The following is a 72,089-nucleotide window of genomic DNA, read 5'->3' as shown; positions in this document are numbered from 1 at the left end:
AGACGAAGAAAGAAGAATCACCCAGCATGGCCAAGAAGCATACATACATACATGTTGATTTAACTCAAGCAATTCAATTACTTCAGGGAATTTAACCTAGCTAGCTTGGAAATAAACAAGCTATACTAAATCAGCCATCTTCTTTCAAAATTACTCCATCAAAATTCTTTCAAGGAAAATGTCTTACACTTAGAACCTACTCCAGAACACTACATGCAGTGCCATTCATAATACACATGATTGAATCCTATAACAATAGACGAAATTATGTTCGGACCAAAATTCGAGAAAAAGTTATTACTATTGGTCAAGGGAAGAAATAGTGAACCCAAAATCTCAATGCTCCCCTACAAGTTATGACATACACAACCGTTTGTTTCTCTGAAGTACAGTGATTGCCACCCATTTGTTTCACATCAAGAAGATGTTGATCTGATCCAGCTAAGCTTTGAAATGAGTCAGCAAAGGATCCGTTTGGTACAAAATAATAGGCATGAGCAAGCAGCATGCAACCTTTTCAAGGTTCCTAAACTGTTTTTTACCATGAAAGCATTGCACTAAACCGCAGCTCAATACATCATAATTTATCCAAAGAAATTTGCAAACTAATCGTCCTAGTCCACTATCAAGCAACTGAAGATGTTTTTAATTGCATACCCAGCGAAAACACTGGATGAGCAGACCAAGGCATCAATTCACAATTGATACGTCAAGGGGGACAACATCTTACACAGAGAAGACATGGCATACGAAAGTTAAGCATCTGCCGACAGTTAAGAATCCAAGGATAGGTGAAGAAGCATCCAAGATCATCAACATACATCACATGGTAAAGGGAACAGCAGGGGTTAGCAATGTGCAACATTGCCATATTGTAGCCAGAGGAAAATTGACTCGTTCATAATTAGCTAACAGCAACTATCAGAGCATCATTTACCAATCCCAAAACTTAAGTAGCCATGGCACCAACCAAGGCCATGACCCATACCTATACAGCGTAGCCATGGTTCGGTGACCACGTACTCAGAGCAAAGGAAACAAGAGGAACTCAGGAGCACTCAACTTTAATGTTTCTTGCCGAAGCTGGTCCACGCCGTCACCGTGAGAGCTGGACGAAGATTGACAGAGCCAAACCTACACGCGTAGGAGGCTGGACATCCACGCATGTGACCCCTGCTCTACGGAGACAACGAGCGCACACGTGGCCCATAGAGGAGGGGGATGAAGAGCTCTATGTTGACGCTCTTGTCGACGCCGAGCTTCCCGGCCATATAATCTGGACCATGCACAAATCAAACAATAAGACAAGCACATCAACTAGAGAGAAAGCAGCACACGTAGAGATAGATAACAAACATCAATCAGGAACCACCCTCTAATTTTGAATCTAAGTAAGAGGACATGCAAAGTCAGCAATCTTAAAACCAAGATACAAAGTGAGTCTACATCTCCAAGCCTAATTTAAATTCAATGAAGGCCGATAAAACTAGCGGTTTAGATGTTCACGAGAAGATCATGAGCCAAAAAATCCCTAGTTTATAAATCGCTCACACATGGCTTCAAAGAACAGGCAGGAATAAAACAAACATGCTTCTAAACAGGAGCAAAGCCTTAATGGGCTTAATCTTAATCTTACAAACTAGTAATACTTGGTAATACAAGTTACTCCAGAACACTGCATGTAGTGCCATTCACAACACACATGCTTAAGCAATCATAATAGCGACCAAAGTGGATTAAAAACATCTAGGTTCAACAAGAGACATCCAGACCAATTCAACAAGAAAACACCCTCACCATCTAAAAAATAGACATTACAGCACCGAACTGGTACCCCGGCTCGATCACCATGGATGGGCACGCAGAGCATACAAAAAAGCAGGGGAGAGAAACCAAAGTGGCTTACCTATGCCAAATTCAAAGAAGTGGCCACCAGAGGCGCCACGCAGGAATGAGCATCGGCATAGACAAAGCTGCTTTGCAGACCAAACTCGTGTTGGACAGCCTATCTCCGTGTTATGATGGTCCATCAACGCACACCCGGTAATAACTCTGCTCGACAACCCAGTCATGATAGTTCCGTACTGCCTATACGCCAACCTTCTCAACCATATTATCTGAGCCATACAAAAAAACAAGATGAGAACATCAGCACCAGTGTCCATTACGATAACATATTATCTTGATGAAGGCTAGATAAACCAAGCTCTAGTTAAAAATTACCAATTTGCTCTCAAATAAACAAGACCTAATAAACCATTTGCGAGAGAAACCAATAACACACTGGAATAAGTCGAGCATTCTTATCCAGCAGAAACAAACAACAACTCACAAAGAGGTAAAAGATCAAGCACAGGGCATCTCTTCTTCTCTTCTCCAATATTATCAAACAAGACCAAGAAAGAAGAATCACCAAGCATGGCCAAGAAGCATACATAGATACATACATACATGTTGATTTAACTCAAGCCATTCAATTACTTCAGGTAATTTAACCTAGCTAGCTTGGAAATAAACAAGCTATACTAAATCAGCCCTCTTCTTTCAAAATTACTCCATCAAAATTCTCTCAAGGAAAATAACGTCTTACACTTAGAACCTACTCCAGAATACTACATGTAATACCATTCATAATACACATGCTTAAGCAATCATAATAGTGACTAAACCGGATTAGAAATAAGAGCTATGTTCAACCAAAGACATCCTGGCCATCTAAGAAATAGAAATTACACAGCTCCTACACCACACATATGCCTTGCCAAATAGATTAGAAGACATCCTGGCCATGCTGACATGGCTAGATGACCATGGATGGGCACACAGAGCACACAAGAAAGCAAGGGAGGGCAACCGAAGTGGCTCACCTATGCCGAATTCGAAGAAGTGGCCACCGGAGGCACCGCACAGGAATGAGCGCCGGCACAGGCAGAGTTGCTTTCAGGGCCAAACTCGTGTTGGGCAGCATTGTCTCCGTGCCATGGTCGATGAGCGCACACCCGGTAATAACTCTGCTCGGTAGCCCGGCCAAGGTGGTTCCATACTGCTTGCACGGCAAGCTTCTCAACCATATTAATCTGAGACATACAAAATAAAAAACAAGATGAGCACATCAGCACCAAGCTCCATTACAACATATATTATATGAAGCAACATGATAGAATCCTATAACAATAGGAGCTTCTAAACAGGAGCAAAGCCTCAATGGGCTTACTCTTACAAACTAGTAATACTTGGTAATACAAGTTACTCCGGAACACTACATGTAGTGCCATTCATAACACACATGCTTAAGCAATCATAATAGCGACCAAACTGGATTAAAAACATCTATGTTCAAAAAGAGACATCCTGACCAATTCAACAAGAAAACACCCTCACCATCTAAGAAATACACATTACAACACCGAACTGCTACCCCGGCTCGATCACCATGGATGGGCACGCAGAACATACAAAAATGCAGGGGAGAGAAACCGAAGTGGCTTACCTATGCCGAATTCAAAGAAGTGACCACCAGAGGCACCACGCAGGAATGAGCGCCGGCACACACAGAGCTGATTTGCCGACCAAACTCGTGCTGGACAGCTTGTCTCCGTGTCATGGTCCATCAACGCACACCCGGTAATAACTCTACTCGGCAACCCGGCCATGATAGTTTCGTAGTGCCTATACGCCAACCTTCTCAACCATATTATCTGATCCATACAAAATAAAAAGCAAGACGAGAACATCAGCACCGGTGTCCATTACAACAACATATTATGTGAAGCAACATGATTGAATCCTACAGCAATAGGAGAAATTATGTTCCGGACAAAATTCCAGAAAGTATTGGTCAAGGGAAAAACTAGTGAAACCAAAAGCTCAATGTCCCTCAAAAAGTTATCAGATATAGTCGTTGGTATTGGTCAAGGAAAGAGTTAGCATACATGATGAGAACAGTAGCTAGTGGCATCAGGTCAAATAATTAATCCAGTTAAACTAACATCTTAGGCAATAGAGATAGGTCCAGACCAAGTTCTAGCTCAGTTCTATAAGGCGTAGTAATTTCCCTTACTATCCAATTCTACAAATTATATGGTTAAGCACTTAAGTAGTAGCCAAAAAGCATGCAGAAATACTCCCTCCGTCCCATAATATAAGAGCGTTTTTGACTAGTGTCAAAAAACGCTCTTATATTATGAGACAGAGGGAGTAATAAACAAGGCAATAACAGTAGCAAGCTGCACACGGTGTCATGCCCAAATCTGGAATAACAACATACATGAGTATGAACCACACTAAACCTAAGCATTAGCACCTCCAAACAATAGCTTCAACAGGGAAAAGCATAGGAACACAAATACACAAACCAAGCACAGCCGTAGGAACATCAACAAAGTAGATCTACATGTCTATAACCATGTTAATGAATGGTTCTCTGCTACTCAACATGAACAAAGAATAGAGATCAGGAATATGAACCCCGAGTTCACATCCAAGTACCCGAATCACACATGGCGGAAATGAGCCTCTCCACTTGACAAGGGCGTATTGTTCTCATCACACACTCAAACACAAGGCATGTATGTCCAGATGACCACCCCACAAGCCAAGCCCTACCATAGAAATTACCACAGCTCGATTGCCAAGATTGCCAAGATCACAGCATGCCCTCATCACAATTGCCAGGTATCACAGAGCATTGGGTAAAGTAGGGAGGACACTGAACAATTACCTGAACGACACTCGAAAGAGAGGTGGTTGCCGTGCAGTAAACTCCCTGTCATCGCATGAGGCGTGAGCTGCTGCTAGATGCTCATTGACAGGTCATTCACTCGCAAATCGACATCCGCAACAGCGGAAGGTGCAAGCACTGCCATTGTGGCAACCAACCAACTGCAAATTACATACATAAAGAAAGATCAATTTTTTCTCATTACAGCCAGCAAGACAATGAGGTAGTAAACACACAACGAAACCATCAAATTTATCTATAGCCGCAGATCATACAAATCATAAGTGGATGCTAGTAATCATGTTATTCAAAAATGAAACTAACTATGTATGATTGGTATTGTAGCATAGAAGCTTCGGTTCAGTACAGAAATATGCTAACATGGTACCGTAACAGATCAAGACAATTTTTAGTAAGGACCCCTAAAGTAGGAGACCAACCTAAACTTACTAGCATGCACGCATTATCAGAAAGAACCAACAGAGTTGCGAACCATGCTATAGGACGAAGAACAAAAACAAGTCACAGCCGGTTAAGTCATAAATCCAAGCAGCTTATGCAATAGAGCCATGTCCAGACCACATTCAAGCAATTCTATGAAGAATGTATATAGGTAAGCATAGCCACTGTTCCATGCTTAAGACTAAAAATCCAAAATTGGTATAATAATAGTGTCGATACTACACTAGACCCTAGAATTATTTTTCAACCTAGTAAATGTTATTGCTTTCCTTCAAAGAAAAATTGCCATGTTTATGTTATCGATATCAAGGGAGAATATGAACTGATTTGTAGTCAAAGAGATCACAGTGGATGGACAATCTTTATTACTTTTCTAAACTCGAAGGAATGACCGTGTTAGAGGTCTCCCAGTGCATTCTAAAATCGGTCTAGATATGTCTCAATGTGGGACAGGACTTCCCTCAACTAAGAAAAATGCTGATTGGAAAGTTAAGTTGGTTTCCACGACTGTAAGCAAACAATCTCAGTCCATTTGCTAACTATATTTTGCTTTGCAGAAATTAGGACATCATAATAAGCAAGGCAGAAATATTATCGAAATCATACACAATATTATGAGACCTAAACAACTACATGGTAAAAAACAGTAGCATTATATTGATCACACAACTATCGGACCAGTGATATTCCAACACCTCATCGAAGAAACAAACAAGATCCCCATAATAGGTAGCAAGCAAACTAAACATTGCTGTCTACTCGTATCAATCAAGCCTCGACGGATTTCATCATTTATAAATAATAAAAGGGCAGTGATCTGCGTCGGTGCGCCGGCCGAACGATTCGGCCGGTCGCACCGCAGCCGCCCGATTTACCTCTGTATTAACCGTCAGATCTAATCCTCACCAAAGTCAAACGCAGCTTCATCTCTTCCTCCGCTGGTGTACACATCTAGCCGCCATGGATGAGCGAGGCACCCAGACTCGAAGCACCACCGGGCTTGGCCGCCCCCGGCGCCGGTCACCGCCCTCGCCACCGGTTGCCGCCCTCGCCGCCGGTGGCCACCTGTGTTTCATGCTGGCTCAGCGCATGCAGCAACGTGTGCGCCGGTTGCAGCTCCCCCGGCGATGGTCACAACTCCGCTGCGACGGTCGGAGCTGCGGCGGCGAAGATCACCAGACGTGCGCCCTCGAAGACGAGCTCATGTCTGAACCGAGGCAAGGCTTGAACCATCGCACACCCTCTGTGTTGCAAACGTTGTTAAAAAAGCTTCAACCCCTGGATGGAAAAGCTTCAAGCCCTAGATGAAAAAGCTTCAACTGGCACTGCGATTCACGAGGAGATACAACCGCTGACGCAAAATGCTTCAACCTTAGATGAAAAAAGTTTCAACCAGATGATAGAGAGAGCTTTAACCAAGGGCTGCTCAAAACAAAAAAAAGTTTCAATCGTTTACACAAAAGCTTCAACCGTGGATGGAAAAAGCTTCAACCGTGTATGAAAAAGTTTCAATCGTTAAGAAAGAAAGCTCCAACCTGACATTGCAACCAGAGAAAAGTTATGTGTTGTAGCAAAACATGACGCCGGTCATAGCAAAATGCTATGCCGGTTGTAGCAAAAATCTATGCCGGTTGAAGCATGTAGCAAAACTGTAGCGTTTTGTCATCTTCTTCCACCTCCAGCCGTCGCTGGTTGAAGCTCAGCCGTAGCGGGCAGTCGACTGGTTCCAGCAAAAAACGATGCCGGATGTAGCAAAAAATTGCTTGTCCAGCAAAGAAGACTTTGATGGAAGCATTTTTGGGTGCTACTTCCAGCAAAACACTGCGCCGGTTCCAGCAATCCTAATCCCTGGTTGTAGCAAAAGAACATCATGGCCGTCGCCCGCTAGTTGTAGTCGCCGTGCAAGTCGTGAACATTAGCGTCTTCGGTTGTAGCAAAACTCGACGCCAATGGTAGCACGGCAAAATGCAGGTTGTAGCAAAACTGGACGCCGGTTGCAGCTCCTGGTCGTAGGTTGCAGCTATCTGCTGTCGCCGGCCACAAGCTTGCCGTCGTTGGTTGCAACACGTCAGTCCGATAGTTGTAGCTTTTTTTGTTGCCGGTCGTACCTTTCGCGGCGTGGGTTGCAACTTTTCTGATCTCCCAGTTGCAGTTGTTTGTCGTCATCGGCCAAACTACACCGCCGAAAGATTGTAGCAAATAGAGACGCCGGATGTAGCAAAAAAATGATATAGTTGTAGCAAAAACCAGCTGTGTTTCCAACTCGCTTATCGGTTGCAGCAAAAAACAGTTGTGGTTCCAGCTATGGATTTCGCCAGTTGAAGCAAAACAAAATGATGGCTCCAGCATCATTGTCCGCTCGTTGGCGACGCAACCTTCACCGTGGTCATCCATGGAGGCTCGTCGGCACGACTCGGCATGGTTCCCCCGGCGCGGTCCCAGCACCTCCGTCGCGGCGCCCCGATACAGTCCATAGCAGCTTGTTGGAGCCCCAGTCGCAGTCCGCCCCGAACTCGTAAGCCATGGCCGCCCTGACCTTGAGCTCGTAGGCCATAGCGCATGGGAGCAGCACTCCCCATGGAGGAGGTGCAACTGTGGGGTGTGAAGGGAGGAATGCTCAGAGCTGCCTGGTGCTATGGCGGAGGAGGCGAGCGATGGAGAAGGAAGAAGGAGATGTGTTGCAGATAAGGAAAGGGGTGAGCTGTTTCTGGCCGCATGATTGCGATCCATCTCGCGGCTTGCGTGAGACCGGCGTAACGGTTCGGCCGGTGCCCCGGCTGGAAACGTTTCCCATAATAAAACACACAGACTTGAGAAGTTGTTGATACTTTTAGTAGAAATTCTGAAGCAAAAATAATGCAGTTTCATGGAATGAACTGAATGTCCAATCAAAATTGATTTTGATTTTGGGCGTGCACATATATACAAATTGAAGGACCAAACTTCCAGTGGTGCAACATCAACGAAGATCACGTGCACATGTGGGATTGCATGCATGCATGATCACCCATTTCTCGTTGACAAAGAGGTCGTGTATGTATATACAGGAAGATCAAGTCCTTCATGTAGTATATAAATATATTTATTTTTACCAATGATTACTACCAGACTTTATTAATCAATTAAGACGTTCAACCAAATCAAAGAAACAAGAGCAAAAGTGACAAGCAAAGAAAATTGAACTAGTAGTAAGTGTTCCCTCCCACCCGCGCTCCCTTAGGACAAGGAAGAAACACCAAACCAAAGCAGCATCTCTTGGGTTGTGTACCTCTTCATGAAATACATAGATGGATTTACACTCCATTAGCATTACGGGCTGTCGATGATCCCCTGGCGTCATCCTTTTTATCTGCCCAAAACAGCGACACATGATTTTATCACCGGTTACTAGAAAAACACATTTCTTCACAAAAGAATTATCGACCAAATATTAAGTTTGCACACTGAATTGGCTAAGATAGCACTACCACTTGATAGACACAAGGATCAGTCCTGAGCATTATCAACCAAATACCACAAAAGAAGTTGTTGCTAACCAGAACTAGCTGGCTTGTCTATGCAACGCAAACGAGTAGTAGCAAACCATAACACAAGATTCTAAAATACATAGGCAATCCATACTGGTTGGCTTGTCTATGCAATGCAAACCAGTACTAGGAAACCAGAACTAGCTGGGTAGTTTTCTGATAATCGACACTACAGAGGCAATCCGTACTTGAGAGTTGAAAGTAACACCATGGCACTTGTTGACAGAGTGAAAAACGGGCATCTGTATGTACACAACAAGCCATCTTTTATCTGTCAAAAGTCGTGAGCTCAGGGATAAAGAAACACCTCATGGAACAAAGAAACCAGACCTGCACATAATAGGTAGCAAGCAAACTAAGCATTGCTATCTACCCCCTCCATCCGGAAATACTTGTCCTAGAAATGAATAAAATGGATGTATATAACTAAAATAAGTCTAGATACATCCATTTCTAGGACAAGTATTTCCAGATGGAGGGAGTATATATCTATCAATCAAGCCTCTGCAGATTCCATTCATAAATAACAAAGAAAGCACACAAAGATGGGAAGATGTTGATACAGACAGTAGAAACTGAAGCAAAAAACGGTGCAGATTCATGGAATGAACTGAACGTCCAGTGTAAACTGAAGGACCAAAACTTCCAGTGTACGTGTAGTTTGTATATGCATATCAGCTAGCTAGTATATATAGGACCTCTCCTCTCTGAAGGAAGGAAGAAAGGAAGATTCAGTTTTCTCGTCACACATATATAGCTAATGTGGTTGTAAAGAAGAAAGTTGCAGTTTTCTTGTGACGCTCTATCTAGGTGATGTGGTGCAGCAAGCAAATTGGATGGCCATGGACACCCATGAAAGGGAGATACCAAACTCCAGTAAAAAACATACCCATGCAAAAAACATACTCAAGATGTTGCTACTGTTGTCAACTCCCTGCATGCTCTTGCTTGTCTAGTGGTGAGCACAAGCGGCAGCACACAAACATGACTGCAACCACGGCGCACGCAGCACGACACCCAACTAACGGAGAAGAGGAGAAAGGAAGTGAAGTGGCTTACGAAAGCGAGCATCTTCCCCTTGCTCTTGATTTTGCGTGGGGGTGCAAGGAGACCCTGCCTCTGCCTCCTTCCCCTTCCTATGGTCCTGCAGACTGTCAGGAGGGAGGCCGTCATCAAGGTCCACCGCTCAGAAATAGGTGGACGGAATCGACCCGATGCGGCCGGCCTCCATCGCGCTGCAAATTTCATAAATAAATAATAAAACACACGAAGTTGAAAAGATGTTGACACATAGTGGAAATTCTGAAGTAGAAAGCGGTGCAGATTCATCATGGAATAAACTGAACATCGAAGTAAATTTAATTTTGATTTTAGTCATGCACTTGTATAAAAATTGAAGGACCAAAGAACCAGTGGTATATATCCTGTAGGTACAACTTGCAGATGCATATCAGCTGGCTATGATAGGACCTGACCTCTCATCTCATCTCTGAATAAAGAAAGCTTCAGTTTTTTTACTCACCTAGTGTGGTTGAGAAGAATCAGTTCTCTTGTCATACTCTAGGTAATATGGTGTAGCGAGCAAATATGATGGCTCCCAAAGATAAATTTCCAAGTACAAGTTACATTGATTCATCACGTAAGCAAAAATGACTAAAAAATGGCATTGGTTAATAACTAATTAATCGTTCCACATTGCTCTGGCCAGGGAACTTTGGAAACATAAGTGTGTACATGTAGATTGAAAAGAGAGGAGATAGATGGCCACAGGATGGGGACTTGTTTTGGATGTTTCATAAAAAAACGAGCGTGTGTATATCTGTATGTTACTAATCAGTTCGTTAAGTAACAGCAAGCTAATACAGGAAGAAAGCATCAGTTTTCACACACCTAAGCAATATGGTGACAGCCAGAGCACATCATGAGAGGGAGAGGGAGCAGAGACATACCTTGATGAGGTCCAAATCAAGCCGGCTACGGTAGGAGCAGTGTGAGAATGGAGCCGTCTCTATCAACTTCAAGGTAGAGTGCCGCCCTTTTCCCTTCAAGGTAGAATGGCGAACCATGAGACAACAGGCAGTGAAAAGTGGACAGTGCTCAACTCGACTCGACATTACCACCATGCTGGTTAGTGCAATCAACTTATAGTATCATAATAGACCCAAATCCCGACTAGCTACAGGAGCATGCTGTCATGTTATTAACTAGTGAGCATCTTTAGCATCTCTTGAGAAACCAGAAAAAGAACTGGCCGAATGGAACACAAATCACAAGCCAGTCATGTTTGTAAGCATGAAGAGAAAATGGTCCGTGTAACTAGTGTATTTATATCAACAACAAAAAAGTCGACAGTAGCATCCTGAGTGTTTCTTTCTTCTCTTCAATTTAAGAAAACAGAGATGTACCGGAAAGGATAAAAGATTCTCATTGCGGCTTAACAGGGACCACCATGACAGTATTTGTAGCATGAAAAAAGACACGACCATTGGAGTTTATTTAGATGCGGAGATCAACGGACTGGAATAGCCTTTATTTAGGATATCTCTTATCTAGTACTCCCTCCGTAAAAAATATATGACATTTTTGCTGTTCAAATTGAACTGCAAAAACGTCTTATATTTTGGTTAAGAGGTAGTACTAGATAAGAGATGCACATAGAAATATCTACACTGTCCTAGCCAGACCACAAACTTGCAAAGCTCAACTCTAACATGAACATGTATAAGCCCTACGTTTAGTAACCAAAAAAGACCAGCTTTCCTCCTCCATAATAACAAGACTACATAATTGTGCAAACAAGGCAAATCCAACATTGGACTAACTACAACTATTATAGAGAAGGTACCAAATTAATCACGGCATATGCATATCTAGAAAAAAGTCTGCACATGACACAACGACTATTGTTACTTGATTATTACAAAATAATCTATTAGACTCATTTTTCAGCGATACGAATTTGCATACAACATCTTGTTTAGGAAAAAAATCTGCACAGAATAGTAGCTGTTGTTACTTGGAGAGTATAATATGTAATGAACTATATTGTTGCAGAAATCAGTCAAGGAAAATTGTCAAAAGTATCTCACACTTGCTGTTGCAGAAATCAGTCAAGGAAAATTGTCAAAAACACCTTACAATAAAATAATAGCCTCCCATATAAACCATCGTCAGACTAACACCACATCATTAGACTAATATGAATCTAAAAAATGTTGAGAGGAGAAACACTTGCATGCTTTAGGTCAGTAGAGAGATGAATGAATACCTTGGATCCAGAAGCTGCTGCAGACGGGGAAGCTCCAGGGTGCGGGCCGTGGTCGTACGGGACCTGCAGCTACCTGATGGAGCTTGTGCACCCCAGGGCAGGAACGAGACCTTGGTGAGGCAGCTCTGATAATGCCCACAGATTCTAATAATGTTCGCGAATTCAAAAAATGCTCACTAATTCAAAAAAAATTGGTATTCAAATATTGTTCTTGAATTAAAAAAAATCACGACTTCATAAGGAATTATGGATTTGAAAAAAATATTCATGAATTTGTTTTTTGTTCAAATAGGATAAAATTTAAAAGTTGACAAAGTTTTACATTTGTCAACATTATTTGAAATAATGAATAGTTTTTTAAAATTCTGAGCATTTTTGGGGGCAACAAGTACATTTTTAGGAACATTTGATTAGTTTTAAATTTTCAAACATTTTTTGAAATACACAATCAAATTTTGAAATCCTGAACATGTTTTGTAGTTTCAAGAAAATTATGAATTTCTGAAGAAAAGAAGAAAAAACAGAAAAATAATAAAAACAAACCAAATAATAAAAACATTCGTAAAGCCAGCACCATTTTATTAGGGGTGTAAAGCTAGTAGTTGGTTCACGCTCGCTACGATATAGGCTGGGCCAATAGAGCGTTGTAACTGGTGATCGCTACAGACCTACAGTATGATACATATCATTTGCAGGTGAGACATAGCTCCGCGCCTACGAGTCCTCCTAATCGGCGCCTTAAGCACCCAAAGGATTCACTGGCGCTCTTGCGTACCCCTAGCATGTCGTCACCCATTAGGTAGCGATCGCGCTGCTTTTTCGCTCGCATTTGGGTCTTAATTGCTTGATCGCTAGGTCGCTGGGTTGATTGCTAGTGTTTTCTTCCCTTGTGAGCATGAGTGAAAAAAAACAGTTGTTTTGAAAAACCGGTTTCGATTTCATATTAATTTGGAAAGATCAAATTTCAAAAAAATATTGTGTATTTGAAAAAACTTAGGGAATTTTGAAACAATTCAGAGTTTTTTTAGAAGTTTATGAATTTTAACAAACTCAGACATTTGAGAAAAAGTTTTTGAACATGCAAAAAAATTCTTTTGGATGCTACTTGAATTCAGAGACGCTAGAAACACATGGAGTTGCATCTGGGCCCTGAACATTTTCAGCCTTCAAGAGCTTATAAAGTCATGATTGGCACTAAAATTACAACTCCCCGTTTTAATTGGATTTGGAGTAGCTCATGTCAACCAAAGCACAAAGATTTATTTTGGACGCTACTTCATGATAGGATGAATTCCAGGAACCTACTCGGGAGGAAGCAATTTTATTTGGATTCTTACAATTGTGCCACAACTGACTGTCAGATTGATGAAACACTACACCTATTCTGGAGTTGCCTCTTTGCACAAAGATGTTGGGAATTTGTTTGCCCTACTAGGAGGACCAACCTTTCAGTCCTTGAAGCTTTCCAAGATTTGAAAAGTAAACTGGTTGTTCTATTTTACATGGAAATAATAACTTTTGCAGCATGGGCAATCTGGATAACAAGGAATAATAACATATTTAAGCAGATTGCACCAACTTTCCAGAGATGGAGGGAGACTTACTTTCTGGAACTGAACCTTCTTCGGCATAGGATCAAACGGAGATGTGCTAATGCTTTCAAGATAATTCAGATTTTAAAAAAATCATGAATTTTAACAAATTCAGACATTTGAGAAAAAGTTTCTTTTCTCAAATCCCCTTGCGAGGTGTAGGATAACAGGGAATTCAGTTTCTTTTTTCGGAAGCACGGCTTACCAGATCAGCACCAGAAGCCGAATAGTAGGTTGAACAGAAAGATGATGCCACGCACGAATGCGGGCAAAATATCCTTGATGGCGTCGGCGCGCGCCTGGTGGCGGGCCGTCCCCTCATCGTCCCCACGCCGGCGGCATCTGTGCGCCAGGTATTTGAAGAATATCCAGAGACAAACCAGGAGCCATAACATAATGGGGCTGATCTCGTAAGCCGTGAGGAGTGGCGGTGGACAGAAAGAAATTAGGTGGGGCGTATTCTAGGGGGCTTTTGCCCCCCCCCCCCCTCCTATGGAAATCAAAGTAGTCCAGGAGTGTGGTCGGTCTAGGAGAATATTCGTAAGTCCTATGAAGAATATTCGTGAACATTTTTTTTGTGAACAATTTTAGGAAACAATTTTCAAATTCACAGACTTATTTCAAATACATGGCATTTTTAAATTTGTGGTGGGTCGGCCCAGGAGTGTGGGCTCTTTTTTACACCTATTTTAGGCGGTTTTTACCTAGTGCTACAAAAGACAAACGCTTCAAAACATCAACCTGCCTTCTCTGTTTCGTCCACCTCTATCGATCGAGCAAGATTTAGGGCATGTGGATTAGGGACAACACAAGATTTAGGGCAGGGCTAATATCGGTCGAGCAACTTGATTATCTTTCTCCTCTAGCTCCCTTGCATTCCGTTCCATCTCATGATGCAGCCGTTAGCAACTTTGCCTTCCTTTCTGCATCCTCATGATACTTCCTTGCAACATCTACATCCTTTTCTTCTTGCTCCCACCTCCTCGTTGAGCCTCCGCACTTTGCCAGTAAAATGACATGGAGCCCTGGGCCTTGACCATGAGGGAGACGCAGAAGCCCTCCTCGCACTTTGCCGTTCGCTTCGCCTTGACGGCCGCCCAGGGGATGACCGTATTATCTTGATGAAGGCTTCAGGAGGAAGATAGAAGCGACTGACTGAGTTGGGGAGGAAGAACTGGATATCAAGTAGCATGGTCTGCTTCATCACCGCGGACTCGTCGGAGCGGCCTCCTCTCAGCTCATCCTCACCGTGACCCGGCGTCCCAAGATCAAAGTCTAAGTCGCACGCGCATCCCGCACGCGGTTGGATCACCACTTCTAGTATATATAGAGATAGAGATGAGGTTGGCTTGGACTTGGGAGTTAGATTGAGGAGGGCATGGCCCATGGCCAGAGGAAATGTGATGCCACGGATCAATGAGGTGGCGGAAGGCTTGACCAAAGGGAAGGCCGTGCCGCGGATCAGTGAGGTGGCGCAAGTCTCAACCAAAGAAAAGGCCGTGCCGCGGATCGGTGAGGTGGCGCAAGTCAGAGACTGTATGATGATGATGACAGGCTATTTCCAGGGAAGAGACCTTGTTTTTAAAATACTTGGAAAGAATATTACAATGGCATGTCTATTTTCTTTTAGCAAACTAACTTTGTCAGTTTCTATTCTATTCTGATTTCTTTACAGATGTCAAAAATCAATTGTTCTATAGTTTATATTCTATTCTGGGATTTTTTAGGATGAAAAAAACCAATTGTTATAGAGTTTATAATTTATTATCTATCAAGTATCCAAGCAGTCCTTCTCAATTATTTCGCTTGACAAGGATAACATGTGTCACAAGCAAAGCAAATGGGTCTGGTAACATGTCCAAATAAGAGTAGGCATGGATCCTCAAACAAACAAGGTCAAAACAAATTATGTATGCGATCGACAAGTCATCATATTGATAGAAGCTCAAAGAAAGTAGACACATTGGGTTTGATTTTCATCTTTCGGCAACAATAATTTTCATCTATCAACCATACATACATTCATTGGCTGGCTGATGATTACATCTATCCACATGTGCACAACAAGGATAAGAATGGACCAAAAACATGTGCATCATCCCAGCAAGGAAGGAAGGACCAAACATTACACCACGCTATGTGAGCTGTGTCAAATAAGATTGCACGCAGCAAACAAGAGGATCCACTCTTCACTCGCGCAGATGATCAATTAACTAAGGATTCTCCTGGACAACCCAAATAAGATAGATCATCACACCATGTAGATTTTAGCTCCAGGTGGCCCTTGAGCTTATCAAACTTCCCTTTGGCTTGGCTTCCATGGTTTTCTTTTCTTTTCTTGTCTTTAGATATGCTCTCGTCTCCTGAAATAACAACACAAGATAAGATGCTTAACAAAACAAATGACGGTAGAGATCTGTACAACATCAGTCTAACAAGGAACAGACCACATGCGTGTACAAACTCAAGCTAGATAAACCAAGCTATCATATGTTCATCTCCTGTGATACTCGAAGAAACACCAAGCGAGGTCTCTCTCGAATGAACACTACGCACCACTCAGGAACCCATTCAAAAAGAAAACATGCTTGAAAGACATGGGCAATACAAATAGTAGGATATCAGATACTCCTCAATCAGCAGTTGCCAGTCAGTTACAAGCTAGTTAGCAAAAAAGCCATCAATTAAAGAAGAAGAACATGAAATAATCTGACACGGGTTAAATATTAGCTCCTATTGTCCCCTACCCAGTTCTGCAATGATGGACGATGCTTACTCTTGTTGGTGTATTTCTCATACACATAACACGCTAGGCACTCTTGTTGTGCAACTAAAACATCGGCTCAATGTTACTCTACAACTTCCGACAATAATTCTAAACTTGGAACTATGAATCCAAACAGCACCAAACGAAATGTGCATAGCATCAAACAGAGAAAGAGCAGAGAGATGATCCAGTGGCTTACCACTTATGCCGGAGTGGAAGAAAATCAAGGCCATCGGATCCGCCACACGGAAGTGAGCGCCAGCATAGGCAAAGTTGCTTTGCTGACCAAACTCGTGTCGGACGGCGTTGGTTCTGCGCTCTTGGTTGACATAGGGACACCGGAAAATAACGCTGCTCGGAAGCCTGGCCATGGTGGTTCGGTACTGCTTAGTAGAGGCCAAAGACAATAATGAGAGGCTGACCTTGGCACAATCTTAAAAGCCAAATTGTATAGAATTTGAGAGAGCAAGAAAACGATTCTCATCAGATCATTACTTCCACCTAAGAATCCTTCTGCTATTTCCCATAAAAACAACAACCTGAACAACATGGCATTTCTCAAGCCTCAAGACAAACACAATTTTGGGGAAAGCAAGCTAACAACTCAAAATCATGATGATCTGGAATGCCATTTCCGCCTGCTTTAGGAACAGCGCATCAAACAAGAACAGAGCTTGTGGACAACCAATAAATTAATACCAACTTAGTAAGGTACCATGGATATACAAGAAAGCAAGGGTGAAAACCCGAAGTTGCTTACCTATGCCGAATTCAAAGAAGTGGCCACCGGAGGCACCATGCAGGATTGAGCGCCAGCACAAGAACGGATGCTTTGCCGACCATGCAGATATGCTCTTGTCTCCTGTACTAACAGTACAAATCCGAAAAACCGGGTCAGGTTTCTCTAACAACAGTATACAAGACAAGACAAAGATGCTTAACAAAACAAATGACAGCTCTTCAGATTGTATAACATCAGTCTAACAAGGAATAGACCAGTGAGTTACTGCCAGTAACCACAAGCTTTTACAAAGTCAAGCTAGATAAACCAAGATCTAGTTAAAAATTGCCAGTTTGCTCTCAAATAAACAGGACCTAATAAACCATTTGCGAGAGAAACCAATAATAGACTGGAATAAGTCGAGCATTCTTATCCAGCAGAACAAACAACTCACAATAGGTAAAAGATCAAGCAGAGGGCATCTCTTCTTCTCTTCTCCAATATTATCAAACAAGACGAAGAAAGAAGAATCACCCAGCATGGCCAAGAAGCATACATACATACATGTTGATTTAACTCAAGCAATTCAATTACTTCAGGGAATTTAACCTAGCTAGCTTGGAAATAAACAAGCTATACTAAATCAGCCATCTTCTTTCAAAATTACTCCATCAAAATTCTTTCAAGGAAAATGTCTTACACTTAGAACCTACTCCAGAACACTACATGCAGTGCCATTCATAATACACATGATTGAATCCTATAACAATAGACGAAATTATGTTCGGACCAAAATTCGAGAAAAAGTTATTACTATTGGTCAAGGGAAGAAATAGTGAACCCAAAATCTCAATGCTCCCCTACAAGTTATGACATACACAACCGTTTGTTTCTCTGAAGTACAGTGATTGCCACCCATTTGTTTCACATCAAGAAGATGTTGATCTGATCCAGCTAAGCTTTGAAATGAGTCAGCAAAGGATCCGTTTGGTACAAAATAATAGGCATGAGCAAGCAGCATGCAACCTTTTCAAGGTTCCTAAACTGTTTTTTACCATGAAAGCATTGCACTAAACCGCAGCTCAATACATCATAATTTATCCAAAGAAATTTGCAAACTAATCGTCCTAGTCCACTATCAAGCAACTGAAGATGTTTTTAATTGCATACCCAGCGAAAACACTGGATGAGCAGACCAAGGCATCAATTCACAATTGATACGTCAAGGGGGACAACATCTTACACAGAGAAGACATGGCATACGAAAGTTAAGCATCTGCCGACAGTTAAGAATCCAAGGATAGGTGAAGAAGCATCCAAGATCATCAACATACATCACATGGTAAAGGGAACAGCAGGGGTTAGCAATGTGCAACATTGCCATATTGTAGCCAGAGGAAAATTGACTCGTTCATAATTAGCTAACAGCAACTATCAGAGCATCATTTACCAATCCCAAAACTTAAGTAGCCATGGCACCAACCAAGGCCATGACCCATACCTATACAGCGTAGCCATGGTTCGGTGACCACGTACTCAGAGCAAAGGAAACAAGAGGAACTCAGGAGCACTCAACTTTAATGTTTCTTGCCGAAGCTGGTCCACGCCGTCACCGTGAGAGCTGGACGAAGATTGACAGAGCCAAACCTACACGCGTAGGAGGCTGGACATCCACGCATGTGACCCCTGCTCTACGGAGACAACGAGCGCACACGTGGCCCATAGAGGAGGGGGATGAAGAGCTCTATGTTGACGCTCTTGTCGACGCCGAGCTTCCCGGCCATATAATCTGGACCATGCACAAATCAAACAATAAGACAAGCACATCAACTAGAGAGAAAGCAGCACACGTAGAGATAGATAACAAACATCAATCAGGAACCACCCTCTAATTTTGAATCTAAGTAAGAGGACATGCAAAGTCAGCAATCTTAAAACCAAGATACAAAGTGAGTCTACATCTCCAAGCCTAATTTAAATTCAATGAAGGCCGATAAAACTAGCGGTTTAGATGTTCACGAGAAGATCATGAGCCAAAAAATCCCTAGTTTATAAATCGCTCACACATGGCTTCAAAGAACAGGCAGGAATAAAACAAACATGCTTCTAAACAGGAGCAAAGCCTTAATGGGCTTAATCTTAATCTTACAAACTAGTAATACTTGGTAATACAAGTTACTCCAGAACACTGCATGTAGTGCCATTCACAACACACATGCTTAAGCAATCATAATAGCGACCAAAGTGGATTAAAAACATCTAGGTTCAACAAGAGACATCCAGACCAATTCAACAAGAAAACACCCTCACCATCTAAAAAATAGACATTACAGCACCGAACTGGTACCCCGGCTCGATCACCATGGATGGGCACGCAGAGCATACAAAAAAGCAGGGGAGAGAAACCAAAGTGGCTTACCTATGCCAAATTCAAAGAAGTGGCCACCAGAGGCGCCACGCAGGAATGAGCATCGGCATAGACAAAGCTGCTTTGCAGACCAAACTCGTGTTGGACAGCCTATCTCCGTGTTATGATGGTCCATCAACGCACACCCGGTAATAACTCTGCTCGACAACCCAGTCATGATAGTTCCGTACTGCCTATACGCCAACCTTCTCAACCATATTATCTGAGCCATACAAAAAAACAAGATGAGAACATCAGCACCAGTGTCCATTACGATAACATATTATCTTGATGAAGGCTAGATAAACCAAGCTCTAGTTAAAAATTACCAATTTGCTCTCAAATAAACAAGACCTAATAAACCATTTGCGAGAGAAACCAATAACACACTGGAATAAGTCGAGCATTCTTATCCAGCAGAAACAAACAACAACTCACAAAGAGGTAAAAGATCAAGCACAGGGCATCTCTTCTTCTCTTCTCCAATATTATCAAACAAGACCAAGAAAGAAGAATCACCAAGCATGGCCAAGAAGCATACATAGATACATACATACATGTTGATTTAACTCAAGCCATTCAATTACTTCAGGTAATTTAACCTAGCTAGCTTGGAAATAAACAAGCTATACTAAATCAGCCCTCTTCTTTCAAAATTACTCCATCAAAATTCTCTCAAGGAAAATAACGTCTTACACTTAGAACCTACTCCAGAATACTACATGTAATACCATTCATAATACACATGCTTAAGCAATCATAATAGTGACTAAACCGGATTAGAAATAAGAGCTATGTTCAACCAAAGACATCCTGGCCATCTAAGAAATAGAAATTACACAGCTCCTACACCACACATATGCCTTGCCAAATAGATTAGAAGACATCCTGGCCATGCTGACATGGCTAGATGACCATGGATGGGCACACAGAGCACACAAGAAAGCAAGGGAGGGCAACCGAAGTGGCTCACCTATGCCGAATTCGAAGAAGTGGCCACCGGAGGCACCGCACAGGAATGAGCGCCGGCACAGGCAGAGTTGCTTTCAGGGCCAAACTCGTGTTGGGCAGCATTGTCTCCGTGCCATGGTCGATGAGCGCACACCCGGTAATAACTCTGCTCGGTAGCCCGGCCAAGGTGGTTCCATACTGCTTGCACGGCAAGCTTCTCAACCATATTAATCTGAGACATACAAAATAAAAAACAAGATGAGCACATCAGCACCAAGCTCCATTACAACATATATTATATGAAGCAACATGATAGAATCCTATAACAATAGGAGCTTCTAAACAGGAGCAAAGCCTCAATGGGCTTACTCTTACAAACTAGTAATACTTGGTAATACAAGTTACTCCGGAACACTACATGTAGTGCCATTCATAACACACATGCTTAAGCAATCATAATAGCGACCAAACTGGATTAAAAACATCTATGTTCAAAAAGAGACATCCTGACCAATTCAACAAGAAAACACCCTCACCATCTAAGAAATACACATTACAACACCGAACTGCTACCCCGGCTCGATCACCATGGATGGGCACGCAGAACATACAAAAATGCAGGGGAGAGAAACCGAAGTGGCTTACCTATGCCGAATTCAAAGAAGTGACCACCAGAGGCACCACGCAGGAATGAGCGCCGGCACACACAGAGCTGATTTGCCGACCAAACTCGTGCTGGACAGCTTGTCTCCGTGTCATGGTCCATCAACGCACACCCGGTAATAACTCTACTCGGCAACCCGGCCATGATAGTTTCGTAGTGCCTATACGCCAACCTTCTCAACCATATTATCTGATCCATACAAAATAAAAAGCAAGACGAGAACATCAGCACCGGTGTCCATTACAACAACATATTATGTGAAGCAACATGATTGAATCCTACAGCAATAGGAGAAATTATGTTCCGGACAAAATTCCAGAAAGTATTGGTCAAGGGAAAAACTAGTGAAACCAAAAGCTCAATGTCCCTCAAAAAGTTATCAGATATAGTCGTTGGTATTGGTCAAGGAAAGAGTTAGCATACATGATGAGAACAGTAGCTAGTGGCATCAGGTCAAATAATTAATCCAGTTAAACTAACATCTTAGGCAATAGAGATAGGTCCAGACCAAGTTCTAGCTCAGTTCTATAAGGCGTAGTAATTTCCCTTACTATCCAATTCTACAAATTATATGGTTAAGCACTTAAGTAGTAGCCAAAAAGCATGCAGAAATACTCCCTCCGTCCCATAATATAAGAGCGTTTTTGACTAGTGTCAAAAAACGCTCTTATATTATGAGACAGAGGGAGTAATAAACAAGGCAATAACAGTAGCAAGCTGCACACGGTGTCATGCCCAAATCTGGAATAACAACATACATGAGTATGAACCACACTAAACCTAAGCATTAGCACCTCCAAACAATAGCTTCAACAGGGAAAAGCATAGGAACACAAATACACAAACCAAGCACAGCCGTAGGAACATCAACAAAGTAGATCTACATGTCTATAACCATGTTAATGAATGGTTCTCTGCTACTCAACATGAACAAAGAATAGAGATCAGGAATATGAACCCCGAGTTCACATCCAAGTACCCGAATCACACATGGCGGAAATGAGCCTCTCCACTTGACAAGGGCGTATTGTTCTCATCACACACTCAAACACAAGGCATGTATGTCCAGATGACCACCCCACAAGCCAAGCCCTACCATAGAAATTACCACAGCTCGATTGCCAAGATTGCCAAGATCACAGCATGCCCTCATCACAATTGCCAGGTATCACAGAGCATTGGGTAAAGTAGGGAGGACACTGAACAATTACCTGAACGACACTCGAAAGAGAGGTGGTTGCCGTGCAGTAAACTCCCTGTCATCGCATGAGGCGTGAGCTGCTGCTAGATGCTCATTGACAGGTCATTCACTCGCAAATCGACATCCGCAACAGCGGAAGGTGCAAGCACTGCCATTGTGGCAACCAACCAACTGCAAATTACATACATAAAGAAAGATCAATTTTTTCTCATTACAGCCAGCAAGACAATGAGGTAGTAAACACACAACGAAACCATCAAATTTATCTATAGCCGCAGATCATACAAATCATAAGTGGATGCTAGTAATCATGTTATTCAAAAATGAAACTAACTATGTATGATTGGTATTGTAGCATAGAAGCTTCGGTTCAGTACAGAAATATGCTAACATGGTACCGTAACAGATCAAGACAATTTTTAGTAAGGACCCCTAAAGTAGGAGACCAACCTAAACTTACTAGCATGCACGCATTATCAGAAAGAACCAACAGAGTTGCGAACCATGCTATAGGACGAAGAACAAAAACAAGTCACAGCCGGTTAAGTCATAAATCCAAGCAGCTTATGCAATAGAGCCATGTCCAGACCACATTCAAGCAATTCTATGAAGAATGTATATAGGTAAGCATAGCCACTGTTCCATGCTTAAGACTAAAAATCCAAAATTGGTATAATAATAGTGTCGATACTACACTAGACCCTAGAATTATTTTTCAACCTAGTAAATGTTATTGCTTTCCTTCAAAGAAAAATTGCCATGTTTATGTTATCGATATCAAGGGAGAATATGAACTGATTTGTAGTCAAAGAGATCACAGTGGATGGACAATCTTTATTACTTTTCTAAACTCGAAGGAATGACCGTGTTAGAGGTCTCCCAGTGCATTCTAAAATCGGTCTAGATATGTCTCAATGTGGGACAGGACTTCCCTCAACTAAGAAAAATGCTGATTGGAAAGTTAAGTTGGTTTCCACGACTGTAAGCAAACAATCTCAGTCCATTTGCTAACTATATTTTGCTTTGCAGAAATTAGGACATCATAATAAGCAAGGCAGAAATATTATCGAAATCATACACAATATTATGAGACCTAAACAACTACATGGTAAAAAACAGTAGCATTATATTGATCACACAACTATCGGACCAGTGATATTCCAACACCTCATCGAAGAAACAAACAAGATCCCCATAATAGGTAGCAAGCAAACTAAACATTGCTGTCTACTCGTATCAATCAAGCCTCGACGGATTTCATCATTTATAAATAATAAAAGGGCAGTGATCTGCGTCGGTGCGCCGGCCGAACGATTCGGCCGGTCGCACCGCAGCCGCCCGATTTACCTCTGTATTAACCGTCAGATCTAATCCTCACCAAAGTCAAACGCAGCTTCATCTCTTCCTCCGCTGGTGTACACATCTAGCCGCCATGGATGAGCGAGGCACCCAGACTCGAAGCACCACCGGGCTTGGCCGCCCCCGGCGCCGGTCACCGCCCTCGCCACCGGTTGCCGCCCTCGCCGCCGGTGGCCACCTGTGTTTCATGCTGGCTCAGCGCATGCAGCAACGTGTGCGCCGGTTGCAGCTCCCCCGGCGATGGTCACAACTCCGCTGCGACGGTCGGAGCTGCGGCGGCGAAGATCACCAGACGTGCGCCCTCGAAGACGAGCTCATGTCTGAACCGAGGCAAGGCTTGAACCATCGCACACCCTCTGTGTTGCAAACGTTGTTAAAAAAGCTTCAACCCCTGGATGGAAAAGCTTCAAGCCCTAGATGAAAAAGCTTCAACTGGCACTGCGATTCACGAGGAGATACAACCGCTGACGCAAAATGCTTCAACCTTAGATGAAAAAAGTTTCAACCAGATGATAGAGAGAGCTTTAACCAAGGGCTGCTCAAAACAAAAAAAAGTTTCAATCGTTTACACAAAAGCTTCAACCGTGGATGGAAAAAGCTTCAACCGTGTATGAAAAAGTTTCAATCGTTAAGAAAGAAAGCTCCAACCTGACATTGCAACCAGAGAAAAGTTATGTGTTGTAGCAAAACATGACGCCGGTCATAGCAAAATGCTATGCCGGTTGTAGCAAAAATCTATGCCGGTTGAAGCATGTAGCAAAACTGTAGCGTTTTGTCATCTTCTTCCACCTCCAGCCGTCGCTGGTTGAAGCTCAGCCGTAGCGGGCAGTCGACTGGTTCCAGCAAAAAACGATGCCGGATGTAGCAAAAAATTGCTTGTCCAGCAAAGAAGACTTTGATGGAAGCATTTTTGGGTGCTACTTCCAGCAAAACACTGCGCCGGTTCCAGCAATCCTAATCCCTGGTTGTAGCAAAAGAACATCATGGCCGTCGCCCGCTAGTTGTAGTCGCCGTGCAAGTCGTGAACATTAGCGTCTTCGGTTGTAGCAAAACTCGACGCCAATGGTAGCACGGCAAAATGCAGGTTGTAGCAAAACTGGACGCCGGTTGCAGCTCCTGGTCGTAGGTTGCAGCTATCTGCTGTCGCCGGCCACAAGCTTGCCGTCGTTGGTTGCAACACGTCAGTCCGATAGTTGTAGCTTTTTTTGTTGCCGGTCGTACCTTTCGCGGCGTGGGTTGCAACTTTTCTGATCTCCCAGTTGCAGTTGTTTGTCGTCATCGGCCAAACTACACCGCCGAAAGATTGTAGCAAATAGAGACGCCGGATGTAGCAAAAAAATGATATAGTTGTAGCAAAAACCAGCTGTGTTTCCAACTCGCTTATCGGTTGCAGCAAAAAACAGTTGTGGTTCCAGCTATGGATTTCGCCAGTTGAAGCAAAACAAAATGATGGCTCCAGCATCATTGTCCGCTCGTTGGCGACGCAACCTTCACCGTGGTCATCCATGGAGGCTCGTCGGCACGACTCGGCATGGTTCCCCCGGCGCGGTCCCAGCACCTCCGTCGCGGCGCCCCGATACAGTCCATAGCAGCTTGTTGGAGCCCCAGTCGCAGTCCGCCCCGAACTCGTAAGCCATGGCCGCCCTGACCTTGAGCTCGTAGGCCATAGCGCATGGGAGCAGCACTCCCCATGGAGGAGGTGCAACTGTGGGGTGTGAAGGGAGGAATGCTCAGAGCTGCCTGGTGCTATGGCGGAGGAGGCGAGCGATGGAGAAGGAAGAAGGAGATGTGTTGCAGATAAGGAAAGGGGTGAGCTGTTTCTGGCCGCATGATTGCGATCCATCTCGCGGCTTGCGTGAGACCGGCGTAACGGTTCGGCCGGTGCCCCGGCTGGAAACGTTTCCCATAATAAAACACACAGACTTGAGAAGTTGTTGATACTTTTAGTAGAAATTCTGAAGCAAAAATAATGCAGTTTCATGGAATGAACTGAATGTCCAATCAAAATTGATTTTGATTTTGGGCGTGCACATATATACAAATTGAAGGACCAAACTTCCAGTGGTGCAACATCAACGAAGATCACGTGCACATGTGGGATTGCATGCATGCATGATCACCCATTTCTCGTTGACAAAGAGGTCGTGTATGTATATACAGGAAGATCAAGTCCTTCATGTAGTATATAAATATATTTATTTTTACCAATGATTACTACCAGACTTTATTAATCAATTAAGACGTTCAACCAAATCAAAGAAACAAGAGCAAAAGTGACAAGCAAAGAAAATTGAACTAGTAGTAAGTGTTCCCTCCCACCCGCGCTCCCTTAGGACAAGGAAGAAACACCAAACCAAAGCAGCATCTCTTGGGTTGTGTACCTCTTCATGAAATACATAGATGGATTTACACTCCATTAGCATTACGGGCTGTCGATGATCCCCTGGCGTCATCCTTTTTATCTGCCCAAAACAGCGACACATGATTTTATCACCGGTTACTAGAAAAACACATTTCTTCACAAAAGAATTATCGACCAAATATTAAGTTTGCACACTGAATTGGCTAAGATAGCACTACCACTTGATAGACACAAGGATCAGTCCTGAGCATTATCAACCAAATACCACAAAAGAAGTTGTTGCTAACCAGAACTAGCTGGCTTGTCTATGCAACGCAAACGAGTAGTAGCAAACCATAACACAAGATTCTAAAATACATAGGCAATCCATACTGGTTGGCTTGTCTATGCAATGCAAACCAGTACTAGGAAACCAGAACTAGCTGGGTAGTTTTCTGATAATCGACACTACAGAGGCAATCCGTACTTGAGAGTTGAAAGTAACACCATGGCACTTGTTGACAGAGTGAAAAACGGGCATCTGTATGTACACAACAAGCCATCTTTTATCTGTCAAAAGTCGTGAGCTCAGGGATAAAGAAACACCTCATGGAACAAAGAAACCAGACCTGCACATAATAGGTAGCAAGCAAACTAAGCATTGCTATCTACCCCCTCCATCCGGAAATACTTGTCCTAGAAATGAATAAAATGGATGTATATAACTAAAATAAGTCTAGATACATCCATTTCTAGGACAAGTATTTCCAGATGGAGGGAGTATATATCTATCAATCAAGCCTCTGCAGATTCCATTCATAAATAACAAAGAAAGCACACAAAGATGGGAAGATGTTGATACAGACAGTAGAAACTGAAGCAAAAAACGGTGCAGATTCATGGAATGAACTGAACGTCCAGTGTAAACTGAAGGACCAAAACTTCCAGTGTACGTGTAGTTTGTATATGCATATCAGCTAGCTAGTATATATAGGACCTCTCCTCTCTGAAGGAAGGAAGAAAGGAAGATTCAGTTTTCTCGTCACACATATATAGCTAATGTGGTTGTAAAGAAGAAAGTTGCAGTTTTCTTGTGACGCTCTATCTAGGTGATGTGGTGCAGCAAGCAAATTGGATGGCCATGGACACCCATGAAAGGGAGATACCAAACTCCAGTAAAAAACATACCCATGCAAAAAACATACTCAAGATGTTGCTACTGTTGTCAACTCCCTGCATGCTCTTGCTTGTCTAGTGGTGAGCACAAGCGGCAGCACACAAACATGACTGCAACCACGGCGCACGCAGCACGACACCCAACTAACGGAGAAGAGGAGAAAGGAAGTGAAGTGGCTTACGAAAGCGAGCATCTTCCCCTTGCTCTTGATTTTGCGTGGGGGTGCAAGGAGACCCTGCCTCTGCCTCCTTCCCCTTCCTATGGTCCTGCAGACTGTCAGGAGGGAGGCCGTCATCAAGGTCCACCGCTCAGAAATAGGTGGACGGAATCGACCCGATGCGGCCGGCCTCCATCGCGCTGCAAATTTCATAAATAAATAATAAAACACACGAAGTTGAAAAGATGTTGACACATAGTGGAAATTCTGAAGTAGAAAGCGGTGCAGATTCATCATGGAATAAACTGAACATCGAAGTAAATTTAATTTTGATTTTAGTCATGCACTTGTATAAAAATTGAAGGACCAAAGAACCAGTGGTATATATCCTGTAGGTACAACTTGCAGATGCATATCAGCTGGCTATGATAGGACCTGACCTCTCATCTCATCTCTGAATAAAGAAAGCTTCAGTTTTTTTACTCACCTAGTGTGGTTGAGAAGAATCAGTTCTCTTGTCATACTCTAGGTAATATGGTGTAGCGAGCAAATATGATGGCTCCCAAAGATAAATTTCCAAGTACAAGTTACATTGATTCATCACGTAAGCAAAAATGACTAAAAAATGGCATTGGTTAATAACTAATTAATCGTTCCACATTGCTCTGGCCAGGGAACTTTGGAAACATAAGTGTGTACATGTAGATTGAAAAGAGAGGAGATAGATGGCCACAGGATGGGGACTTGTTTTGGATGTTTCATAAAAAAACGAGCGTGTGTATATCTGTATGTTACTAATCAGTTCGTTAAGTAACAGCAAGCTAATACAGGAAGAAAGCATCAGTTTTCACACACCTAAGCAATATGGTGACAGCCAGAGCACATCATGAGAGGGAGAGGGAGCAGAGACATACCTTGATGAGGTCCAAATCAAGCCGGCTACGGTAGGAGCAGTGTGAGAATGGAGCCGTCTCTATCAACTTCAAGGTAGAGTGCCGCCCTTTTCCCTTCAAGGTAGAATGGCGAACCATGAGACAACAGGCAGTGAAAAGTGGACAGTGCTCAACTCGACTCGACATTACCACCATGCTGGTTAGTGCAATCAACTTATAGTATCATAATAGACCCAAATCCCGACTAGCTACAGGAGCATGCTGTCATGTTATTAACTAGTGAGCATCTTTAGCATCTCTTGAGAAACCAGAAAAAGAACTGGCCGAATGGAACACAAATCACAAGCCAGTCATGTTTGTAAGCATGAAGAGAAAATGGTCCGTGTAACTAGTGTATTTATATCAACAACAAAAAAGTCGACAGTAGCATCCTGAGTGTTTCTTTCTTCTCTTCAATTTAAGAAAACAGAGATGTACCGGAAAGGATAAAAGATTCTCATTGCGGCTTAACAGGGACCACCATGACAGTATTTGTAGCATGAAAAAAGACACGACCATTGGAGTTTATTTAGATGCGGAGATCAACGGACTGGAATAGCCTTTATTTAGGATATCTCTTATCTAGTACTCCCTCCGTAAAAAATATATGACATTTTTGCTGTTCAAATTGAACTGCAAAAACGTCTTATATTTTGGTTAAGAGGTAGTACTAGATAAGAGATGCACATAGAAATATCTACACTGTCCTAGCCAGACCACAAACTTGCAAAGCTCAACTCTAACATGAACATGTATAAGCCCTACGTTTAGTAACCAAAAAAGACCAGCTTTCCTCCTCCATAATAACAAGACTACATAATTGTGCAAACAAGGCAAATCCAACATTGGACTAACTACAACTATTATAGAGAAGGTACCAAATTAATCACGGCATATGCATATCTAGAAAAAAGTCTGCACATGACACAACGACTATTGTTACTTGATTATTACAAAATAATCTATTAGACTCATTTTTCAGCGATACGAATTTGCATACAACATCTTGTTTAGGAAAAAAAATCTGCACAGAATAGTAGCTGTTGTTACTTGGAGAGTATAATATGTAATGAACTATATTGTTGCAGAAATCAGTCAAGGAAAATTGTCAAAAGTATCTCACACTTGCTGTTGCAGAAATCAGTCAAGGAAAATTGTCAAAAACACCTTACAATAAAATAATAGCCTCCCATATAAACCATCGTCAGACTAACACCACATCATTAGACTAATATGAATCTAAAAAATGTTGAGAGGAGAAACACTTGCATGCTTTAGGTCAGTAGAGAGATGAATGAATACCTTGGATCCAGAAGCTGCTGCAGACGGGGAAGCTCCAGGGTGCGGGCCGTGGTCGTACGGGACCTGCAGCTACCTGATGGAGCTTGTGCACCCCAGGGCAGGAACGAGACCTTGGTGAGGCAGCGAATCTGCAGCCACCGCCATAGCTAGTTCCGGCATCAGAACAACGCTCATGTCAAATGAGGACCAAATTTATTTTAGTCATTGATAGATGACAAACTTATTAATAACATGATTAATTTCAAATTTACCAAAGCAATAAGATGGGAGCTGTGAGAGGTCGACGAAGATTTACGGGGCCAAACCTACACAGGCGGGAGGCTAGACTGCTGGACATCAACACGTGTGACCCCCTGCTCTACGGAGATGGTGAGTGCACGTGTGTCCCATAGAGGAGAAGGGGTGAAGAGCTACAAGCTAACGCTCATGTCGACGTCAAATTTCTCGGCCATTTAATCTGGATCATACACGATCAAAGAATAAGACGCGTGCATAAACCAATGAGAGAAAGCGTCACATAGAGATGGATAACAAATGTCAAGTGTTTCCAGTGACAGGCATTCAAGCATCACAATCCTATTCTAGGACAACAGTAACGGGTACAACCACAATAGGCACATCATGACAAGGGACAAAGGTGTTTGTACTTGACAGGAGGGATATGTAATTAGGCCCAGTTCTTTTCACAGAGGATTCTGCAGAATCAAGATTTTGTAAAATTCTCCCAGAATCTGCTTCTCCCAGAATCTGTTGCCGAGTTCTTTTGTGGGGTTGTAGGTTGAGATTCTGGAAAGAGTCATGTGTTGAAATGTCTGTAGTACCCTTAGACAGAAAATGTTTGATGAATTTATTAACACCTTGTTGTTTGTAACATCATCTAGTCGAATATGAGTACGAAAGTGATTTACGAATGTCATAAAAAGTGCTAAATATTACATTTAGAATGGATTTAAAGATTTGTTCATTACAAAAGAGGATGAACTAAAAAATGGATAATCTCAAGGTACGAGACTAGCATCAATCGCCTCGCGTATTGCGTTCATGGTACCATCATCTTCTGGTGGTAGAGCATTGGCACCTGTAAACGGCAATAGAGGTTGCACATATGCATCATTGTCGAACTTGTCAAAATGCTCATCAGGTAACTTGCTATCACGAATCCAATTGTGAAGACACATGCATGCAGTGACAATCATCTTTTGGGTCTCCGGTTTGTACCGAGGTATGCCTCCAACTCCAAGAATTCGCCATTTCATCTTGAGAATACCAAATGTTCTTTCGATGACATTTCGCAAAGAAGAATGTCAATGGTTGAATGTCTCATATCTCCCAACTAGTGGGTGTTGTTGGAAATCTGGTACATGGTATCGTTGCCCTTTGTATGGAGATAGATATCCAACCCTGTTTGGATATCCGGAGCCGAGAAGATAATATTTATCTACAGTACGACATCAACAAAAGAAATTAGAAATGTACAACATACCATCCTGTATATAACAATATGGATACATGCGAGATGTTACCTGTGGGGGATTGTGGAAAGTGATCATAACGAACTATGGCATCGCTCCATACACGTGTGTCATGAACAGATCCTGGCCATCCGGGAACAACAAACGTGAACCTCATATCAAAATCACACACTGCCATAACATTTTCACTTGTGTAACCTTTCCTATTCCTGTGTTGGGGCTCCAACTCCTTAGGCACAATCACCTTAATGTGTGTTCCATCAATGGCTCCAATAGCATGTTGGAAATGAGGCCAAAACTTTGTTTTTCTAAGTACTGGGTGTGGTTCAGAGAAAGTTGGATCAATTGGTCTTATGTAATCACCGGCCATGCGGTCTACATACTCATTACGTGATGAATCACCGGCCACAACTATGTGCAAACCGATCTGCGACATTATCAGTTGTCTGACATGTACCCACAGTCCATAAAAATTGTGCCAATGCTTCTTTGGATGAAATGTTGGAAGTTGACTCAAGCCCATACTTCTGAACTAACAGATCATGCAATGTGCGAAACACTGACCTCCTCATTCTGAACATAGCATAGAAAGATTTTGCATCTTTCTCCTTCTCTTCTACCCATTGGAGGCCTGTAACAAGATGTAACTTTCTTGGTGCGTACGGCAGTGTCACACTTGACGACGCCACATCCATAGCAAATGCAACCATGGCCAACATGCACATAGTGTAATATTAGATACAACAACATGCACATAACATCTTCTTGTTTCTTTCTGGATTTATCCATCTGCCACAACAACATGCACATAGTGTAATATTAGATACAACAACATGCACATAACATCTTCTTGTTTCTTTCTGGATTTATCCATCTGCCACAACAACATGCACATAGTGTAATATTAGATACAACACAGTTCAGATAACAATACATCTCCAAAGCAAATAGCTTAGTTCACAAAAGTACACCTCCAAAGCAAGTAGCTTAGCTCACAACATTACAAGTAAATAGTCTGGTAGAAAGCAATTAAAACATAGATGTTCTACTTATTATTGAGCTCCCACATCCTCTTTATCCATCCAAGCCTTACAACAGATTCATGAGCCGTGAAAGTGGAGAAAACATCACGATATTTCTTTTCCATGAAATGAAATGTAGCATAGAAATGCTCATCACTTCCTGGTTTTGCACCATCCGCTTCCACCATGGCCATCATTTGTTTAATCTCTTGTCTTGTTGGATCCACACTCTCCTCTACATCCCTCTTCTCTGCATCCCTCTTCTCCCTTGCCCTTTCCTCTTCATCCCTCTTCTCCCTTGCCCTCTCCTCTGCATCCCTCTTGTCTCTTGCACCAAAGATGTCCACCATGCGTACAAAAGCCTCATTTTTAGCATTCTCACTTGCTCACTTGTCATTCATCTTTGGACTTGGCGAATAAGGACACGCCCTCTTCTTCCCACCCTTGGCTCGATTTTGAACAGGGGTAACTTGCCCTTCATGACTATCACACCCTGAGTCATCCTCCAAACTGATTTGAGAGGGATCACCTTGATATGAGGGAGTTGGCACCCTCGCATGCTCATCTGTGACACAAGTAGTATCGAAAACCTCTGACATTTTTTCCTCCTCCGCTAGTGGAGCATAGCGAAACTTGGCAGCTTCTGGATGTGCCTGTAATCATATAGCACCACAGGTTAATATCAAAACCGAAGCAACATGACTCGTTATTTAAGAAATTACATGACAACAACAATACCTTTATCTCCAATGCCCACCACTCATTTGTAGCTGCAATAGTGTGTATATGCGCATCTCTTCCTAAGCCAGATGCTTGTTGGATCAATGTCTTCCATGTGTTGTACTCGCTTCTACATACACCCCACCTATTTTTTATTTGCCGGGTCGAATAGTTTCTTCCAGAGCGTTCGTTGAACTTTTTATGCAAATTAGCTTGTCCTATGTCCGACAAATAACCACCATTGCGGTTATTTGCTCGAACCTCCTCTACGCACGCATTCATAAAAATTGTATGAGCAACACTGTCCCAATTTGCTTTGGGTTCTTTGACTTTCTCCATCTTAAATTAGCATCATCATAGAAAATAGTGTCATGTACTAGGAATTCACATACCAATACATTAGAAAATGATATTCATACTGCCATATTGTTGAACGGCTCCAAACCAAAATAAAGAAATGTATACCCAAGTGCCCAACACTAGAATTATTAGTGAAAATTATGCTTGTGGATATCTCTTTCTAGTTCTTCATTTTTTGTAAATAGGCAAACAAGCTGTATTCAACAATCAATCCATCCATCCATCTATCTAACAAATCCATCCATCCATCTAACAGCATCAGCAATCTGGGTGCAAAAAATTAGCACCATCCATCTAACAGCATCAGCAATCAATCCATCCATCTATCTAACAAATCCATAGCATAAGAAAAAAGAAGAACAACGAGATGGGGAAAGAGGATGCCTCACCGTGGGTGTGGTCTGCACCTCGCGTGGGCTGCTTGTGGCCGTCGAGGTGCAGCGCCAGTGGCCGTCGATGTTGGCGAAGACACGACGGAGGGGAGGACGAGCAGCGAAGGAAGAGGGGCGGCAGAGGGAGATAAGGCGGGCGGCGGCGGCGGGAACCTGGCCGGCGGCGGCAAGGGCCAGGCGGGCGGCGGCGGCAAGGGCCTAACCGACGAGGTTGGTCCGGCGGCAGTGCGGCAACCCGAGCCGTCGCTGCGTCTGGGGACTCCTTTTTCCCCCAATGCAAACAGGGGTCGAGCGGCCGCTCGCTCATTTCCTCTGGTCCAACGCATGGATGGGCAGCGGCATTCCTGGTGTAATTTCGCGATGGGATAGGGGTACTCTTCTATTTTGAAGCGTTTTCATTGGTGGGACTTGCCAGAATCTCAGGATTCTGGGAAAATCAAGCTTTTTGGGTGCTTTTGGATTGCACTAGGATTCTAGAGAATCCTCTCCAGATTTTGGAAGTCAAAACGAGTTCTTTTGGCTCCAGATTTTCCAGACCAAAATTCTCCACAATCTGCTCAAAAGAACTGGGCCTTATAACGGGTTAAGCCAAGAAACATAAAATGGTCGACCATTCCCCGCTATTAATGTTGGCACGAAATTATGGAATTGATAAATTGAAATGACAGATTATTATGGTTCGTTCCATAATTGATAAACTGAAACTCATAAACTTTTTATTGTCACACAAAATGAGGACTGAAGACATTGCATCTCTTTTTCTGAAACATGCAAAAAAGAAGTTGTTGCTCCTTTTTCATTTATTTTCAAAGCAAACTCCAGAGCAAGTTGTCAGCGCATGACCTGCCTTGACAGCCAAGACCCAGGGGGCTGCCACGGCAGCGAGCCATGTCACCAACGACGGCCTGGCGGCAAGGCGAATCAGCAGCAGGCCCAAGAGGATAGCGCAGCCCAACAGGAGATTCATCGGGCCGGAATGGGACCGCTGAGTCCATGTCGCACCGGCGCCTACTTATCCCCTCACGCGCAAAAGAAGACACATCCAGAAGGATCAAAACGAACGGCGGCTCTCCCCTCCTCTGCTTTCCCCACCTACCTTCCTTCTTTCCCAAGAACAGCGAGAAGCTGAGTGTAATTCGAATTTGAGCCTTGTATCTGTAATAGATCGACCTGGTACCTAACACAAGTGCAGGAGAGTAATTGAAGAAATTGTAGTATATTCACCGCCACAGCCTCCGCCCTGATCTAAATTCCTAGCTACGCCACTGCTCTTTTCCATCCATGAGTGTCCCAGTCAACTGAAACCACCTCCAAACTACTGTATTACATGGATCCGAGCAAACCCCAGACCAAACCAAACCCAGGAGGGAAATAAAGAGTTGCAAGATGAAAGAGAGGAAGGAAAGGATGTCTCTTTACCACCGAAGTAAAACATGATTGTGCTTCTGGTCGTGCAGATGCGTGAGCACGCCGGAGATGACTGGTTGGAGCATGCTGTCATACTTCACGGTCGCCGCGCCGCCGCCGGACCCGAGCCCCAGCGTCAGGAGGTAGCCCGAGTCATCCTGGTTGAACAACACACGTGAACCAAAGGGAGCTCGATTCAGAAACCAAGAAAATTTCGGCTGAAGCTTAAAGGTGAACCTATATTGATTTGCCAATTTGTTATGCAGTACAGTGTAAATATGGTAAGAGATTGTGCTACCAGTATTCCAGGGCGGAATGGCTGCCGAACCTGAAGATTCTGAGCAGAACACATTTGTTACAGCAGTATCCAGTATGGGGAGGAGGAGCACTGACCTGCGGGATTGGACCCTTGCTGTCCGGCTCAGCCTCAGCACCGTTGGTGTCGCGGGACACGCGAGCGCGACCGCCGACGCGTCTCCTCGCCGAGCGCCGGCAGCTCACGCGGAAGCCGCGCCCCGGCGGCAAGGCTGCGCCGCGGCCGGAGACTGTTGCCCGGGATGGCGCGGCCACCGCGCACGCACCCGCCATGGACACGAGCAGGGCGTGACATGAAGCAGAGACGGGCCGTCCTCGTAGCGCGCCCGATGCCAGAGATGATGGTGCTTCTGGTCGTGGTCGTACGGCGCCTGCAGCTGCAGCTGCTCGCGTTCACAGCATCTGACGGTGGTGGTGGTGGTGCTGGGCGAAGAAGATGGCCAAGCCCCGCCCTACAGAGCAATACCTTGGTCCAGCCACACGACACGCCTCCTCTGCAGCTCGCCGCATCTCGTCCTCTGCCGCGTCGGGAGAGGACAAGAGCATGGGACGTCGCGTCGTGGTAGCAGCGGCACGCCTCCTCTGCTGCTCGTCGTGGCTCGTCCTCCGCAGCGGCGGGAGAAGACGAGAGCGACGGGCCGTCGTGGCCGCCGCTCCTGGGAAGAAGGCGGGCGTCGAGGCTGGTCGCGGAAGAAGGGGAGTACAGATCCGGGGCCTTCTCCATTGGAGGTCGACCGAGCTGCAGGGTGCGCCGCCCAGTTCTCGGAACCGACAGCCTTCTGGCCTCGTGGCCGGCGCATCCTGACCCAGCGCCGCACCTCGAGCCTGCGGATCCAGAGCTCGGTCGCCATGGCCGCGCCGCGGGCTAGGGTTTCGGGCGCGAGGAGAGGCTTGACGCGGCGGCTTGGGGAAGAAGGAGAGGGTGGGGGGCGCCGTCGGTGTGGTAGGGGGCGGAGGCTGAGGGCAGGAGGTCGCCGGCGGCGAGTTGGGTGAGTCGTGGGGAGAGGAGGAAGAAAGACAGCGTGCGGGCGAGGGAGCGCTTGGGTTGGTTTGGGTTTTGGGGTTGGTGCGGTGGATCTCTTCTCATTTTGATTTCCCTTTGAATGAAATGCGCGCCCGTGGACCTTTCGGATGTTTTCGGGTGTTTTGAGCGCGAGAACTTTCACCAAAATCACGGGGGCGCGGGAGAGTTTTCGGCCTCGTGGACCATCGACCGTGATCCGTGTCCTTCGATATGATTGGTCAGAATTGACCTCCCACGGATCGATACTCTCCTTGCAGCTCATCATGACTGTCCATCTTTTACCTTTCAAATCTGACGGTGGACACCCCACGTCACATGACTTACACTCTCTGCTTTCTATAAAACTTGGCTGTTTTTTCTCCATGTATATGATTAAAAACATCTAGAAATCAAATTCAGTATAAATATATGAAACTAAGCAATGCTGAGATGAAAAAAAGACGCAACCGCTAGATTATCGTTTCCGCCCTCCTGAAGGTTTTGTGTGACATCAGATTGAATCGTTTCTTCGGTAAAACGGGTAACCAAACCAAAAATTCACTAATGCAGAACAGGCCTTTATCACCGGTTCGTAAGGGCCTTTAGTGCCGGTTTTGCAACCGGCACTATGAAGTGGAGACTAAAGCCTCCCCCCTTTAGTATCGGTTCGCCACGAACCGGCGCTAAAGTGCCACCACGTGGCACGAGCCAGGCCCGGGTGCTGGTAGACCATTAGTACCGGTTGGTAGCACCAACCGATACTAAATGTTTGGGGGGTTTTGGTTTTAATTTTAATTTTTCCATTAATTTTGTGTTTTCCATTTAATTCTTTTTTGTTTACTGGTATTTTACGATACTACATATTGTACACGTTATGCATATATATAAATATATTTTCTTGTAAAACTGATCATATATATATAATCGAATGTCTCACAACCACCATTAATTATTCACACATACACATGTATATATATATATATATATATAATTTCTCCTACATGTTGCCTTGGTGCCTTCGGAGCATGATGACAAGTGGTTCATGGGGCGGTAGCGGGTAATAGTATTCTCCTTTGGAATCTATGACCTGCTCGAGCAAAAATCCCGCTATTTCCTCTTGAAGTGCTCGTATGCGCTCCTCTGATAGGAGCTTGTCCCGCACCTCTTTGAACTGTTAAGAAGGAGATCAATATGCATGTGTATTAGTTGTGTGACTAGATATCGACAATCATGTAAGATTTGTGAATAGTGTTCTGGCAAACGTACCCAATCCTGTCTATCAGATCTGCTCCTTTCGGACGCCATCATGCGAATGTTCTCGCAAACGTAGTATGCACACACTTCAGTCCCCGGCGCCTGCTTCAGGGCCTTTACGACAATAAAATTTAATCAGATAATAATTAATCAAGCATGTTAATTAATTAATGGTATTGAAACAAGAATTAAAGAGATGGTAGCTAGCTAGCTAGTACTATTTAATTACTTACCCTGGGTTGATACCAACATAGCTTTTGTCGTCATTTTCCTGAAGTCACCTTGATGTACTTTGCCCAAGCCCTGCCCGCCGGCAAAGAAAATTAATAAAGGGGTTATTAAAAATAGTTCATATCAGGAAATGACGAACTAAATAGGCCGAGATATAGTTAATAATGATTGAAATAACCCGTCGACTATCCCCTTCACGATGCTGTAGTCACTATTTTTTTAAGTAGTGAGTCCAGTACTTCAACTTTTCCTTCGTCAACTTTAATGTCTAACAAGAACCAGTGAAAGCTGCATGCGCATACGTTTGCATGTATAAATTAAGCGAGCATGTGCATAACACTAATCAACTATAACCTAAACCCTATACACTTATTAACATCTAGCTAGTAAGCAAAAACAGAATTTGTAGTACAAGACAGTGTGACTCACTCGAAGTTGTAAGGAAGTAGTATATATTCATTGCTATTGAGATGCTTCAAGAACTCTAGCATGCATTTCTCTACATCTTGTCTACACCATTCCAATTTCCATGTGTATTCATTAACGGTATTTGGGTCAATGAACCCAATGCCATAGCGTCTAGCTTTTTTCATTTTATACATCTTCATCATGCATAATACCACAGAAAAGAATATATAGTGAGGATATATAATTACAGGTAATTAATGATCAATCAATGAGCACTAGAGCTAGCTTAAGACTTAAATTACATAAAGAAATCACTTACAGACAATAGCAACTGACGATAGATTTGTCGAGTGCATCTTGATTGAATAACTGAAATAATTCTGAATACTCAATGGCCAGAGCTTTCTTATGGAAGTAATGATCTTCCTCGACTTGCACCATGAGGGACTCTCGATTGGAAATCTTGGTAATTTTCATGTACCAATCATGCAATTCATACATTCTCGTTGGGAGGTTCTTGACCTTCTCGGGCTCGACCAAAGGTTGGCCCCGGACATATTTCCGTTTTATTTCCTCATCTCTAAGCGGAGGCATGGGCTCGATCTCGAGGAGTTGTCCAACAGTGATCTTGAGCATTTCAGCCTGCATTATATGCTCCTCGGTTATTACCACATCGCCCAGCTCGGGAACGTAAACGGTTTGCCCACAATAATATTGGGCGCGCGTACTCTCATGTGTTGGCACAACAAGCGGGGTGGGGGGGCGATTGCGCCGCCTGTTCTCCCAGCTGGGGAACGGTTTTCCCGCATTTTTTGACAGCTGCTTGTTGGCTCGAGCTCGAGCTTGCTTCTTTCTGTAGTCGTGCTCGATGTGCCTTCTTGATTTGGCGCTCATAGTCTGAGTCAACAGGCTTGGGAGCTGGTGGTCTAGCCATACGAATGAAGTGGTCAATCTTTTCCTCAGGCACTTTCTCCCTCGGCAGCGTTGCCGGTTTCGGTCAAAAATGAGCGTCCACTTCGGCCCGCACTATTGCATCGTTTTGCTCCTCGGTCATGTCGTAAGGCCTCTGAGGAAGAGGAGCGAGGCTGCTTGGACCATATTTATATCGCTTGTCTCCGCCTGTACTTTCTGTACTACCTCGACTCGTACCGCTACGCACCATAACTGCGGCGTGTCTCTTCTGCGCTTGCTTAGGCGGCGGAGACGGCTGACGTGGCTTAGTTGGAGGAGGAGGAGTGGCCTGACGCTGTGCCGGACTTGAAGCAGGAGGTGTGGCCTGACACGGTGTCGGACTTGAAGCAGGAGGTGTGGCCTAACGGTGTGCCGGACTTGAAGCAGGAGGTGTGGCCTGACACGGTGGCGGACTTGGAGGAGCGGGAGTCTGCTGACACGGTGTTGGACTTCGAGGAGGAGTTCGCAGACGCGGTGTCGGTGGACTTCGAAAGATGATGCAATCCTTTTTCCATAAGATGAAACAATGTATGGCCTCTCCCAGTGTTTGCTCGTCGTCACCTCCAGGAATGTCAAGCTCTAGCCCCGAATATGGGCCCACCACCTCATCAACCAAGACACGAGCATAGCCCTCTGGAATCGGGGCGCAATGGAAGGTTGCTCCGAGGGTAATTGTAAAAGCAACGGCGTTCGTCACCTTCATGGATATGTTCTTCATTTTGTAGTGTAGCTCACAGTTAGTGTTCTCTATGATGTCATCCACAGGGTATATATCCAGCAGTGCGTCGCCCGGGGCGGAACCAGCGCTGCTTCTCGGCATGGATGGGATGGTGCTATCCAATGCTGGATGATCATCCGCTTGCTGTTGCCGCTGCTGAGACCCCCTTTCCTGGCTAAGTGAGTCGATCTGCTGCTGCTGGAATTTGAGTGCCAAGTCCGCGTGCCTTGCTTCTAGGCCTTGAAGGCGTTCCGCGTCCTGCTTCCTCTGCTCCTCATCCAGCTTCCTCTTCTTCTCCTCCTCCATCTTCTTTCTTGCACGGGTCCTGTAGTCGTCGTTCCATTCCGAAAAGCCCTCATACCAGGGAATAACGCCCTTGCCTCGTGTTCTTCCCGGGTGTTCAGGATTTCCCAGGGCGCGCGTAAGCTCGTTGTTCTCTTTGTTGGGCGTGAACACCCCCTTTCGAGCATCTTCTATTGCGTCAAGTAACTTTTGTTCTGCTCCGTTTAGACTTGCCTTCTTCGAAACCAGGCCTGTCTTCGGGTCCAACGCCCCCCATGCGCATAGAACCAAGTTCTGCACCTGGGGGGCCAGCTCCTAGTAACCGGAGTGACCCCTGCATCCTCCATCTCTTGCTCAGACTTATCCCACTTAGGCATTGCCACCGCGTAGCCACCTGGACCCAGCCTATGGAACTGCGTCTTTTTTGCGGCATTGGCCTTGTTTTTTCTCGACCGTTCCTTAGATAATTCTGATTCCTTGAATTTCACGAAAGCGGGCCAGTGTTCTCTTTGCTTCTCCAGTGTTCCCTTGAATTCTGGAGTCTTCCTTTCTGCAGCGAGGTAGTTGGCCCATACAGTTTTTTTGTGGGTGTTGAATGCAATTGCCATCTTCTTAAGAGCAGCGTCCTTGACTTTCTGCACATCTGCATCAGTGAAATAATCTGGTAGGGTGAAATGTTCCATCAGAGATTCCCAAAGCTTTTGTTTTGCTCTGTCGTCGACCCAAGTAACATCTGGGCGTTTAGTTTTTGGCTCTTTCCATTCTTGAATGGAGATCGGGAGTTGGTCCTTCACAAGAACTCCGCACTGACGAACGAACTTGCTCGCAATGTTCTTAGGCGTGAGGGGTTCGCCACTAGCTTTGATGGAATCGATGTTGTACTTTACACCCTCCTTCAACTTTTTGCTCGGGCCGCACTTTGTCCTGCTGTCTTTAGAAGCCGATTTGCTCGATCCGGAGGGCTGAAATAAGAAAGATCGATTCGTTAATATATCTTCAAATAAAAAAACATGTGATGATCACTAGATGCCTGCTTATATAAATATACCTCGCGCGGTAGTCTTTGTTATTGCAAGATCAACATTGTATTCATCATCATAATCATTGTCTGCGTCATCATAATCATAATCATAGTTCATGACTTCATCAGCTCGGTCGTCGAGATCGAATCATCACCCTCCCCGGTATTGTTTAGATATTGGGAGCCGTCATTTGCTTCATTCAGATCATCTGGCCTGCTAGGGCTGCGTATGATCTCGAACAGGGCCTCTTCTCCCTCTCTGTCGGTATTGTCCGCCATAGCTTTTATTTAACTAATACAGAAGAAATATAAAACAATTAAGTATTCAAATTACAATGCATGGATGCAATCGATAAGGAAAAACTGAATCATATAGTACATAATATGCATCGTCTCGAATAATATATAATCTCGAATACATCGTCTCGAATAATATATAATCTCGAATACATCGTCTCGAATAATATATAATCTCGAATACATCGTCTCGAATAATATATAATCTTGAATACATCACTGGCTAGGTAGCTAATAAAGATCGAATACTATAAAAGAATCTAGGCCACTCGCGGTTCCTGGGGCGCGGGCGGTGGACACCCAAAGACAAGGAACCATCACAGGATCATATCTCCGGTCATCTGCCCAAAGAACCTGCCAGGTATTGGAGAACCTGACGTCCATAGCAGCCATGTAGCGATGGACGTGCTCGTCCTCCTCCCTGACACGACGATGCACCACCTCTGGCGGGGCCGGCTCCCTCTGCACCGAATGTCGCCCACGCGAATGCCACCAAAGGACATCAGGATCGACGACGGGACCCGAGGCCGGGTTCCTCACCAAGCGGCGCGCCCCTCCAGGTAGCACCTCCCAGTGCCAGCCCGGCGGAGCCCAATCCCGGACATGGGTCAGCCGGACGTCATCGCGAACGGGTCGACGGCGAGGATGCAGGCCGGGCATCGTCGAGAACAAATACTATATGCCCGCGAAAAGTAACATTTTTTAAATGATTGGATTGTGATAACTAAAATTCTATAAGCAAATTCTAACAATTTGACATTAATCTAATTCATCTAACTAAAACTAATTCTAAAATTTCTAACATTTCTATATACATAACTAATATTTCTATAACTAAAAAACAGAAAAATTGCTAACATTTCTATAAATATTTCTATAACTTAAAAACAGAAAAATTTATAACATTTCTATATAACTAACATTTCTAATATTTCTATAACTAAAAAACAGAAAAATTTCTAACATTTCTCTAAATATTTCTATAACTAAAAAACAGAAAAAATTCTAACATTTCTAATAATATTTCTAGAACTAAAAAACAAAAAAATTCTAACATTTCTATAAATATTTCTATAACTAAAAACATAAAAATTACTAACAATTTTACAACTAATTAACAATGTGTGTGTGTGTGTGGACATGGCGGCCGGGGAAGGCGCTCACCGGTGAGGCGAGGCGACGGGGGGCGGCGACGGGGACGGCGACGGGCGGCGATGACGCGGATGGCGACAATGGGGACGGGGACGGGGCGGCGACGACGGGGACGGCGACGGCCGGGGCGGCGACGACGGGGACGGCGACGGCCGGGGCGGCGACGACGGGGACGGGGCGGCGACGACGGGTGGCGACGGGGGCGGCGACGGGGGCGGCGGGCGACGGGGCAGAGGAGAAGAAGCAGATGAAAACTGACGAAATTTCTAAGTGCTGCTTATATAGGATGGGCCTTTAGTACCGGTTGGAGCCACCAACCGGTACTAAAGGTCAAATTTGTTAGAAATATGCCCTAGAGGCAATAATAAATTGGTTATTATTATATTTCCTTGTTCATGATAATCGTTTATTATCCATGCTAAAATTGTATTGATAGGAAACTCAGATACATGTGTGGATACATAGACAACACCATGTCCATAGTAAGCCTCTAGTTGACTAGCTCGTTGATCAATAGATGGTTACGGTTTCCTGACCATGGACATTGGATGTCGTTGATAACGGGATCACATCATTAGGAGAATGATGTGATGGACAAGACCCAATCCTAAGCCTAGCACAAGATCGTGTAGTTCGTTTGCTAAGAGCTTTTCTAATGTCAAGTATCATTTCCTTAGACCATGAGATTGTGCAACTCCCGGATACCGTAGGAATGCTTTGGGTGTACCAAACGTCACAACGTAACTGGGTGGCTATAAAGGTGCACTACAGGTATCTCCGAAAGTGTCTGTTGGGTTGGCACGAATCGAGACTGGGATTTGTCACTCCGTGTAAACGGAGAGGTATCTCTGGGCCCACTCGGTAGGACATCATCATAATGTGCACAATGTGACCAAGGAGTTGATCACGGGATGATGTGTTACGGAACGAGTAAAGAGACTTGCTGGTAACGAGATTGAACAAGGTATCGGGATACCGACGATCGAATCTCGGGCAAGTACCACCCGGTAGACAAAGGGAATTGTATACGGGATTGATTGAATCCCCGACATCGTGGTTCATCCGATGAGATCATCGTGGAACATGTGGGAGCCAACATGGGTATCCAGATCCCGCTGTTGATTATTGACCGGAGAGTCGTCTCGGTCATGTGTGCATGTCTCCCGAACCCGTAGGGTCTACACACTTAAGGTTCGGTGACGCTAGGGTTATAGAGATATTAGTATGCGGTAACCCGAAAGTTGTTCGGAGTCCCGGATGAGATCCCGGACGTCACGAGTAGTTTCGGAATGGTCCGGAGGTAAAGATTTATATATGGGAAGTCTTATTTTGGTCGCCGGAAAAGTTTCACACTTTATCGGTATTGTACCGGGAGTGCCGAAAGGGGTCCGGGGGTCCACCAAAGGGGTCCACCAGCCCCGGGGGGGCACATGGGCTGTAGGGGTGTGCGCCTTGGCCTATATGGGCCAAGGGCACCAGCCCCAAGAGGCCCATGCGCCAAGAGATAAGGGAAAGGGAGAGTCCTAAAGGGGGAAGGCACCTCCGAGGTGCCTTGGGGAGGATGGACTCCTCCCTGGCCGCACCCTTCCTTGGAGGAAGGGCCAAGGCTGCCCCCCCTCTCCCTTGGCCCTATATATAGTGGGGGGAGGGAGGGCAGCAACATCCAAGCCCTGGCGCCTCCCTCTCCCTCTCGTGACACATCTCCCTCCTCCCGCAGCGCTTGGCGAAGCCCTGTTGGAATCCCGCTACTTCCACCACCACGCCGTCGTGCTGCTGGATCTCCATCAACCTATCCTTTCCCCTTGCTGGATCAAGAAGGAGGAGACGTCGCTGTTCCGTACGTGTGTTGAACGCGGAGGTGCCGTCCGTTCGGCGCTAGGATCATCGGTGATTTGGATCACGACGAGTACGACTCCATCAACCCCGTTCTCTTGAACGCTTCCGCTCGCGATCTACAAGGGTATGTAGATGCACTCATATCTCGTTGCTAGATGACTCCATAGATTGATCTTGGTGATGCGTAGAAAATTTTGAATTTCTGCTACGTTCCCCAACAGTGGCATCATGAGCTAGGTCTATGCGTAGTTTCTATGCACGAGTAGAACACGAAGTAGTTGTGGGCGTCGATTTTGTCAATTTACTTGCCGTTACTAGTCTTATCTTGATTCGGCGACATCGTGGGATGAAGCGGCCCCGGACCGACCTTACACGTACACTTACGTGAGACAGGTTCCACCGACTGACATGCACTAGTTGCATAAGGTGGCTACCGGGTGTCTGTCTCTCCCACTTTAGTCGGATCGGATTCGATGAAAAGGGTCCTTATGAAGGGTAAATAGAAATTGGCATATCACGTTGTGGCTTTTGCGTAGGTAAGAAACGTTCTTGCTAGAATCCCATAGCAGCCACGTAAAACATGCAACAACAATTAGAGGATGTCTAACTTGTTTTTGCAGGGTATGCTATGTGATGTGATATGCCAAAAGGATGTGATGAATGATATATGTGATGTATGAGATTGATCATGTTCTTGTAATAGGAATCACGACTTGCATGTCGATGAGTATGACAACCGGCAAGAGCCATAGGAGTTGTCTTGATTTATTGTATGACCTGCGTGTCAATGAAAACGCCATGTAATTACTTTGCTTTATTGCTAAACGTTAGCCATAGTAGTAGAAGTAATAGTTGGCGAGACAACTTCATGAAGACACGATGATGGAGATCATGGTGTCATGCCGGTGACGAAGGTGATCATGCCGCGCCTCGAAGATGGAGATCAAAGGCGCAAGATGATATTGGCCATATCACGTCACTTTATGATTTGCATGTGATGTTTGTCATGTTTACATCTTATTTGCTTAGAACGACGGTAGCATAAATAAGATGATCCCTCACTAAAATTTCAAGAGACGTGTTCCCCCTAACTGTGCACCGTTGCGAAGGTTCGTTGTTTCGAAGCACCACGTGATGATCGGGTGTGATAGATTCTAACGTTCGAATACAACGGGTGTTGACGAGCCTAGCATGTACAGACATGGCCTCGGAACACATGCAAAACACTTAGGTTGACTTGACGAGCCTAGCATGTACAGACATGGCCTCGGAACACAAGAGATCGAAAGGTCGAACATGAGTCGTATAGTAGATGCGATCAACATGGAGATGTTCACCGATGATGACTAGTCCGTCTCACGTGATGATCGGACACGGCCTAGTTTGACTCGGATCATGTATCACTTAGATGACTAGAGGGATGTCTATCTGAGTGGGAGTTCATTAAATAATCAGATGAACTTAATTATCATGAACATAGTCAAAAGTTCTTTACAAATTATGTCATAGCTTACGCTTTAAGATATGTTCCTAGAGAAAATTTAGTTGAAAGTTGACAGTAGCAATTATGCGGACTGGGTCCGTAAACTGAGGATTGTCCTCATTGCTGCACAGAAGGCTTATGTCCTTAATGCACCGCTCGGTGTGCTGAACCTCAGTGTCGTCTGTAGATGTTGCGAAACATCTGGCATACACGTTTTGATGACTACGTGATAGTTCAGTGCGTAATGCTAACGGTTTAGAATTGTGGCACCAAAGACGTTTTGAAACGTCGCAGAACATATGAGATGTTTCGAAGACTAAAATTGAGATTTCAGACTAGTGCCCACGTCAAGAGGTATGAGACCTCTGACAAGTTTCTTAAGCCTGCAGACTAAGGGAGAAAAGCTCAATCGTTGAGCATGTGCTCAGATTGTCTGAGTACCACAATCGCTTGAATCGAGTGGGAGTTAATCTTCCAGATGAGACAGTGATGGTTCTCCATAGTCACTGCCACCAAGCTATTAGAGCTTCGTGATGAACTGTAACATATCAGGGATAGACATGATGATCCTTGAGCAACTCGCGATGTTTGACACCGCGAAAGTAGAAATCAAGTAGGAGCATCAATTGTTGATGGTTAGTAAAACCACTAGTTTCAAGAAGGGCACGGGCAACAAGGGATACTTCATGAAACGGCAAATCAGTTGCAGCTCTAGTGAAGAAACCCAAGGTTGAACCCAAACCCGAGACTAAGTGCTTCTGTAATGAGGGGAACGGTCACTGAAGCAGAACTACCCTAGATACTTGGTAGATGATAAGGTAGGCAAGGTCGACAGAAGTATATTGGATATACATTATATTAATGTGTACTTTACTAGTACTCCTAGCAGCACCAGGGTATTAGATACCGGTTCGGTTGCTAAGTGTTGGTAACTCGAAATAAAAGGCTACGGAATAAACGGAGACTAGCTAAAGGTGAGATGACGATATGTGTTGGAAGTGTTTCCAAGGTTGATGTGATCAAGCATCGCATGCTCCCTCTACCATCGAGATTGGTGTTAAACCTAAATAATTGTTATTTGGTTTTTTGCGTTGAGCATAGACATGATTGGATTATGTTTATCGCAATACGGTTATTCATTTAAGGAGAATAATGGTTACTCTATTTATTTGAATAATACCTTCAATGGTCTTGCACCTAAAATGAATCTCGATCGCAGTGATACACATGTTCGTGCCAAAAGATATAAAATAGTAATGATAGTACCACATACTTGTGGCACTGCCATTTGAGTCATATTGGTATAGAACGCATGAAGAAGCTCCATGTAGATGGATCTTTGGACTCACTCGTTTTTGAAAAGATTGAGACATGCGAACCATGTTTATTAGTATATATGCATGAAGAAACTCCATGCAGATGGATCGTTTGGACTCACTTGATTTTGAATCACTTGAGACATGCAAATCATACCACATGGGCAAGATGACTGAAAGGCCTTGTTTTCAGTAAGATGGGAACAAGAGAGCAACTTGTTGGAAGTAATACATTTGATGTGTGCAGTCCAATGAGTGCTGAGGCACGCAGTGGATATCGATATGTTCTTACTTCACAGATGATTTGAGTAGATGCTGAGAATATTTACTTGATGAAACACAAGTCTGAATTATTGAAAGGTACAAGTAATTTCAGAGTGAAGTTGAAGATCGTCGTGACAAGAGGATAAAATGTCTATGATATGATCATAGAGATATCTGAGTTACGAGTTTGGCACACAATTAAGACATTGTGGAAAGTGTTTCACAATTAATACCGCCTGGAACACCACAGTGTGATGGTGTGTCCGAACATCATAACTGCACCCTATTGGATATGGTGCATACCATGATGTCTCTTATCAAATTACCATTGCCGTTTATGGGTTAGGCATTAGAGACAACCGCATTCACTTTAAAAGGGGCACCACGCAATTCCGTTGAGACGACACCGTTTAGAGAAACCTAAGTTGTCGTTTCTTAAAAGTTTGGGGCTGCGATGCTTATGTGAAAAAGTTTCAGGCTGATAAGCTCGAACCCAAAGCGGATAAATGCATCTTCATAGAATACCCAAAACAGTTGGGCATACCTCCTATTTCAGATCTGGAAGCAAAAGTAATTGCTTCTAGAAACGGGTCCTTTCTCGAGGAAAAGTTTCTCTCGAAAGAATTGAGTGGGAGGATGATGGAGACTTGATGAGGTTATTGAACCATAACTTCAACTAGTGTGTAGCAGGGCACAGGAAGTTGTTCCTGTGGCACCTACACCAATTGAAGTGGAAGCTTATGATAGCGATCATGAAACTTCGGATCAAGTCACTACCAAACCTCGTAGGACGACGAGGATGCGTACTACTTCAGAGTAATGCGTGATCCTGTCTTGGAAGTCATGTTGCTAGACAACAATGAACCTACGAGCTATGGAGAAGCGATGGTGGGCCCATATTCCGACAAATGGTTAGAAGCCATGAAATCCGAGATAGGATCCATGTATCAGAACAAAGCATGGACTTTGGTGAACTTGCCTGATGATCGGCAAGCCATTGAGATAAATGGATCTTTAAGAAGAAGACGGACGTGGACGGTAAGGTTACCGTCTATGAAGGTCGACTTGTGGCAAAGAGTGTTTTCACAAGTTCAAGGAGTTGACTACGATGAGATTTTCTCATCCGTAGCGATGCTTAAGTCCGTCGGAATCATGTTAGCACTAGCTGCATTTATGAAATCTGGCAGATGGGTGTCAAAACAAGTTTCCTTACCAGTTTTCGTAAGGAAAGGTTGTATGTGATACAATCAGAAAGGTTTTGTCGATCCTAAGGATGCTAAAAGGTATGCTAGCTCCAGCGATCCTTCCATGGATTAGAGCAAGCATCTCGGAGTCAGAATATACGCTTTGATGGAGTGATCAAATTTTTTGGGTTTATACAAAGTTTGTTAGAAACTTGTATTTACAATAAAGTGAGTGGGAGCGCTACAACATTTCTAATAAGTATATGTTGTTAACATATTGTTGATCAGAAATGATTTCTGGAAAGCATCCAGGGTTGTTTGAAAGGAGTTTTTCAAAGGAAGACCTGGATAAAGCTGCTTACATATTGGGCATCAAGATCTATAGAGATAGATCAAGACGTATGATGATACTTTCAAAGAACGCACACCTTGACATGATTTTGAAAGAGTTCAAAATAGATCAGCAAAGAAGGAGTTCTTGGCTGTGTTACAAGGTGTGAGTATTGAGTAAGACTCAAGACCTGACCACAGCAGAAGAGAGAGAAAGGACGAAGGTCGTCCCCTATGCTTTAGATGTAGGCTCTACAATATGCTATGTTGTGTACCGCACATGAAGTGTGCCTTGCCATGAGTTGGTCAAGGGGTACAATAGTGATCCGGGAATGGATCACATGACAGCGGTCGAACTTATCCTTAGTATCTAGTGGACTAAGGAATTTTCTCGATTATGGAGGTGAAAAGGAGTTCGTCGTAAAGGGTTACGTCGATGCGAACTTTGACACTAATCCGGATGACTCTGAGTAGTAAACCGGATTCGTATAGTAGAGCAGTTATTTGAAATGGCTCCAAGTAGCGCGTGGTAGCATCCACAAGATGACATAGATATTCGTAAAGCACACACGGATCTGAAAGGTTCAGACTCGTTGACTGCAACCTCTCTCACAAGCATAACATGATCAAACCAGAACTCATTGAGTGTTAATCACATAGTGATGTGAACTAGATTGTTGACTCTAGTAAACTCTTTGGATGTTAGTCACATGGTGATGTGACCTGTGAGTGTTAATCACATGGTGATGTGAACTAGATTATTGACTCTAGTGCAAGTGGGAGACTGTTAGAAATATGCCCTAGAGGCAATAATAAATTGGTTATTATTATATTTCCTTGTTCATGATAATCGTTTATTATCCATGCTAAAATTGTATTGATAGGAAACTCAGATACATGTGTGGATACATAGACAACACCATGTCCCTAGTAAGCCTCTAGTTGACTAGCTCGTTGATCAATAGATGGTTACGGTTTCCTGACCATGGACATTGGATGTCGTTGATAACGGGATCACATCATTAGGAGAATGATGTGATGGACAAGACCCAATCCTAAGCCTAGCACAAGATCGTGTAGTTCGTTTGCTAAGAGCTTTTCTAATGTCAAGTATCATTTCCTTAGACCATGAGATTGTGCAACTCCCGGATACCGTAGGAATGCTTTGGGTGTACCAAACATCACAACGTAACTAGGTGGCTATAAAGGTGCACTACAGGTATCTCCGAAAGTGTCTGTTGGGTTGGCACGAATCGAGACTGGGATTTGTCACTCCGTGTAAACGGAGAGGTATCTCTGGGCCCACTCGGTAGGACATCATCATAATGTGCACAATGTGACCAAGGAGTTGATCACGGGATGATGTGTTACGGAACGAGTAAAGAGACTTGCTGGTAACGAGATTGAACAAGGTATCGGGATACCGACGATCGAATCTCGGGCAAGTACCATACCGATAGACAAAGGGAATTGTATACGGGATTGATTGAATCCCCGACATCGTGGTTCATCCGATGAGATCATCGTGGAACATGTGGGAGCCAACATGGGTATCCAGATCCCGCTGTTGGTTATTGACCGGAGAGTCGTCTCGGTCATGTCTGCATGTCTCCCGAACCCGTAGGGTCTACACACTTAAGGTTCGGTGACGCTAGGGTTATAGAGATATTAGTATGCGGTAACCCGAAAGTTGTTCGGAGTCCCGGATGAGATCCCGGACGTCAGGAGGAGTTCCGGAATGGTCCGGAGGTAAAGATTTATATATGGGAAGTCTTATTTTCGTCGCCGGAAAAGTTTCGCACTTTATCGGTATTGTACCGGGAGTGCCGAAAGGGGTCCGGGGGTCCACCAAAGGGGTCCACCAGCCCCGGGGGGCCACATGGGCTGTAGGGGTGTGCTCCTTGGCCTATATGGGCCAAGGGCACCAGCCCCAAGAGGCCCATGCGCCAAGAGATAAGGGAAAGGGAGAGTCCTAAAGGGGGAAGGCACCTCCGAGGTGCCTTGGGGAGGATGGACTCCTCCCTGGCCGCACCCTTCCTTGGAGGAAGGGCCAAGGCTGCGCTCCCCCCTCTCCCTTGGCCCTATATATAGTGGGGGGGGGGGAGGGAGGGCAGCAACATCCAAGCCCTGGCGCCTCCCTCTCCCTCCCATGACACATCTCCCTCCTCCCGCAGCGCTTGGCGAAGCCCTGTTGGAATCCCGCTACTTCCACCACCACGCCGTCGTGCTGCTGGATCTCCATCAACCTCTCCTTTCCCCTTGCTGGATCAAGAAGGAGGAGACGTCGCTGTTCCGTACGTGTGTTGAACGCGGAGGTGCCGTCTGTTCGGCTCTAGGATCATCGGTGATTTGGATCACGACGAGTACGACTCCATCAACCCCGTTCTCTTGAACGCTTCCGCTCGCGATCTACAAGGGTATGTAGATGCACTCCTCTCTCATTGCTAGATGACTCCATAGATTGATCTTGGTGATGCGTAGAAAATTTTGAATTTCTGCTATGTTCCCCAACAAAATTTGGCCAGCCCAAGCGGCGGGAAGCGCACCCCTTTAGTACCGGGTGGTGGCACCAACCGGTACTAAAGACCCCCCTTTAGTACCGGTTGGAGCCACCACCCGGTACTAAAGGGTGTGCGCTGCCAGGCGAGGGGCGCAGAAGTTTAGTCCCACCTCGCTAGTTGAGGAGCGCCAGGACCAGTTTATAAGCCCCGACGCGGGCACTGCATTGAGCTCCTCTCAATAGCAGGCCTTCTGGGCCTACCTCTCCTACTCTACTTGTGGGCCTACTGGGCTTGCGGGCCTGCATCCTGGCCCAACTACAGGTTGGGTTTCTAGTCATATGCAGGCCGCTCTGGCCCAGCAGGTGGGCTTTTTTATTTTCTTATTTTTTTTGCTTTATTTATTTTTGGTTTTTTTATTTTTGAGTTGTTTTTTGCTATATTTAGAGTTTCTTTGGGAATATTTTTGCTTTAGGTACAAAAAATTACAAACTTTCTGTTAGTGTCGGTAGTTTACAAATTTGAATAGTTTACATTTTGAATTATTTGAAATTTGTGTGAATCACTAGTTTGTGAATAACTTAACTTTGAAAATAGATTTTCACTGATTCTTTTTTCTTATGTTTAATATTAGTGTGTTTTATCATTATATTAAATTTGGTAATGCTTAGGTTATTTAAAAAATGAAATCCCTTTGTAACGGATGAGTTTTCGTCCGAAACGCTGATACTTCGAAAGAGATTGTCCATTTTATACACGAAGTGCATTCAGTTTTTGCGGTAACCCTCTCTACTTTTTTGCACATGCTATGTTGGTGAAATTATGATACCATGCCAACTTTCAACCTTTTCTGAGTTCATTTGAAATGCTTTTCAATTTCAGGGTCATTTAGCTGAAAAAATCAGTAATTGCATGAAAGAATTTGTTTGCACATAAAAAAATTCGCGTTTCAAATGCCAAAACACATAACTACCCTAACTATTACAGAGATTCCCTCCTGGGTGTGAAACACAGAAGAAATTGATGATAGTGAAGCCGATCACATCCCAGATCTTTGGGTGTGAAACTTTTTCTTCGCGTATGTCCCTTTGCGCCGTAGCCATGGAAAATCTTCATCATTTAACTGGATGCTCGGGTCAATATTCACTGTGAATGGAGCAATTTCATCAAACTTTTCATAATCTTCTGACATGTCTGTCTTGTCATCCACTCCCACGATGTTTCTCTTCCCAGAAAGAACTATGTGGCGCTTTGGCTCATCGTATGATGCATTCACTTCCTTATCTTTTCTTTTCTCGGCTTGGTAGACATATCCTTCACATAGAAAACCTGTGCCACATCATTAGCTAGGACGAATGGTTCGTCTGCATACGCAAGATTGTTGAGATCCACTGTTGTCATTCCATACTGTGGGTCTTCCGTTACCCCATATCGTGTCATATTGACCCATTTGCACCGAAACAAAGGGACCTTCAAATCATGTCCATAGTCAAGTTCCCATATCTCCTCTATGTAACCATAATATGTTTCCTTTCCCGTCTTGGTTATTGCATCAAAGCGGACACCACTGTTTTGGTTGGTGCTCTTCTTATCTTGGGCGATCGTGTAAAATGTATTACCATTTATCTCGTACCCTTTGAAAGTCATTATATTCGAAGAAGGTAACTGGGACAGCGAGTACAGGTCATCTTCAATAGAGGCGTCATGCATGGTATGTGTCTGCAACCAGCCGGCGAAACTCCTGGTTTGTTCACGTGTAATCCAGTCATCAGACCGTTCCGGGTGTTTGGAGCGTAGAAAATTCTTGTGTTCGTCCATATACGGAGCCACCAAGGCGGAATTCTGTATAACTGTGTAGTGTGCTTCAGTGAGAGAATGTCCGTCCATACATATTTTTTGATTCCCTCCTAGCGTGCCTTTTCCATCCAGTCTGCCCTTATGCCGCGATTCAGGAACACCAATCGGCTTAAGGTCAGGAATAAAGTCAATACAAAACTCAATGACCTCCTCATTTTCATGGCCCTTGGAGATGCTTTCTTCTGGCCTAGCACGGTTATGAACATATTTCTTTAAGACTCCCATGAACCTCTCAAAGGGGAACATATTGTGTAGAAATACAGGACCCAAAACACTAATCTCTTCGCATAGGTGAACTAGGACGTGCGTCATGATGTTGAAGAAGGATGGTGGGAACACCAACTCGAAACTGACAAGACATTGCACCAAATCATTCTCTAACCTTGGTATGATTTCTGGATCGATTACCTTCTGAGAGATTGCATTGAGGAATGCACATAGCTTCACAATGGCTAATCGAACGTTATCCGGTAGAAGCCCCCTCAATGCAACCGAAAGCAGTTGCGTCATAATCACGTGGCAGTCATGAGACTTTAGGTTCTCGAACTTTTTCTCTGCCATGTTTATTATTCCCTTTATATTCGACGAGAAGCCAGACGGTACCTTAATACTGAGCAGGCAGTCAAAGAAGATTTCCTTCTCTTCTTTGGTAAGAGCGTAGCTGGCATGACCCTGATGTATGCCGTCTTTTCCATGCATACGTTGCTGGTCCTCCCGTGCCTCAGGTGTATCTTTTGTCTTCCCATACACGCCCAAGAAGCCAAGCAGGGCCACGCAAAGATTCTTCGTCACGTGCATCACGTCGATTGCAGAGCGGACCTCTAGATCTTTCCAATAGGGCAGGTCCCAAAATATAGATTTCTTCTTCCACATGGGTGCGCGTCCGTCAGCGTCATTCGGAACAGGTTGTCCGCTAGGACCCTTTCCAAAGACTACCTTCAAATCCTTGACCATATCATGTACATCAGCACCAGTACGGTGGCGAGGCTTCGTCCGGTGATCCGCCTCACCTTTGAAATGCTTGCCTTTCTTTCTTATGGGATGCCTGCTCGGAAGAAATCGACGATGTCCCAGGTACACATTTTTCCTACAATTGTCCAAATATATACTGTCGGTATCATCCAAACAGTGCGTGCATGCGCGGTATCCCTTGTTTGTCTGTCCTGAAAGGTTACTGAGAGCAGGCCAATCATTGATGGTCACGAACAGCAAGGCCTTTAGGTCAAATTCTTCCCCCATGTGCTCATCCCACGCACGTACACCTATTCCATTCCACAGCTGTAAGAGTTCTTCAACTAATGGCCTTAGGTACACATCAATGTCGTTGCCGGGTTGCTTAGGGCCTTGGATGAGCACTGGCATCATAATGAACTTCCGCTTCATGCACAACCAAGGAGGAAGGTTATACAAACATAGAGTCACAGGCCAGGTGCTATGGTTGCTGCTCTGCTCCCCAAAAGGATTAATGCCATCTGCGCTTAGACCAAACCATACGTTCCTTGCGTCATCTGCAAACTCCTTCCCGTACTTTCTCTCAATTTTTCTCCACTGCGACCCGTCAGCGGGTACTCTCAACTTTCCGTCTTTCTTACGGTCTTCTCTGTGCCATCGCATCGCCTTGGCATGCTCTTTGTTTTGGAACAAACGTTTCAACCGTGGTATTATAGGAGCATACCACATCACCTTGGCAGGAATCTTCTTCCTGGGGCGCTCGCCCTCGACATCACCAGGGTCATCGCGCCTGATCTTATAGCGTAATGCACCGCATACCGGGCAAGCGTTCAAATCCTCGTACTCACCGCGGTAGAGGATGCAGTCATTAGGGCATGCATGTATCTTCTGCACCTCTAACCCTAGAGGGCAGACAGCCTTCTTTGCTTCGTACGTACTCTCGGGCAATTCGTTGTCCTTTGGAAGCATATTCTTTATCATTACCAGCAACTTTCCAAATCCCTTGTCAGATACACCATTCTCTGCCTTCCATTGCAGCAATTCCAGTCTGGTGCCCAATTTTTTCTTGTCAGCTTCGCAATTCGGGTACAACAATTTCTTGTGATCCTCTAACATGCGCTGCAACTTCTTCTTCTCCAAATCACTTGCGCAGTTTCTCTTTGCATCGGCAATGGCCCGACCTAGATCATCAGCGGGCTCATCTTATGCCTCTTCTTCAGCTTCTTCCCGCATTGCTGGCCCAGCTTCTCCCCCCATTGTTGTATCATCGTATTCAGGGAACCCATGGCCAGGATAGTTGTCGTCGTCCTCTTCTTCTTCATTGTCTTCCATCATAACCCCTCTTTCTCCGTGCTTGGTCCAAACATTATAGTGGGGCATGAAACCGGACTTAAACAGGTGGACGTGAATGGTTCTTGATGTAGAGTAATTGTGATCATTCTTACAGACTAAACATGGACAAGGTATAAAACCATCCGCCCGCTTGTTTGCCTCAGCCGCAAGCAGAAAAGTTTGCATGCCATTAATGAACTCGGGAGAGCATCGGTCATCGTACATCCATTGTCGGCTCATCTTCATTACACAACACCGAATAGACCAAATTAATACAAGTTCATACATAAAGTTCATACAAGACTTAAATGTAACAAACAAATAACTCTCTAACTAAAGAATTTAAATGCAACAACAAATGCGATCAAGATCTCAACTAAGGTAACAATTGATCCAACAGCATAATGATACCAAGCCTCACTATCAATGGCATATTTTCTAATCTTTCTAATCTTCAAGCGCATTTTCTCCATCTTGATCTTGTGATCATCGACGACATTGGCAACATGCAACTCCAATTCCATCTTATCCCCCTCAATTCTTTTCAATTTTTCTTTCAAATACTCGTTTTCTTTTTCAACTAAATTTAACCTCTTGACGATAGGTTCGGTTGGAATTTCCGGTTCACAAACCTCCTAGACAAAAATATCTATGTCAACTTGATGGGCATAATTTTTCATAAACACGAAATGCAACAACTAGTTTTAAAAGAGAATATACCACATCCGAATCATAACAAGGACGAGGGCCGACGGGGATGGATATCAAAACCATGGCACTATGTATAACAAACAACGTACGAGTAAGATAATTATACGAGTAACTATATATCCAAATCACACAAACATCAATTTGGTAATGTAAAACATTCATGAACAAGAGGCTCACCACAAGGTGGTGCCGGCGACGGAACGGTGCGGGCGATCGACTGTGGTTACGACGGAGATTTAGAAGGCACTAAGTAAACCACACCTACATATGCAAACTAAGTGTTAGTTTTGACCACAAATTGCATATAAATCAAATACTAGCACATATATTTTCTACCAAATTACTAAACTCATAAATTAATCACTATACAAAGCATTGCAAGAGCTAATCTAGCAATGAGAGATGAAAGGACAAAGTTGCTAACCTTTGTGATCATTTGAATGGATGGGGGCCTTCAAATCTTGACAAATTTTGGGCAAAATGTGTGATGAGCTCGAGAGGAAGAGGGGAAGAACAGAGAGGAGAGGGGAAAGGGGAAGAACAGAGCGAGCTCGGGTGGACGAAGGGTTTATGTTCGACGACCTTTAGCACCGGTTCGTGCCACGAACCGGTACAAGGTGCTGGAGGGGCCCCGGACTGACAACATCCTGCCACCACTCACTTTAGTACCGGTCCGTGGCACGAACCGGTGCTAAAGGTCGGCCACGAACCGGTAGCGACTGGCTAGCCGTTGGAACCGGCACAAATGCACACATTAGTGCCGGCTCAAAAGCAAACCGGCACTAATGTGCTTGACATTTGACCATTTTTCTACTAGTGATTGGGGATAATCTTATGCTTAGAAAAAAGCGTTACTTATGCTCCATGGACGAGAGCCTATCTTTCTCATCGGTATCTCTACTTTGGATCGTGTGGGTAGCCCAAATAACCGTATGAAGTCATTTGCCCAGGTTTTACCTACACCACAACATGTATTTGGTCTCTCTTCACATGACTTAAGGAGTGTTTGTTTTTCATGTTTGTGTGTTCAACCTTATAGGGTATTGAACACGTATAGTTGAAGATGATACAAAGATAAGCTTGACACGAATGGCTAGTTCCGGTAGGGAAGAGGGGGCCGTGAATGAGGTGTAATATCACCTTATCAAAGGAAAAAAAACTATATCAATCGTCGGACTAGGATGCCGACCAAATGGGCATGCATGCGTCCATGCACACGCCTAGACCGGTTCCGTGGTCTACGTATGTCGCACTCCTCTCACGATCTAATAAAGGCAACATACACGTATGAGTACGTGTTGATCATGGCGTTCGTCGGCATCTACCCACTTCTTAACTCACCAGCTCCTCCATTCACGTCTTATAGACTAAGACAATCCACAACTACCGCGATGGTTGTTTTGATCTCCATTGAAATCATTTAACCTACAATTTCTTGATTTTCTATAAATTATTACAAAAAAACATAATTATTCTACAATTCTCTTGAATGATACCATAAATTGTTTCAATGAAAACAAGGTTCAATAAATTGAGTCTCCACACTCTTCACATGAAATGATGATAAACAGTGTACGAGTATTCATGGAAATATATATGCATGAATCACCATGCACAAATAAAATGTGTATATATCATGTTATAACCTGATTTGTCACCTCATGACTCTACGATGGGACGCGGCATCAACAAGAAACTTGGGCCAAAGAGGGAGATGGTGAGGCCATGTCTGTCAACGGGAAGTGAGTTTTGTGCTTGTGGGGCCAATGGTCAGCCCCTGGTGTGTGTGTGTGTGTGTGGGGGGGGGGGGGGGGGGGGCGCGGTGGAGGTCAACTGCATGATGAGTGGTAAATGTGATTCGAGTACATTTTACCAATTAGTACATAGACTTTTATTTTAATTTGACTGGAAGGTTCGATTGGAATATCAGATGATGTTTAGGAATGGTCCAACATATTTTATATGACTTTATGGGGTTTAAGAGCATTATCATTGACATGCACGGCGGACTCCCGGCCATGTTTTTTGTGAACATTGTTGGTTGGCCTCCCGCACAACAGGCACAAATGATCGGTATTGTCGACCGTTATTTTGTGTGAAAAAAGATCAGATGGTTACTATGACATATGGGTGGTAGTGGCCAGGTGTGTTGGACAGAATAAAAGGATGGAAACAAAGGAATCGGTGTTACGTTTGATGGCTAATCTACATGAGCTTTAGTCATCCGCGTCGTTAGTTTCAAGACCAAATTCGAACATGGTTCCCAGCTCTTATGCCCTTCCTCTTACTTCATACATATACATAGGAGGATTTCACTCATGTTGCCATTGTTGGTATTGGAACTATCAGTCCAACGTCATTCATCTGTTGTTTATTGTGATGTATATATTGGAGGGTTATAGTTGATGGGCGCATGGCAAAGAAAATATCATAAAATGAAGGCGACAAAGGCACTGACTCGTGTTGTCCCGAAAATCGATGACACGGGTAACGATGTTAATTAAATCCACTCTTTATTATGTATAGGCTTTCGTTTTATTCATGATGCTACTTGCAGTATTTCCTTTTATTGGATATGCATGACGTTTTATCATTTCACTTTGTTATGTTCCTTGTAGAAAAAGAAAGCATAACGATTATTATTTTCATTTGTTATGTTCCTTGTATAATTTTCACTCCTATACCTTTATTGAGATGATACTGTGACTACCCGTGGTTCATGCATATCGATATTTGATGTGATATATTCCGCCCGCCTCGCCATGTTCGATATGGGAAAGCCCTCCTTTTTCTTCTAGTCTTATGTCAAATAAAAGAAGAGGAGGAAAATTATCATTGTCGCTATCTATAAATCTCGACTCTCCCGACTCTTGCGTCACCCCCTCACGGGCGACACGAGAGGTTCCCAACCCTAGCCGCCAGGTCCACTATCTCGAGCGCGGGCCTCCTGCAGCTTGGGGAGGTCCCCGCACCGGGCGGCCGCGTAGCAGAGCCCCGCCACCGCCTCCCGCAGCTCCTCGGGGCAGTCGCGGTGCGCGTCGAGCAGCGCCGCCTCCTGCGTGCAAAAGTTCAACTGCTATCAATCAATACAACTAAATCAAATAAACCATATCTGCTGTGGCCATATGCCTGCAGCTAAACTGCTAGAGTCTTCTGTCCGTCCTGACTGAAGCCGGCAACAACCGCGCGCGGCTGCGTCCTGACGAATCCACCGCCCACGTCGTGCCGCTCCTCCTCGATCGCGGGGGCGGCGACCGTACCGGCTGGTGTCGCTGCTGGGCACGGACGAGAGAGGGAGTGACTCTCGATGATTGACGGGTCGAGGTGGCCACGCTTGCCGTTGTCGGACATCATCGCCGGCCGTCGCCCTCCCTCGCCGGCGACGCTCCGGCCGGCAAAATCTGCCTAATTAGTAGTACGCTGAAACTGCATAAGTGCACCGTGTCCGTGTGGATGCCTGCCTAATGAGAGCACAACTCACTGGACGATCTTGAGTTCTTGATGCACGCACACAAATCGATAGATCATCCTTTCTTCACGTACTGCATGCTACTCCATGCATATATATCTGCTTCAGCCGCACAAGCATGCATGCCTCAACCGGACTAGCTCCTGGGCGTATCCTGCTCTTCTCCGTGTTTCTTCTCCGGGAGATCCTCTGCGTCTGAGCTGTAGTTCCGAACATGTCCAATCCTCTCGAAGGCCTTGCCATGGGCCAGATGATCGCCGCCGTGGAGCGTCTCGTCGTCGGCATGCGCCCTTCCTGGGTTCCTCCTGTACCTGTCGTCGGGGCTCCCGGGCCCGGCTCGCGAGAGCTCTATGGCAGCCTTGGCGGCGGCCGCCGCCGTGGCAGCCGATTCGAACGCGGCCTGCGCCGCCTCTTCCACGTCTTTGAATGTCCGCGGCGAGTCAGCGTTGTCGTCGTCGGCCCGCGGCGTCGCGTGCCGCCGCTCGTCGTCGTCGTCGTGCCTCTTCTTCCTGTGGCCATGGCCATGGTGGGAGCGGCCGGCCGGATCCTCGTATGAGTCGGCGGCGTCGCTGTGAAGGCGCACGGGGATGTCCTTGTCGGCGCCGATCTCGAGGAGCACCATCTGGCGGCTCTCGAGGCTGGGCAGCGCGGTGGACAGCCGCTGCACGAGCTTGGCGTTGACGCCGCAGCCGGCGCGCAGCTCGGCGGCGCCGGACGCGAAGCCCCGGCCGAACCTGGCGGCGAGGAGGGCGCGGGCCTCCTGCAGCTCGGGGAGGTCCCCGCACCGCGCGGCCGCGTAGCAGAGCCCCGCCGCGGCCTCCCGCAGCTCCTCGGGGCAGTCCCGGTGCGCGTCGTCGAGCAGGGCGGAGCGGTCGGCGAGGAGCGCGCAGTAGGCGTCGAGCAGGAGGAGGGCGTCGAGCGTGCCCCGCTCCCGGATCACCTGCTCGGCGCGGAGGAGGGCCCGGTCCGGGTGGCCCTGCCGCAGCAGCTGCTCCACGTCCCCCCGCGCCTGCGCGCACCGCACCTCCCGGTGCGCGCGCACCACCGCGATCCGCTTCGTGGCGAGGTGCAGGAGGGACTTGAGCCGCGCCGTCTGCTTCGTTGTGCGGCCCAGCAGCACGTCCAGCGTCCTCCCCATCGCCGGCCGAGTCGAGTCGGTCGGCGAGCGAAGCTCCGGTGGCCCTGAGTGCTGACGGTTTGGAGGATGGCCGGAGCGGAGGGTGCGAGGTTCGTTGTGATGACTGATGAGGCGGTTTTGCGTCGGTGTTTTATACCCCCGTGCCATGCGCGCGCGGGGTGGCGGGGAGGTGTGAGTCGGAAGGAGAAAGATAATTAATTCGGACGCGGGAAGGATCCGACGGCCAGGAAGGAGGTTGCTTGTGGAGATGGAGATGGTTTGCTTTGTGGCGAAGGCGTTGTCGCGGCGAGGCCGACGTGCATTCAAACGCTCTCAGTGAGTAGACGCGTGCGTGCCCACGAGCGAGATGAGACCGTTTCCGTTCGTTCGGAAAGTACCAACGACGCGGGCCGATCTGCCGCGATGCGATGCCTGCGGGTTCCGCCCGTGCGACCGAAGAAGAGCCTGGGCCGGGGCAACCGTGAGTTGGCGGTTTCGGGGGCGTTTGCGAGGAGAGCGACGCGCGCCGGGTGCGGGTGGAGACTTGAACCGGTTCAAGGGTTTTGCAGATCACTTGCTGCTGCTGTGCTTTCGTTTGGTAGTACGATCCAGGGGACCTGTCGACCGCGACGGCTGCTCATAGTGTCTTGATCGGTGCTGTTATTGTGGTGGACTGGTGGGGCGAAGAACGGTTCGTCTAGATTGGGACCCCTGTTTGCTACGGTGACGGCGTATGGTATGCTCGCTCCTTTCGTGAAAGATCGGCCGTATAGGGTTCCACCCCTACATCAGTATGTTTTTCCTCTCTCACATGCATCTTTGTCTTGTGTTCATGGCTTTACATCCATGGTCGTTTCTGCTGCTGACAACAACCAAAATGTCATACTATATATTTTAGGAAAGAAGAGTAGCTGCAAATCGTATTCTCATTTGAAACGTTCATAGCTTTAATACTGTTACTAGTAGGGTTCAAAGTATGGCAAAATCTTTCCCGCAAAGGAAAAAAAGTTTGGCAAAAGCTAGCGAGAGTATTCCATCTCAGCCTGTAGGATTGACATGGTGAGCGAGCGTCGTGTGAGAACTCCCTCGGATGCCACTGCATTATACTAGCAATAACCAGCGCTCCCTTTTCACGAAAATCATTTTCACAGTTGAAAAAATGAACCAGCGTAGTTAACGCTTGGGCATCGATTGATTGATTGAGTGATTGATCCGTGCTACTAGGAAGCTTCGGTGCATGAGCATGAAGAAAACGGTGTAGCACGCGTGTGGAACACTTTTCTTTTCTTCAACTTGTGAGACACTTCTCATGGCAACGCACGAGTCATGCATCTCAAGCCTCGCTCGCACAACATCACAAGTGCACGCGGTCGTCCGGCGCTGGAATCATCAAATCAGCACTCGACCGGGTGCGTGCGTGTGCTCGCGCTTTACGTAAGGCACGACTATTCCGACGGCCCATTTATTGGTTGTACACGAGACCATCAGAGCTACTCCCTTCTTTCCGGTTAGCTTAAATCTAAAATCTCATCAACCAAGGTAAATGATGAGTGAAGGAATGTATCTCGTAGTTTAAAAAATTACTCAAACTTTAATCTACATTAATTACAGTGTATGCATGGATGACCCCTAAATGACTAGGATTGGTTACATGCAGTGGTTGGTTTCTTTTAATCCTTGCATGCATCAATTTAATCCACCTTAGAATGTGAACATGTGGTGGAAAGAAGTAAAAAATAAGATTTATAATATGGAAAACCCAAGAAAATGAGATGAGCCCAATAAACCGGAAAGGAGGGAGTATATAAGTAACCTCGCAACTCACTTAAATCACACCAAATCCCAATGCTACCTGTGAGGAAGAAGTTCTTGGCCTAAGCAGACTCATAGGTCTTCAGACGAACATTGTGTGTGCACCTGAAATATCTCTTACCCGTCACTCGTCAGCCGCTGAAGAGGCGTAGAAATGGAAAAAAAATAAGGTGTAGGATAACAGGAAATTTAGTTTCTTTTCCGGAAGCACAGCTTACCCGATCAGCAACAGAAGCCGAAGAGTAGGTTGAACAAAAAGATGATGCCACGCACGACTGCGGGCAAAATGTCCCCGATCATGTCCGGGCGCGCCTGGTGGCGGGCCGTCCCCTCATCGTCCCCACGCTGCCAGCATTTGTGCACCTTGTATTTGAAGAGTATCCAGAGACAAACCAGGAGTGCCAAGATACCGCCAAGAACGATGCCAATGATCTTCCAGACGCGATAAGTGGAGAAGAAGCCTGCAGTTGTTAAGTTAGATAAATACATAGTGAGTTCTTTCTCCGGCGAGCTACAACTGTCGAAGGAAGTAGGGGGCTTTTGCCCCCCCCCCTCCTATGGAAATCAAAGTAGTCCATACACACTAAAATGCACTCAAATGTTTTTACGTGATCTTAAACATAAGGAACAAATAAAATGGAAATATAAATACCCTTAAATAGAAAAAAACTTAAAAGGATACACTTAATATTGTCTAAGAACAAAACAAGGGCCGACCACCGGCGAGTAGGGAGCCCAAGGCCCGACCCCCGACGAGGAGGGAGTCGACGACCCTATCTCCGCCGCCGGAGGAGGGGTGGCCTAAGATGCTGGCGGAAGGGGGTGTGTCGGGGTGGGCTAACCTCCTGGCAGGACAGCTGGGGCAAGTAGACGCCGGATCCGGCCGCTGGAGGAGGTGGAATGAGCTGCCCGGCTGCTGGAGGAGGTGGAACGAGCTAACCGACGGTTGTAGGAGGAGGTGGTGGAACTAGCTCACCAGCGGCTGGAGGAGGAGGTGGTGATGGAACAAGCTCACCGGCGGCTGGGATCGGTCACAGCTCCAGGGCGACGGGTGGAGGGAGCGCTCCACCCGCTGGAGGAGGAAGAGCGGCGCCTGGGGGTGGATCGCTGCTCCACCGCGACCGGTGGAGGGAGTGCGCCGGCCGCTGAAGGCGGCGGCGGTGGACGCACGAGCAGAGCTCCTCGCGCAGAAGACGCGTTGAGGCCGAAGGTGTGAGGAACGCGAGAAGCACGAGCAAGACTACAGGCTTGTGGATCGCCATCTTTGAGCTTGTTGGGTTGTTGCACGGTGTGCGATGGGTGCTCTCCGTCTCGCCGGCTTAAATGCCTCGGCGCTTACGGATCTAAAGCGAGTGTGTGGCGTCCCGTTGTCTCCATTTCCATGCAAGAAAATACCTTCGTGACCAATCCGAAGCTCTTTATCTTTCATGGGAGGAAGAAGATACATTCATGAGAGGAAGAAGAAGTTTAATGTGGTAAGTGGGCTTTAGCGGCTTTGGGAGTTAGGGCCGGGAACTAGTGGTGAGGGCAAAAGTGGGGAAGCGCGGCATGGTTAGAGGGTGACCAGAACGTTTCCAATGTTTCTATCGAGAAGAAGGGCTGGACTTCTATATGGTCCTTGCAGGTCCCATCGAAGCTCAAGGTTTTTACCTAGCGTCTTGCACAACATTCGTTGCCGACGGGCGACGTACTTCACCACCGAAATATGTCGCCGACTCATGTCTGTGCACTTTGCGGAGCAAAAGATAATTGGAGACATTCGTTACTAGACTGCACTATGTCTAGGAGTGTCTGGGCCTTATCCAAGGAAGATATGGTACAATATATGTGCTCAAACAGAGAAGACAGTGCTAAGAAATGGCTTTTTGCGATGAGCGAGTCTCTCCCAATGGATGAGTTCACTGTCCTAATTGTCACGTTGTGGGCGATATGGCATGCACGCCACAAGGTAATTTACAATGGGATTTTCCAAACTCCTTTTGCAACTCACAGTTTTATCACAAGTTATTTGACTGAGCTGCAAGTGATACACAAGCCGGGTGTTTGAGCTACACAGGCGAGCCCACGTCCATCAGGATGGATTCCTCCAGCGGCCGACCACTCGAAGATTAATGTCGATGCAGCTATCCCGCGTGTTGGAGGCTACGGAGCAGTAAGCGTCGTGTCCCACGACTCGTCGGGGATGTTCAGGGAGCTTCCGTGATAATCTTCAGAAATATCGATGATCCTGAAGTGTTGGAGACGATGGCTATTAGAGAGGCATTAGCTTTGGTTGATGATCTATATATTCAGAGAGTTCATGTGGCATCAGACTGTAGGACGGCCATTGCATCTTTTGGAGCTATTGTGCATGAAATCAAGGCACGAGCTACATCTTTTCTTTCTAGTATTTTTATCCATGAATTTAGAACCTCAAATATCGAGGCTCACAAACTAGGAAAGCATGCGTTAACGCTCGGGGTTGACCGTCATGTTTGGTTAGATCACCCTGGGGATCTTTAGTTCGTCCCTGTAAATTGTGTGACGGGTGGATAAAGTTTTGTTGGTTTGCCTAAAAAAACTTGGTGTAGGCATGGACCTATCAAAAGAAAAAGACTAGGGCGAACCAACCTGTGGTTGGGTGGTTAGAGGGACTGTGGTATCCCCAGCCCATCAGGGTTCAAGTCCTGGTGCTCGCATTTATTCCTGGATTTATTTCAGGATTTCCGGCGATGCGCATTCAGTGGGAGGAGACGTTCCCGTCGATGACGAGGTGCCTTCGGTGACTTCGTAAATTTCAAGATGATATGCCGACTCAGTCTTTCGGAGGTGCTCATAGGGGTAGGGTGTGCGTGTGTGCGTTCACATGGATGAGTGTATGCGCGTGTATATGAGCGTTAGCGTCTGTACTGTGTTAAAAAAAAGAAAAAGATAAAGACTAGGTGTAGGCGTGTAGCCGAAGCTGTTGCGGCACTGGTCCCTGTGGGAGCTGTGGTAAAACGGGGCTTGAAAAATCTAAACTGCTGGCAGCTAGCCGTGTGCATAAAGGTCAGGATAAGGCTGGACCTGCCAGGGTTTTACTTAATCAAGCCATATTATTATTAGCACAAAAAACGTAGTGTGCCTGAGCTAACTTGAGTTTCTTCTCATGACTTGTAAAACTCCTGTAAAAACCATATATGGTCACCACATTTCTCGGCAAAGCAAGTTTAGTCACAGTTGAACTGGGTAACCGAGCTAGGCATGCGACTCAGTTGCATGCTAAAACTATTTTAGGGCGTGAAATTTTTGTGCATCTGTTGGAGATGCTCTTATGGAGTGGCGTGTGTGGTGCGTGGTGCGTTCTTCTTCTTCTGTTTTGACCGGGCAACCGTGACTTCGTGGGTTGGGGGGGGGGGGGGGGGGGCGCCGGCTTTGAACGGGTTCGAGGGGATAGCCAAAGATTTTTTGCGGATCATTTGATGGTGGGTTTCGTTTCGTACGGTCCAGGGGGCTGTCGACCGCGACGGCTGCTCGTAGTGTCTTGATCCGAGCTGTTATGGCTGAGCGAAGAACGGTTCTCCTGGATTGGGACCGACGGGTCGGGACCCCCGGTTGCTACGGCGAAGGCGTATGTTTTTCTTCCCTGGCATGCATCTTTGTCCTGTGTTTATGGCTTTGCGTCGATGGCCGTTTGTACTAGCAGCAACCAAAATGTCATACTATATATTATATATTTTAGGAGAGTGGTTGCAAACTGTCCTGTCATTTCATATGTTCACAGCCTAAATATTGTCATGGTGAACATTCCCGCAAAAGAAAAAAGTTCCGCAAAAGCTGGCGAGACTATTCGGCTTCAGTCTCTAGGATTGACATGGTGAGTATTGTGTGAGAACTCCCCCAGATGCCATTGCATTCTACTCCCTCCGTTCGAAATTACTTGTCACAAAAAGAATGTATCTACAACTAAAATACATCTAGATACATTCATTTCTTGGACGAGTAATTCCGAACGGAGGGAGTACGTAGTAACTATACCATCAGCTCCCTTTTGACGATACTCCCTCCGGTCTTTTTTACTCTGCATATTAGGTTTGTCTGAAGTCAATCTCATCCAACTTTGACCAAGTTTATATAAAAAATTATTGACATTTACATAACAACACCAATATCATTAGATTCATCTCGGAATATATTTTCATATTATATTTATTAGATATTATAGATGCTAATAATTTCTAATATAAATTTGATCAAACTTAGCTAAGTTTGACTTTCGGCAAATCCAATGTGCAGAGTAAAAAGGACCGGAGGGAGTATCATTTTCACGGTTGAAAAACAGAACCACCGTCGTTAATGCAGGAACCATCGATTGATTGATCCGTGATCCCTGCTTTTGCAGCGGCGCAGTCTCTAGGAAGCTTCGGTGCATGAAGAAAACGGCCAACTACGCGTGAAACACTTGTCCCTTTTTAACTTGTGGAACACTTTTCTCTTCTTGAACTTGTGAGACACTTTTCTTGGCAACACACGAGTCATCATGCATCTGAGGGCCGTCTCGCTCGCACAACAGCACAAGTGCACGCGGTCGTCCGGCGCTGGAATCTCCAAATCAGCACTCGACCGGGTGCGTGCGTGCGTGTGCTCGCGCTTTACGTACAAGTGGCAGGTCGGACTATTCCGGTGCGCCTGATGGCTGTTGCTGATAATAAGAGTGTTGTACCATTCGGAGCGTTGATCCGGTCCAGACCCAAGCGGCCGAAAACCATCGGTCACAAGTCAAACTTCTCCAACGGAAACGGTCACAAGTCCTGTCAAGTCTTTCTCAGGTTTGCCTGAATTTACGCCATCTAGATAAGCTACTACTCCCTCCGTTCCTAAATATTTGTCTTTCTAGAGATTTCAAATGGTCACCACATACGGATATATATAGACATATTTTAGAGTGTAGATTCACTCATTTTGCTCCGTATGTAGTCACCATTTGAAACCTCTAGAAAGACAACTATTTAGGAACGGAGGGAGTAGCTAGTATCACAAGCAATTACGCATACAGAAGTGTTTTCAAGAAAAGAAAATTAGGCATGTATTCCGTTATTTGTGCGTTTTTCAGTTGGTCCCTTTGTGGGTTGACTGAAACTTGTACCCTGAACTTTGTGTGTTGATCTTCATGGTCCGAAAAGTTACTAGTGTGTTCAAAGAAAAGCTTAGGCGTACAGTAGTGTTCTGAACGTGAGGTCCACTTGATTCGAGAGAAAAAAATTGTGTATTCCACTTGCCGTTTATCAGTCAGCTACAGGCGATCACGCATGCAACTTGTCAGTCTGTCCCGGCACAGCACCGTGCTGCGCTACTTGCTCGCTTGTTGTCTTACTTTCTTAATGAAAACTAGTAGTATTAGAATCAAGAAAGTTCACCAGCTAGCTGTTCAAACCTTTGAAATATGGAAGTCAGAGGTGCATCATTGCCATCTTTGGAGACTTGATTTTGTTTTTGCTGCTAATCGATCCTTCTTATTTTTGGTGACTTGCATTAACAAGTGCGCTTGCAGTTAGTGGTCGCAGTACGTAAGTATAGATGAATAAATGAATGGATAAATAGGCATGTGGATTAGGGACAGCAAAAGATTTAGGGCAGGGCTAATATCGGTCGAAGAATTGGTCATATGAGTCGAGTATAAAACAAACTGCCAAAAACTAGAAAAGGCACAATTATTAGACTCAAAGTAAACACGTAGGACAGGTTTTGTTTAGTCAAGTACATTTCAGAAATTGTGGGCAGAAAACATCTTGGACCAAGTCTTTCCTGTACACAACTTATCTTTTCCAATAGATTATACAATAATAACTAATTCGAAAACACAACAAAGTTATACCACTGTACTTAGGCCTTTTTCAGCATTTCACAGGTGCTAAGAATCATCGATTTGGTAAAGCAATTAAGGAGGAAAGATAACTCCTAGCAAAAAAAAAGAGATAACACTTCAATGACATCGGAATCGATACCAACTTGCCAAGCACACAGACCTACCAACCAATCCACGAATGAGTTTAGTTACTAAACAATTAATGAAGGGAGCCTAGCTATAACACCAAGCACATATACATTGCAGAGACGAGATTTTTTTAGAACAAGGAGACATTAGTTGCTAAGCCTTTTAATACACTTGCCCCTCACCTAAGCATGAGTGCACTGAAAAAGGCCTTACCAAATACTCCCTTCATCCAAATATATAGAGCCTAACACAGTTTTCGAGATTACAATTGACCACAGCTGTAAACTTGTAGTCCGTTTCTCTTCTCTTTCCTCTCATTTCTCGGCCAACGAGGCACAAATCTAATGTGGCATCTCTTATAGAAAACAAGGAACAGAAAAAAAACCGGGTAAAAACAACTGAAATGAAAAGGAAAAGAAAAGGAATTGAAGCTTCCATAAGCTTCTCAAAACCGGGCTTGGAAGCTTCCGTAATTTGGAGGAGCTTCCGATGTGTACGATACGCTGGATGGGCCGGTCTGCTAACAAATCGATAGAGGGAGGTGTGTACCACGTGCGAATTACACTGTGCTTAAGCGCCAAATAGGATTCACCTGGCATGATAGGCGATGACGAAAAGGCGAGGTTCGTTAAATGAGCCGGACAGGTGAGCAACGCGTAGACACGGAGGAGGAGCTCTCGGGTCTGCAACCCCCAGAATCTACACGTCCATTATTGTCTCGGGATGGATGTAATTAATGCAAATTAATTTTGCTTCGTGCCGATACGAAGTATATACTCGCTTGTACTCAGAGCAAGAACAACTTTTTAATTCGTGAACAAGTTTTTTTTTTGAACATTTTTAGAAAACAATTTTCAAATTCACAGACATATTTCAAATACATGGCATTTTTAAATTTGTGATGGGCCGGCCCAGGAGTGTGGGCTCTTTTTTACACCTATTTTAGGCGGTTTTTACCTAGTTCTTTTTTATACCCAGATCTGTTTCAACTAAATGTTCACGGATTCAAAAAAGTGCATGAATTCAAAAAAAAAATCAAGAAATTTATAAATGATAGAGAATTCAAAAAATGTTTCCTATATTAAAAATTGAATTAAAAACATGTTCATAATAAAAAAAACATGAGTTCGAAGATTGTTCATGAAAATAAAATTATCGAGAATTAAAAAGCAATGTTCATTAATTCAAAAATTGTGCATGAATTTGACAAATGCTCAAGGATTCAAATAATGTTCGTGTATTCAAATAATGTTCACTAATTCAAAAAAAGTTTTGGTACTCAAAAATTGTTCCCAAATTTTAAAAATTGTTCGAGAATTCAAAAAATCTTCGCGACTTCATAAAGAATTATGGATTTGAAAAAATGTTCATGAATTTGTATTTTTTTCAAACCGGAACAATTTTAAAATTTTACAAATTTTTAAATTTGTGAACATTATTTGAAGTAATCAATAATTTTCAAAATTCTGAGCATTTTTGGTGGAACAAGTACATTTCTAGGAAATTGTGATTAGTTTTAATTTTTTTAAAAAAATTTGAAATACATAATCAAAATTTGAAGTCCTGAACATTTTTGTAGTTCCAAGAAAATTATGAATTTCTGAAGAAAAGAAGAAAAAACAGAAAATAATCAAAACATACCAAAAAGAAACAAGGAAAATACAGCAACGAAACATTCATAATGCCAGCAACATTTTTTTAGGGGTGTAAAGCTAGTAGTTGGTTCACGCTCGCTGCGATATAGGCTGGGCCAATAGAGCGTTGTAACGGGTGATCGCTAATGTATGATACATACATATCATTTGCGGGTGAGACATAGCTCCGCGGCTATGAGTCCTCCTAATCGGAAAGCACCCGGTCGGGTGGTAGGTGCGACATATGCCAACGGGTGGCTTATCATTGTGGATGCCAATAAGACGTCGCCGGTGCCTGGAAACGGGATGAGGCGAAGACATGCACGCCGGCGAATCTTACCCAGGTTCGGGGCTCTCCGAGGAGATAACACCCCTAGTCCTGCTCTGCGGGGTCTCCGCGTGATCACTAGATCAGAAAGAGTAACTACAATCGCTCCTAGAGCTGTTGGGTTCAAGGGAGAAGGAGAACAAGGCTAGCTCTTGCTTCTCTCTCTCTCTCTATGGTGTGTGTGTAATGCTAAGAAGCCAACCCTTTGCATGGGTGTCCCGGGGGGTTTATATAGGCCTACCCCCGGGGGTACAATTGTAATCCGGCTGGGTGCTGGTCCCAGCCGTCAGTGTCTACGCTCGCCGGCTTCTTCGCCGGTCGTTGGGGCCCGCCGACTGGTGGGTCCCGCCAGCTGCCGGCCTCTTGGTTGACAGGCCGGCCCCACCGCCTAGGGTCTTGTCGGCGGCTGCTTACTGTAGCCTCGCCCCTGATGACGAGGGCTCCGTCGAGATAAGTGTGGCTACAGTGTGCCGCCTCGAGGGCTCTCATTGTAGCCTTACCTCGTCTTGTCTCATTAATGTGGCACATGCTTCGAGGGAGGGGGTAGCCGGCTTCTAGGGGCCGGCTACGCCCTTGGCCGACTGGGGGAGGCCGGGCCGCCTTCGCGCCTCTCTCTGGCTGAAGGGGCCCGCCGCCCGTGGGCCGTACTGGCGTCTGCCGTGGGTGACGTTGAGGCCAGCATGGCTACAGTGCCGAGCCGGACGGGAGATGGCCGTCCCGTACGGCGTCCTGCGGCCATGCCTGCCTCGGGCTTCGGGGGTAGTGGGCCGCACTGTGGCCACACCCCGTCTTGTCACCGTTATGTGGGTGTAGTTTTGGTGGTTGCGGTCTTGGCCGGCTCCTTGGAGTCGGCGCTCTTCGTGACCGACTCTGGGGAGTCGGCGATCTTTATGGCCGGCTCTGGGAAGTCGGCATCCTCTATGGCCGGCTTCCTAGAGTCGGCCATCCCGTGGTTATCTTGGGGGGAGGTTGCTGAGGCTGGGTCGCCTTCGGGGAGTCGGCTTTAGAAATAGCCGACCGGGGAAGGCGGCCCAATGCTTGAAATGCTTGAAGGCCCAAAGGCCTGATAATTTTTTGGAAGAGCCAGGGGCAGTCGGTTAGGCTACCCGTGGCCATTTACTCCGACAGTAGTCCCCGAAGCTGATTGGGCTTCGAGGTTGGGTAGGAGTCGAGAAGCTCGGTCAGCTTCCTATCTTGACAAGCCGCCAGCTGGGAGCCGGCCTTGGTTAGGCGCGCCGTCTTGGCCAAAAATTCTGGAGTCGGAGGGCGGGAGCTCGCCAGCGCGTGCACCGGGCCGCGGGCCGGCCACTTGCCGCCTGCGAACCACGTGGCCTCTCTCGGCCAAAAAGCCTGCCAGCCCACACGCGCGACGGGACGTCTCCGCAGGGCGGGGGCCCGCCACGTCCACGCCCCGGCCCAGGCATGGATCCTCTGCAGCCCGAAACCGCCCGCACATCTCCA

At 45.2% G+C, this 72,089-nt stretch overlaps 2 protein-coding genes and 4 long non-coding RNA genes across 8 annotated transcripts; all 6 read right to left on the bottom strand.

Moving 5' to 3' along the window:
• Positions 1–8,255: 8,255 nt before the first annotated feature.
• LOC141021463 (uncharacterized) lies at positions 8,256–12,173 on the bottom strand. The gene is made up of 2 exons (XR_012182767.1): positions 9,769–12,173; positions 8,256–8,531 (listed from the first exon to the last, which is right to left on the bottom strand). It is a non-coding gene; the product is annotated as an uncharacterized lncRNA (long non-coding RNA).
• Positions 12,174–25,825: 13,652 nt separating this feature from the next.
• Positions 25,826–29,172, bottom strand: LOC141021462 (uncharacterized). The gene is made up of 2 exons (XR_012182766.1): positions 27,339–29,172; positions 25,826–26,101 (listed from the first exon to the last, which is right to left on the bottom strand). It is a non-coding gene; the product is annotated as an uncharacterized lncRNA (long non-coding RNA).
• Positions 29,173–31,939: 2,767 nt separating this feature from the next.
• LOC123493578 (uncharacterized) lies at positions 31,940–36,372 on the bottom strand. 3 transcript variants are annotated; one of them, XR_012181229.1, is made up of 4 exons: positions 35,315–36,372; positions 33,512–35,079; positions 32,781–33,028; positions 31,940–32,695 (listed from the first exon to the last, which is right to left on the bottom strand). XR_012181229.1 is itself a non-coding variant. In XM_073496122.1 (4 exons), coding segments are annotated over exons 1-3 (342 nt in total). In that variant the 5' UTR covers positions 35,510–36,372; the 3' UTR covers positions 31,940–32,695; positions 32,781–33,027. The 3 variants fall into 3 exon arrangements, 2 of the variants coding, with proteins under 2 accessions (XP_073352223.1, XP_073352222.1); XM_073496122.1 differs by having other exon boundaries at positions 34,934–35,079; XM_073496121.1 differs by having other exon boundaries at positions 32,781–35,079; positions 35,315–36,370.
• Positions 36,373–55,965: 19,593 nt separating this feature from the next.
• Positions 55,966–57,012, bottom strand: LOC141021461 (uncharacterized). Its single transcript, XR_012182765.1, has 3 exons — positions 56,493–57,012; positions 56,325–56,382; positions 55,966–56,239 (listed from the first exon to the last, which is right to left on the bottom strand). It is a non-coding gene; the product is annotated as an uncharacterized lncRNA (long non-coding RNA).
• A 2,044-nt stretch (positions 57,013–59,056) lies between these two features.
• On the bottom strand, positions 59,057–62,366 carry LOC123493353 (uncharacterized). The gene has a single exon (XM_045227339.2). The coding sequence runs from the start codon at positions 61,067–61,069 to the stop codon at positions 59,921–59,923; it is 1,149 nt and encodes a 382-aa protein (XP_045083274.1). The 5' UTR covers positions 61,070–62,366; the 3' UTR covers positions 59,057–59,920.
• Positions 59,057–64,089, bottom strand: LOC109744101 (uncharacterized). The gene is made up of 4 exons (XR_006662121.2): positions 63,556–64,089; positions 62,932–63,174; positions 62,754–62,818; positions 59,057–59,370 (listed from the first exon to the last, which is right to left on the bottom strand). It is a non-coding gene; the product is annotated as an uncharacterized lncRNA (long non-coding RNA).
• Between the last annotated feature and the right edge of the window lie 8,000 nt (positions 64,090–72,089).

This window comes from Aegilops tauschii, chromosome 4 (assembly GCF_002575655.3).
Source record: "Aegilops tauschii subsp. strangulata cultivar AL8/78 chromosome 4, Aet v6.0, whole genome shotgun sequence".
NCBI lineage: Eukaryota > Viridiplantae > Streptophyta > Magnoliopsida > Poales > Poaceae > Aegilops > Aegilops tauschii.
This window is presented reverse-complemented; position numbering and strand designations above follow the sequence as displayed.

What these genes read in the sequence shown, in the direction of transcription:
- LOC123493578 (XM_073496121.1), bottom strand. Translation starts at nt 35,509, where the DNA reads ATGGCGGGTGCGTGCGCGGTGGCCGCGCCATCCCGGGCAACAGTCTCC. An exon ending in GCAAGGGTCCAATCCCGCAG is followed by an intron (nt 35,080 to 35,314) that starts GTCAGTGCTCCT and finishes TTGTTCAACCAG; the next exon opens with GATGACTCGGGCTACCTCCT.
- LOC123493353 (XM_045227339.2), bottom strand. Translation starts at nt 61,069, where the DNA reads ATGGCACGGGGGTATAAAACACCGACGCAAAACCGCCTCATCAGTCAT.